The sequence below is a fragment of the Rhinolophus ferrumequinum genome, chromosome 21 (assembly GCF_004115265.2).
Source record: "Rhinolophus ferrumequinum isolate MPI-CBG mRhiFer1 chromosome 21, mRhiFer1_v1.p, whole genome shotgun sequence".
In the NCBI taxonomy this organism is placed as follows: domain Eukaryota; kingdom Metazoa; phylum Chordata; class Mammalia; order Chiroptera; family Rhinolophidae; genus Rhinolophus; species Rhinolophus ferrumequinum.
Window position 1 is genome coordinate 50,325,545 of NC_046304.1, and position 71,590 is coordinate 50,397,134.

The 71,590-nt window shown below is 42.3% G+C and overlaps 1 protein-coding gene across 1 annotated transcript; it reads right to left on the reverse strand.

Annotated features, from left to right (window-relative positions):
* Positions 1-220: 220 nt before the first annotated feature.
* Positions 221-60,000, reverse strand: GRB2 (growth factor receptor bound protein 2). Its single transcript, XM_033090291.1, has 6 exons — positions 59,795-60,000; positions 52,261-52,474; positions 10,427-10,524; positions 4,681-4,803; positions 1,533-1,701; positions 221-756 (listed from the first exon to the last, which is right to left on the reverse strand). The coding sequence occupies exons 2-6, from the start codon at positions 52,336-52,338 to the stop codon at positions 571-573; spliced, it is 654 nt and encodes a 217-aa protein (XP_032946182.1). The 5' UTR covers positions 52,339-52,474; positions 59,795-60,000; the 3' UTR covers positions 221-570.
* Positions 60,001-71,590: the final 11,590 nt, after the last annotated feature.

Below are 71,590 nucleotides of genomic sequence, written 5' to 3' on the forward strand. Positions count from 1 at the left end.
AACGCTCCACCCTTTCACCCCCACTGTTTCCAACTCTGACCAAGTATACCGGGGCTTGGGGGCTGGAAGGCAAATTCTGACTCGCCCTCCCCTCCTCTGGCAGAAGCCAGAGCAAGGGCTTCCTGTCCCCCTTGTGTGTGTGTATATGAAGAACCCAGCAATAGCTGTTCAGTCATTCTGACTAAAACAGACGTTTTGCATAGAGAAAATACCAGCCCACTTGGTTTCTTTTATTTTATTATTGGCATCAGCTAGGACTATATCTGGCATTAAACGTCATGCACTGATGGACAGAAGAGAGATGGAAAAAAAGGACAAAGGAAGAGAAATAGGAGCAGTGGTGAAAATTTGTAATAAAAACTCTTTTTCTTAATTTATAGGTGTTTGGCATTGTTATATCCAACTCCCCCTCCCACCCACCCCCGAAGTTCCAAAGTGAAAGGATCACGAGGTGACCCAGCCAGGTGTTCTGAGCTCCCTCACAGGCTGCTGTGAGACGCAGCTCGTGGTTGAATTCTTTTGTACGTGTGTTAAAATTTTCATTTCCTTTAAATAATCTCCTCTTGGTTCCTAGACGTTCCGGTTCACAGGGGTGACATAATTGCGGGGGAACATGCCGGTCTGCCCGTGGCAAGCCCCTTTCCACCAGTTGGGGTCTGAGTTATCCATGACGTGGATAAAGTCTCCCCGACGGAACCCCAGCTCTCCGTCTTCCTGGGGATCAAAGTCAAAGAGGGCTTGGACGTACGTCGGTTGCTGCAGAGAAGGGGCAGGAAAAACACACATTGCATTCTGACTGTGGCCGGCGCTCAGAGCGACTGGTCACAGCGGGTAACAGATGTGGCCGACTTTGTCACACTGCCTGAAGTAATCCCCCCCACTTTGCCCCTCTCCCCCTTTATTCTTACACGTTCTAGGCTTACTCTACGTGGGGGTGGTGCAATCCTTCACAGTGCGCAAAAGTTATGAGGGTGGATCTCGCGGAGGGGGCCCGCTGGGCCGGGTTATTATGCAGAGAGCAGAAAGTGCTGCTTTAAGGAGAAAGGACTTCGGAAACAGACACCAGGTTTTGTTTACACTCCCAGGACTTCACAGTGCTTCAGTTCCTACCACTTCATCACTTCAAAAATCCTTAAGGTTTTCTAGAGTCAAAGGCTAAGAGCGTGGACAACATAAGCTGGTGCTCACCAGGGCCTGCGCAGGATTTCAGGGGCAGGAATACAGGAGCGAGTGGAGACCTCACTCCCTCACAAGTACGATTTTCCTCGCAATTTGCTTCACGGGAAAGATTATTTGAGTGTTAGAGACCTTCTTTCCTAGAGACACAGGCGGTACACAACCTCCTTGGAAAGGCAGTCTGTGGAAAAGGCAAGACTATTCCATTTCAGACTTCAAATCTGCACCATGAATGAGGGGTGACACTGAATAATGAGCGTCCAGGCCCCGGGAGAAGCCCTCTGACGAGGCACCTGCTTGCCTGAGGAGCTCTTCTTTATCGCGAAAACGACGCCCGTCCCTCTTAGGAGGCTTACCTGTGGCACCTGCTCTATGTCCCGGAGGAATATCTGCTGGTTTCTGGAGACCGACGTCGATCTGTGATAATCCACCAGCTCATTCAAAGAGTTGAACTTCACCACCCAGAGGAAATACTTCCCAGCTCCGTCTCGGAGCACCTTGAAGTGCTGCACATCATTTCCAAACCTAGGGGTACAGTGGGGGGACAGAACGTGAAGGGGTCAGAGGGTGCCGTCCTGGCTACCGCGGCCACCTGCCCATCAAGGAGGCGTCTTGAGAACACGTGTGTTCTGGCAACACGCCTCACAGCCAGAGGGGCCCAGGAGCAGCACAGCACGAGCCCCTGGCTGCAGACTTAGGACGGTCGCTGAGCACCCCGAGATCGCTCCACCAGGACTGCTGACTACCAGTGACACCATGACGAGTCCTCGCCAGACAGTAAACCCTGTCCATCAATCCAATTCTGAAGACATTTGTAAAATAAAGAGAGAGAAGTCCAAACCTATGACGTGCCCCGCATGGTACCAATGAAACAGGGCCTGAATTAACTTTTCAAGCAAAAGTAAAAAAGAGAATTAAAATCTTGTGTGACATTTAGATTACAAAAAGTGGGATAAGAAATAAGGTGATGAGGGGAGGGATTGGATATACTTTCAAAATTCTCCTGTACCTGGGAACAGTTTAAAGTCATGTTTTCCATTCAGGGATTTTACTTCTACTCGTGGGAAAGGTCTCAGAACAAAAGAACATGCTGAGATAATAAATAAAAGAGGCCCAGGCACCCACCCCCACAGAAAAAGCTTCTCATCACCTGGTCAAAGGTAAATGCTCCAGGTGACATTGGCCCACACAAACAGCACGAGCCTGACTGGTGGGGTGGCCCACTCTCACAGCGCTGTCTGGCCAGGACATCAGCTCAGGGAAGGCTCTGCCTGTCCTGCGCAGTGCTGGGTCCTCAAGTCCACACCAGTGCCCAGCCGCTGCAGACACTAGGATTTGTTAAATGAAAGAACATCTCTCCTCCTGTCAGTCTTAAAACTAAAGAAACGAAACACTTCTTGAAAAACAACCCAGCAGGTGGCAGCACTCAGCTTCTAGGAAGCCTGTAAGTCGCCCATAGGTTCTGCGAATCAAAGTGACAGGGCTTAACAAAGAAACGAGTTTCCTATAAGCTAACTGATACAAGCAAGAGTTAAATTCCTCTGGCATCTCATCAATGTTATATAATGAAAAGATGTCATTCCAGAACCTGCTGTACTGTTACTTCATTACAGAAAAAAGGTGGATAGGGAGAAAGCTTTGAGGAAGGAGGACATATTCAAATGACACTGGCCCCACAGAAGCCCACTCCCACCGCGCAGTGAAAGGGTTTCTGAAAGGACCGTAGTGTTTTCCATCACAGACTCACAACATCTTGAAACTAGAGACACATCTTACAGACTGGATTCTTGAACCTCCTTGGTGAAGGTGTCTGTGTTGATATGGTTAATGACATCTCTTTGGAATTTTATTTCTAAAACAATAAATACAAGAACTCTTTACACTTTTTACCGGATAAAAGGGAGTGGTGTGGGAGCACCCCAGCGGCCACCTCGTGAGCATGTGCCATGACCAGTGGTGCTCAGACAAGGCCCCCAACAGAATGCTAAGTGGCCAAGGTGAACTCTTGGCCATCACCCAATGATTCACTGCTTGCATTCCTCGTCCTGCACAGTCTGACTTCCACTGGGGTCAGTATAAAATATAAGGAAAACATGATGAACTACAAGTTAGTAAGAAGCATATTGCTACTTCCACACCTCGGGTGCTCTCCACTAGTTCCTCATTTGCATGTGTTTAATCAAGCAGGTCAAGAAACCACCATCTCTTCGAATGTGGGAGTACGGGGGTGTTTGGGAAATCTCTGTACCTTCCACTCCATTTTACTGTGAACCTAAAACTGCTCTTAACAATTACAGTCCAGTCAAAAGAAGCCACTGTTAGAAGAGAAAAACTAATATTTAGATCCAGTTTGACTTTTTCATGTTGGGACTAAAAACTATGCTGGAAACATATCTGTAAGGTATTGCAAATAGCTGAAACCACCTCCCATGTCTTCACTGAGAAAAAAAAAATACAAAAATTCTGAATCTAAATCTACATTTCAAAAAACCTACATTTTAACTCCACATTGATCCTAAAATGAAACAAGATATTCAGTTGACTACTGAAACTAAAAAAATCTTTCCATCATTTGTAAATGGCAAATGAACTGTCTTATAGCCTTCGTTTATTTATCACCCCCCGCCCCATTTTTTTTAAGGAGGGTGCAGTGGCCCATGCGGGATCGAACCGGAAACCTTGGTGTTATCAGCACCAAGAGATAACCAACTGAGCTAACTGACCACACCATAGCCTTCATTTAAAAAGTAATTTTAACCTAACCACTTCTTTGTCATAGAAATGATGAACTGAGTTGTAAGATTCCTAGGGGAGGGGTTCCTGTGATAACGTATTAACTAGAAAAGAACTGAGTCAAAACACATATGACAATTTGATTCAACATCCTTATGTCACAGATGGGGGAGTGATTTGCTTAGAATCCTCCAAGTTCCAGTTTATATTCTCTGTGACTCTCAGGGCGGTAAAACTCCACCCCCCCCCCCAGTTTCTGCTCAAGGGCTCCCCTCTACATTTAAACTTACCGCGGGGGGAGGGGTGAGGAGGGTGGGGAGCAAAAACCCCCAAACCCCTGTGGTAACCTTTTCAAGTTAATTAGAGAGGCCCAGGAGGGTGTTGGCAGATTTGAGCTGCCTATGTGGTGAAGGCACACAAAGACCGCTGAGATGCTACCAGTCAGCGGTCAGAGAGAGCTGGAGGAATCCCGCAGAGGGCAGGCGCCCTGTGGCACGCTGTGGCGTGGTGGGGATTCGGGGAACGGGCTCAGCAACCAGAGGGCCTGCCTCCCCGTGGGCATCTAAACCCTGTGCTGCTGGAACAGACCTTTAAGAGCAGCCAGAAACAAGGACTCCAATGTAAACTTCACTGACCTGTAAAAAGCTGTTTAGGCTAAACCTCCACCAGCTTGCCACCTTTGGTGTGTGTGGCCAGATACCTGGCCTATGGCTTCACCATTCACATCAGCTGGAGACAGGATTCCAGGCAACCAGAGCAGGAAATACTTACTTGACAGAGAGGGAGAAATCCCCAGGAGCACTCTCACTCTCTCGGATAAGAAAAGCCCCATCATGCCGCTGTTTGCTAAGCATTTCTTCTGCCTTGGCTCTGGGGATTTTGCCAAAAAACCACCTAAGGAAGGAAGGCAAGCCAGTCAACATCTGCTTCCCCACAAAGAAACGGGATATGCAGCCTCCGAAATGTGAGTAACAGAACACTCCTTGCCAGGGTTAGGGCCCCCCTCTTTACCCTCCAGTCCCAACACGCCCAATCGCACCGTTCAGTCAGGTCCTCCCTTGAGAGATGGACCGTGTCCCTTCCAACTCCTTCACCCCACCCCTATTCTCCAGAAAGTGACACATATAGGAGGCACCACTGTAGCCGCGTTTGCTACAGAGGAAGACACTTGAAAAGGGGCCTCCTGGGCCAAAGCCCACTGGGCTCCCCACGGACTCGCAGCACGGTACCAGGAAAAGCCCAGGCCTGTTGATGTGAAGCACAGAAGAGGAGGCAGGCTCCTTCTTGCAGGCATCTGATAAGGTCACAGTGGGATTAGGGAATGGGGGCAGAAATGCTGGAAGGCCCAGAAGCTTGAGTCAGGCCTACTTCTTGTAACAGCCCAAAGGGAAAAGGTTCAGGCTGCGAGGGGACAGCCTCTGCCAGTAACTTAGGTTGGCATCCCTCTCTGGACCAGTCTCTCCCAGCACTGCTCAGAGGAGAGCTTTCAGGAATCATCAGGAGTATCAGCCTTCACCCTGGACATAGGCAGCGAGTTGCAAAATTCGATTTTTCATTTGGAGCAAGTTATAGATTCTTCTATTCCCAATGCTAATTCACCTTCGCCCCAAGAAAGAGAGGGTGAATTCATAGAAAACTATGGCCTGTGGCTTACCAGGAGGAAGAGGAGAACAGTCTAAAAAAGCCTTAAAGTCACAGCTGCCTAATGATTTCACATGAAAACCATTACTAATTAGGATGGATGAATGATGAAAACAATGTTCTCTTTTCGAAATTGTCTTTCGTGTGTTATTATTTTTTTAAAAAAGCAATGACTTTACATAGACCTAATAAAGACCTGTCTGCTTCATTAGACAACTTACATGGTAACTGACATTCATTAAATATGCAAACTATAAAAACAAAGGTACCAACTAGCCCATTATCAACTTAGGTATCGATCTATCTTATTGATCAGCAACTTCACTGGCATGAGGTCTCTACAAGAATACACAACACTGAACTTCAAACAGGGATGTGAGCTGCTGGGAAGGGATGCACTCAGAAGCTGCCGTCGGCAACCTTTCAACACTCTTTACCACCTGTGTCTTTCTCATTTTGCTTCTATGATGCCACGCTACCAAGTAGCTGGTACAATCTGCCTTCCTGCTTCTACAAATAACTCAAGGATAAAGCCTCCAATGCCTGGAAGCCAGGCCACACAGGGGAAAAAAAAAGAAAAGAAAAATCACATCTTAGTACAATACAACGATCTCCAGTTATGACAGGACAGCTAACAGTATTGAGACCCTTTAACTACTTGCTATTTTAATCCCTGGTGCTTTCGGGTTTATAATGCACTCTCACACACAGGCATTTAGCTGGCGTGGGGTGAAGTTACTCAACAGCCACACTCTTTCCTCCTAAACCCCCAAGATCTTCCCAGCAGGCAGGCATTTTCCGTTCCTTCCCTCCCTTATAAGTAATGAATGTAAATTGAAATACCATAGATGTGCATGAAGTAAAAATAAAAATCAAGATTCTTCCCTCAAACTCCCCAGAGGCAGCCCCTGTTGGCAGTTACACGCATGTGTTTTCAGACCTTCCCTCACAGTGCACAAAGAGCCAGCTATGGCCGCAGGGTTTTCTTGCCCCCAGCTTAATTAAAATTAACTCAATTTTGTTTTCAATTAAAAAACAAAAACTGTAGCAAAGTAAAGCACGCTAACTGGAATTTTTACAAAGTAAACATCCCTGTTACAAGCACCCAGGTTGAAAAACAGAAAATTAATTGGAGACCACTTTATTAAGTAAAGATTTCTTCTGTGTCTGCTCCCATTTTTACTAAACACTCTCTCTCTCAGGATGACCCACAACATAAGGGCTATCACCCTATAGGAGGAATAGTAGTCACTCTCAGTTATAACATTTAAATATCATCATCCTACATTTCCATAGCATTTTACACTGTTTATACATTTGATTAGCTTCTTTTAATGGCGGTATTTGTGTAACTACATGGTTATGGTCAAAATTTTTAAAATCTTGAAAAAGATGGGTTTATACTACAATACAAATAGCAAGGGAGAAAGCTAATGGGAGGGAGCGGCTTATTTTGCAATTTAATTCTTTACCACATCCCATAGGCTCCCACCCATATGCACTTAATGTGAAAGCACGTATTTGGATCCACCTCCAATATCTACAACTCATCTTGCAACACTAATGCCAACAATTTCGTAGTCTGTATTTAATTTGTTAACTCAAATGCTACATTAGGTCATACTCCATTTTAAACTTCCTTCTTCCTAACAAAAGCTAAAGGTTTGGGGGGAAGGAGGGTGAGTGGAGGAAAATCCTGGTGCTCTGTGCTCTCTCTCCCACAGCCATGAAATGACACTGATTCTATGCCTGTGGACATCTAGCTACAGAGCAGTCCCATTACATGAGACCTGCTTGCAAGACCAACCATCCCACAGGTACATGGTCAGGGTCTTTTTTCGCAATGTAGTTTCGCTGTTCAGAGCTTGGAGTAGATGAGCACCGCCTGCCTTTCAGCTGGTCTGCGAAGACACCACCACAAAGCCTGTACTGGATGCTTCCCAATCAATTATTCCAAGTTCTTCATAGTGAGGAAAGAGAACCAGGCATGAGAGTGATTCTTCCTAAAAGGCTAACCAGTCAGTGAGGTCAGTAACGACAACTTTCCAAGGAAGGTGGCCTTTCCGGTACTTCCTAACAGTTGGATTCGAAATGCCTATGTCACCTGAAACAATCCGATGGAAAGCAAGTATGTGGAGCCACAGGCATTTTATTTAATATAAAAATTACAGTATGATGTTCTGCTGACTTCCCTTTCAGCCTAGAAATATGAAATGAATAGGAACTTAAGTTGATTGTGCTATCATTGGACCTAGTGCTGGAGTCAGCAAACCACGCACGGCTCTCGGTTTCAATCTGCCCAGTTCTTGTACGGTCCACAATCTAAGGCTGTTTTTTTTTTTTTTTTTTTTTTTTTTTTAACCTGAAAGGGTTGCTTTAAAAAATTCAAAAGAAGAAGAGTATGTGTCACGACAGATTGCACATGGCCCACAATGCCTAAAATATTTATTATCTGGCCCTTTGCAGAAAACATTTAGCCAACTCTTGATCTTTTTTGAGGATGGATTGAAGGAACAAATGTGCACACATTACCTGGCTTACACAGACCGAGGGAAGAGGCAATGTGGTCCAGCGTGCCCCTCCCAGTCCCAGTAACCACTGTCCCACTGCTTCTCCCCGTGAAGCCCATCTGCATCCCGTGATGCTGTCTAGGAAAGCCCACACAGCCCCCAAAGCAAACACTGGCGCTAGTAACAGTGCAGTGCTGTGCTTATTACACACCCCAGGAAATCTGCAATCATCTCGTGGGCACCGTTTGGAGGTTCTTGGTTATCACCACTTATGCTTACATGTTAGTAACTGGGGCACGGCTGTGTGGTAACCCCCAATTTAATGTTACAGGGTCCTCAAAAGAGAGGCATTATCAATCCATTGACGGGTCCAGGGATCTCTTCCACATCTTTGAAGATGTAAGGCTTTTGGCTTTTATTATCATGAACAACTTAATCCAGGCCTTGATATAAAAATTTGGGCCTATCAATTCAAAAATATTTACTGAAATATGTGCACAAGCAAGGCACAATTATAGTGGATTATAAAAGCAGAAGATACAATTCTCCAAGGAATCTAAAAAAAGAAAATTGGGAGGGATGGGGGGTGGCGGACCAAACTCATATAGTTATAAAGATGCAAGATAGTACAAGTTCCAAACAAAAACTAGAAAAAAATAGTTTAGAAATTAGACTGGTTTTCACCTTGTAAATCATTCAATGAAACTTTTATTGAGCCATTATAAGGTGCCTGGTTCTTCCTGAAGTAAAAAGTTTATTTGAGGCCCTCGCAGTTTCTTCATTATAGAAACGTCAGTATAGATATCTTCCCATTACCAAACTGCAGGGTAAACCAACCTTTTCTCTCCAGGCTAAAACTTCCAGGGTGAGATCTCTGAAAGAGCTTCATGTTAACTACACGGAAGTTTCATTACACCCTAATTTAACTAGAGAACTTAACTTCCCAGTATCTCGCAGTCTCTGCCACATAACAACTGTGTAAGAGTTTATTGACCAAGGCATAAACCAACAGATAGCTTTATGGTGAAGCTCCTGAATCATCTGTTTCATTTTATAGAAAGCAAATCTTTTTAGAACATTCAGTTCATAAGGTAACATTTAGCCCACGTTTAATTGCTAGTGGTGGTCACCTCTGAAAGGGTATGTACGTGGAGAGAAATTCACATGTTGGTCTATAGTTTTCTACACTGTGAGTCTTTTATAATGAAAACTATATTAATAAATTCCTGCCATTGAAATAAAGACAGTAGAAGTGTTTCAAACTTGTAGAAAGAAGAGGAATAAACCAGACGATCTTGAAGGCCCCTTCAAGCTATGATGTTAAGCTCTGTGTGAAATGATGCAAGCTCTATGTAAGATAAGGTGTGGTTGAGATCTTGGCTCTAGTACTTGGAGAAGAGAAATGACAGGTACACTTCAGAGCAGTGACTGCGGAGGCGAGGGACCAATGGGCTGGTACTCAAGGTGGGTCAAGTCACCTGGAAGTTGTAGCTATCACGTTGTGTCAATAGTAGATAGAATCTACTATTTCTTCGTGTCTCAATGGCACTCTAGGCTGAGCGCTGCAAGCCTCTCAGTTACCCCGACATACAAGATACGAAAATAAACTGTGTTAGAGGTAGGAGCAGGGCCAATGAAAGAGGTGGTGGGTGACGGTGAGGGGACAGTGGTCTGTAAGGGCTCCCAGGGTCTCACCATGTCATGTATCAATATAAATAGAAGGGGTTCTAGAAGAAAAAAGAAAGAAGTTCACTGCTCTCAGCAGCTTGGAGTAGAAGAGCATTTTGTCTTCTCTGAAGTGGGATACGAAGTGGAGAGCAAGGGCAATGATTACAACAAACATTTACTGAAAACTTATTACATGCCAAGCGTTGTGCTCTAGGAATACAAAGATTAAGATGTGGTCCCACAGGACAATCAAACATACCAATATAAAACCAGGTGAGAAGTACCCTTTCTAAAACTCAAAAAATGCAGAATTCTGAAACATCTGACCCCACGGGTTGCATAGAAAAAGAATTATGGACCTGCATAACTCTTTGTTTTATTACTTGAAGATCACTGACAGTTATTATTAATCTAAAACTATTATTATGTAATAGTACATAAACTATTGTTTTCAATGAAACAATTGTTTCATTATTCAAAGATCACTAGCAACTGCTATCAATCTAAAACATATACCATTACTGACTATAATACTAGTCATTATATGCTATTATTAACATGCAAAATCAACATGCTGTGTTAATTCCCTGAAAAGACAGAATAAAAAGTATGGCATCCACCCCAGTGATCTCAATTTTTAAAACATTATTTGAAACAGGCGGGTCTGACCCTTGGGAGACCAGGAGAGCCCAACTTACGGATGTGGTTTCATTTCTATGTAATTCTTGGGAATGAAGCCATCTTTCCCATTGAGTTCTGCCTTGTACCAGTTCTGATCACATTCTTCATTCAAAACCTGAAAAGAAATAAGAAAAAAAAAGTCAATCATTTCCTTTTCACTCTTAAAAGGGTAGCTACTAAGACAATTATGTTGCTGTTTAGGTTTGTTTGTAAAAGGTGTTATTTTAAGTATTATTAAGTGCATGGAAGCAAGACTTCTTTAAACTTCAAACAACCACAGTGTTATGTCAACCTTGAGAGTTACAATTAAAAAGAAAAGGCAATTGTCTTTGGAAATGAGAGTTTGGGCTCCTAAACATCTAGCATTAACCCTTGGTAGGAAAGCAGAAGGGACAATGACAGTTACTTAACATTAGTTTGGGAGAGGACATTCTGGAAAACGGCAAACATGTGAAAACAGCCCTGGAAACATGACCTGACTACCCAAGGTTACGAGCTAGTGAAGCACACGGAGGTTTTCAGATCCCAAATGAGTGTTCGCTCCAAAGCTGCTCCCTGTGAGTTACCTGCATAGGCCAGGCCATGACTCTGTAACCTGCAGAGTATTATAAGCTGCACAACAGATTGGGTACAGTACAGAAGTCACCCTGTGAGGTCTAGATTTCTAATGAAAGGCAAAGGGCAGACGGCATTAAAAAAAAGTCGGTAACTTAAAAGAGAAAATAGAAATGTGAGCCTCACTCCAAAATGGTACACACCAAGAAAATGCGGATGGACTACGAAGTGGTAGTCAGTCCACACTACACAACAAAGTTAAAAGCAAGTTGGTAAAATTCTTTACACAACGGTTTATGCAAGATGCTGAACAATGCGCACTGCCAAATTAGAATCTAGACTGCTTCAGAGCGCATGATGTGTATGTACTGCCATTTCAAAGTGAGACAGCACTTCAGCAAGGGTAGATGAGACTGACAGCTAACCGACAAACCGACAAGCTGCATTAACTGCATTAAGTGACGCCTCTCACTTCTGCAGAGGCTGTGCCCTGAGGGCTTTCACAGCGCTGCTGCCTGTGTATGACACTGGCCAACACCCTACCCATAGGTCACTGAGGGTAAGTGTGCAAGGCACAGTGTCAAATCCTGCAAGAGCTAATAAATGTGAACAGAGAGCTCTGAAAACACCAGCTACTGGTAAATCCCATCAGCAACTGGTAAATCCCATCGGCTTCAGTGATAAAAATTTTTTCTTTCCATCACTGTTTTTCCCTCTAAAACGTCATTATATTTTATCAAATACTGCAATGATACAAACCAATATACGTAAAATACATTCATACTTTTAAAATCTTCATTTCAAAAACACTGAACAGTGCTGCAGCCCGCACAGTTCTGTTGCCAGACAAGTATAAAGTGCACACAGGACAAAGGTTTGGAAGACAGGCTTCCCTGCCATGACCACCCTGGCATCCGGGAGCAGAAGGGCTGATCCACCAGCATCGCCGAAGGTGTGACCTCAGGAGGAAGCCTGTCACCCTGCAGACTCAACAGCATGGGAGCAAAGGAGTTATTTTAAAAGTTGCTTAAGGCCAGGATTCTGTTATTTACCAAAAAGAAGGGCTTTAAGAAAAATGTGGCCTAGTAATTATTTTATAAAACATTATCTTCTAATCAACATTTTAGACTTATGGACGAGTTTTTCAAAATCTCTTTAAAATTCCTGAAATGGTGAGTTGTATACCCACTCTAAAGATTTCTGGGGGGCCCGGCCCAGTGGCTCAGGTGGTTGGAGCGCCGTGCTCCTAACACCAAGATCGCGGGTTCGACTCCCACATGGGCCAGTGAGCTGCGCCCTCTACAGCTAAGACTGTGAACAACGGCTCTCCCTGGAGCTGAGAGCCCGTGAGCAAGCAGCCGGAGCAACTGTGTGCTGCCATGAGTGGCCGGTGGCCTGTGTGAGTGGCCGGCAGCCATTGTGAGTGGCCGGCAGCCAATGAGAGCTGCGTGAGCTGCTGTGCGTGGCCGACGGACAACCAGCGACTGACAGCTGGGGGGAGCGCAAGGCTCATAACACCAGCAAGGGCCAGGGAGCTGTGTCCTGCACAACTACTCTGAGAAACAACGGCTTGAACCGGAGTGTTTGGGGGAGGTGGAAGGAGAAAAACAAAAGACTTTTTGGAAGACAGAGGAGAGTCAGGTGATTATGGCCCATTTTGGGCATCAAAACAATAAAGTAATCGCTTGAAAAAGGCCATTTTAAATTTGTGACCAATAACCTTGCAGAAAAGGATAACTGTTTCCTGCCAGGAGACATATGAATGAGTTCATAACCAACACATTCTTCTTGTCACTTTTACTAAGATAAAGACAAACCTTCCCTTAAAAAATGCTCCTCCAATAAAAAGAAACTCCAGGGCAACTTCCAGATCTGACACCAATTTAGAACTACGGTTTTCTGGAGAACAAAATTATTACTTGGTGTTTAGCATGCTTCCCCCTCCAAGAAGGCAGGGAACTATCGAATTAATGGACTTAGTTTATTTTTAATGTGTATGTGAATAGTGAAAATTTTGGTTCTCTGGAACATTCTAGCATCCCGAATGTCACCTTACCAGAAAGTCAAAGTGTTGCGATGCTTGCCTCTAACCCTCTTTTCTGTGGAACTTAAGATTGGTTCTGCTGGAGGCAAAGCCCCTGCTAACCCCAGGCCACCGTGGGATCAGAGACCAGGTCTTACCACCCACCTTTCCACTGGTCCATCAGTGTTCCCATGCAAGCCTTGGAACTAGGCTGGCATAATAGGAAACATATTTTAAAATTAAGCTTTATTCAAATGTTGAACTGTTTAAAACAGCAAAGGACACAAATTAACATAAATGAGTCAAATGTGGAGCAGAGAAAGGGACCAGAACCATATGTGGATGAGTTTGCACCTACGAAGACTGCATTTAATTTGCTATGGTTTTAGATGAAAGAGCACGTCCTTCACAGTAATTTTTAAAAGCCTCATCAGAGTTCTGAGAATGAGGAAGCTGTCCCCATCACCATCTCCCCGCAACAGACAGCAGCTTATCACTCCCTCGTTCATTACCTCTTCATAGGTGGTTGAGTTCCACAACCAAATTTTCACTCAGCTTTGAAAATTCCAAGGAATGTTCTTAGCTATCACCCCACAGCTATATGTTCTCTTCCAACCCCCATATTCCTTCGAGTTATGACTTTGTAGCAACACAAAACACTTTGGTTTAACGGAAGCAGATTGATCAAGAGATGAGATTATGAAAGGAGGAAGAGACAAGTTTCGGTGAAGTTTTTTTTTTTTGTATGTGTGTGCAAAAAAAGACTGAAAATAATATTAAGAGCCCAAATCAGGAAGAAACCTAAAAGAGGAGGAATGATGTGAAGTTTATACAAGAGAATTAAAACTATTTCAGTCAGTGGAAGGGGACACGATGGGGGCTTTTGAGGTGTCGCTGTTGTATTTCTTGACCTGCATGCTGGTTACCTGGATGTGTTTAGTCTGTGAAAATTCACCAAACTGTGTACTTATGATATATGAACTTTTCTATATGTATATCATACGTCGACTAAAAGTTAGAAATATTTCAATCAAGAGAACACAGATAAGAAAAATACACCAGGGCCTCATACACCATACAAACTTTTCACAGCCCAAAAAAATACATAGGAAAGCGGAAAATAACAGGGAGACTTCAGAAACCCCGTCGATGACAGCTGACCATCACTACTCCACGAGAAAAAAGACATTCCCAGAAACAACTGCCTTTCCTGTGAACAACTCTGAGCATTCCATGTGTACTACTGGTCTACAGCCTGTGGTCTCCATAACATTATTCCCTGCTGCCCCCATCCCTCACCCTCAAGCTGAGACCGGTCTAACGGCAATGTATATTCCCATTTATATCAATACCAGTTTGAAGCTTTCCAAATAGAAGGAAGGCAGCAGGGAAGGAAGGAAAGAAAAGGAAGAGGGAGGGAGGGAGGAAGGAAGCCAGAGGTCAAAGCTTTAGGTCTCAGACCCCTTAGCATGCACTTGATCTGGTGGCAAGAGGCTGAACACATGGTTCAAACTCCATTTTTACCAACAATGAACTATGTGACCTCGGGGCAAATGACATTTCTCTAAATTTTGGTTTCCCCCTAGAGCAGTGATAAAATGTGCGTCCTAGGGTCACTGTGGGCATTACATACGAAGATGTCCTAAGCAGCAGAGAAATCAGTAGAGAGCCACATTGCAGCTGCCGCAGCGGACACACTGACTTCCCCACTTACTCGGCCACACACACTAGCACTATTAGATGTAACAAAACCTGGTAATCCTGGGGTCTGAGTTTTACCTTGAGTAAATATCTTTGATGTAATGCTGTCTGTCCAGAAGCACCCAGAGTGCACAGTGACCCAGGACTAGGACTCCGTTTTATTCTGAAAACACACAAGTACGAGACTTCTGTGCTGATTTCAAAAAAGATTTCCAATGCAGAGTTCAAGGATTACAATGGGTAACTCCCTTTGTCCTTCCTATACCAACACTGGGGGGTAAGAACTGCACTTCATTTTCTACACATATTATAGAAAAAGGTGTCTTTTAGGAAAATGGTAAGTATTTTGTTTGTAGATTGCTATATTTTGAAATATTAGGATGTTTGCTGGCTTGGACATATTCAGTCATCTGTAAATAAACAAATAAGAAAAAGAATCATGATTTTAAAAAAAAAAAAGAAAGAAGCTATACAGTTATGGAACAGTACGAACACCAACACTTTCAACATGCACTCTAATTCTAACAGCTTGCAGGGGCTTCAACATTTCTTCATGGAAAAATCATTCAGAGTTTTATCAATTTGTGAAGTAATTTGTATAAAAGCATTTGTGCATGAAAAATAGGAACAAATGCATCTTTAAGTTCTTACACACAAAAAAACCCCCAAAATATCACTTACAGCTGGTCCCGGCACTATAGAAATTCAACATAAGCCCGTGAGTTTTCCCCAGCTCTTCAAAGATCCTATAGCAGCAATACTGAAATACTGCCATGACTTAAAGATAAATTTCAAGAATTCTGGTGACCCTACCACATAATTTCAAGTTCTTAGAAAAAGGAGAAAATATACATGCACACGCTTTTTAAAGACTTTAACCCCTAGCAGAAATTCTACAAGGCCCTGGCTAGGATAACAGTACTGGGTCTTTTAAAATCACTTCTCTTCAGTTGCCCGTTATATATTTTACTAGAAACTGCTAGAATGCTCTTCAATTTCTTGGACTCCGTTAGCATGGATTACTGACTCGGCCTCAAACTACACTGATTCATTATTAACACTTTAAATAAGTGCTTTATAATCACCACCTCCATCTGTTACAGTTTTTGCTCAACATGAAAAACATCTTGGCTACGCTGCCTGCTGTACTGTGTGCCAAATCATGAAAAACACCCACACTGTAGATAAGTTACTCTGAATTTTAACGATGAGATGACCAACTTAGAGGTCGTTTAATAATAATTAAGGCTCCTGGTCCTACCAGAAACCTTGAATTGTTTACCCAAGCACAGAGACCAATAGTTCTCAAGTTCCCGTTGCCAGGCCAGTCTCCATGCTGAATGAACACAATCCAAGGACAGACACACCAAGCACTGTTTGGCTCAGTCAAGACACTTGACAGGTAGCTGGCCCTTAAAGACCAGAAAGTTGAGAAGAAATGAAATGCATTTATGAAGTGTTAAGTTTCCTAATTCTGGCAGATTTATAAAATTGTGTGTAAACATCAAATTATGCTGTTTTATGAAATGGTTTAAGGAAAACCTATTCATTTAAAAAAGTATTTATGTGATGATATCAAATCAAGGGAGTATTTTACTTTATGGTGATGACCTCTCTCTCAGAAAAAGTATAATATCTATGTCATGAAATGCTATATTTAGTTCCCTTTGAAATGGGTATCTCCACAAGATTCCTTTCTTTTGGGATCCAGGACTTCTAAATTCTTGATTTTTTTTTTAACATTATTTTCTTTAAAGAAAGGATTCTATTTACCAAACTAAAGAAACAGAATGGGCATTTGTTGGTCAAGTCTGCCTTCCGACCACTAGTGAGGGACACAGTGGTGAGAGGGGCTAAGTTTCCCCCTTTATACAACTCAATTTCAAGAGGAAAAGAATGAAAAAAAAGAGGGGGATGGAAAAGAGAGAAAAAATCCCCGAACTCCCGATTTTCCACTAGTAAATTAATTCCTCACGTTTATACTGCCATGTGAGTACGAACCCGTTGTACCCCAGGAATAGAGCCTTCTTTCCTGCTGCCCAAGCTTGATTTCTCTACCCTCTCTAAGCAGCCTCTATCAACGGGGATTGCTTTGAAAGGGGGCCACTGGTCGATCAAGACATCAAGACCCACCAAATGTTCAGGCGTCAGAGCTTTAACACTGAACTGGTTTGACCTCAATCTGTTCAGTGCCCCAAATCAGTTCAAACACCACTGTTTTTCTGTTAAGAAGTCTTAAGTAGCCTTCTATAGCTCAAACTAGCCTCAGTCTGACATTCTGGTTTTCATAATTTGCCCATCACCTGCTTATGTGCCTTTCTCACCCACTCCTTCTCTAGATGAACCCTTCAGTCCGGTCAAGCCAGTCAACCACCAGCCTCTCGGCACACTGTGCTTCCCTCATGTTTTCCTTCTGTTTGCATTGCCCTCTTCCTTATCTATTCGGATGTTTCAAGATTCAGTTCAGAGCTTACAACCAGTACGGGCATTTTTCTGTTTCACTTCTATAGTGTTTGATGGAGGATCATGGTTAATAAGGACATGTAATTTCTCATGCCATCTCGTCTACCACTACTTTGCACTGTGTACCGGTCCGCTCCTAACCTAAAGGGCAAGCACCTTAAAGCTGGCTCCATGCCCAATTCCCGTGTGTACTCTCCATAGCTCTCAGAATGGTGTCTAGCATATTTTGAGGAACTGACTTGTATACGGGGGCTTTGGTCTAAGTACCGAATGCAGTATCACAGAGCTAGTTGGGCAGAGAGACAATGGAACGAGCACCACACATTATACATCCCCACCAAATTCCTTGGTGAAAAACAATAACCTTTCAAACAGACCCTAGAAAGAAGACTGATTACCATGAGTTTGTTCCCCCAAAGAAGAAGGCAAAATAAATGAAGTAACAGAATTAGGCAATCAGTCTTTCTCTAACAAGCACCAGTGCCAGACTTCCATGTGGGGGTGTATCTCCCTTTCAAAAGGGGGTACACCAAATCTTTCCCACAAAATTATCTGCTTCTACTTTCTCTAAGAAAAAAAAAGGTATTCGAGTGGGGACATGGGGTGGGTGGATAGGGAAGGAAAATTTCAGTATGAAATGGATTAGGGAGAGAGGAGGTGTAGCTGTTTCCATACACGTGTCTATACTAATACCTCTCAGCACGGGGGCACTTCCTGGAATACTCAGATGCCTGGTTCAGTCTGCTTGTTTGACTTGTGACGGATTTTTGCAGGGTGTTGATTTTATAGCTACAACTCCTCCATCAAAATTTTTACAAAAGATAGTATGGAAGACCTTCAACGTTTTAATTCTTCCATTGACTAGCAGCTAGACAGAGACAGTTACACCCACCTACACAGACGTGCAAAAAAGACTATATTAAGAGTTCAGGACCACTCATGCATTTTTTAAAATGGTAGACTTCCTTTATAATGTTCATTAATGTAGAAAGACGAACAATTAAAAAAACTAACCAAATTACAAGATATTTCTCTTTTCTGATAAATACTTTAGTTCTCAAAAACCCAAACTGGACACTCTTAGCAACCTCTCCCGGTTCAGCTGTCAGTAAGAAAGCTGCTCAAGACATTTTAACAAAACAGGAAGGTAGTTCACACTTATGTGCTGTTACTCCACCCAGATAAACCTTGAGGCAATGAAACCTAAACTGCATAGGCAATCCCCCAATAAACTCCTTCTACCAAAGGCTACCAAGAGTTTCCATTCAAAATAACTGTCCTTTGCATTTTGTGACTAGTGGAAGACATGATGTTTTGGTGTAGCTGATTGCTCAACAGAAGAGAGAAATGCTTTCAGAATACCAGAATTTCAACGGCAAGGGCTTAAGGGAGCGGCAGGGGGAGAGACAGAGAGATAGACATCAGGGAGTTTCAAGAGAGAAAATTCTATCCATTTGAAAAATTCTGCAATCCTATGATAGCCCGTACGAGGCAAGTACTATGCAACCAGAGGGCAGTGCCAAGCCCTGAGCTCGGTGAGCTGAGGACGGATACAATGGACGCACCTCCCAAGGAGCTCAGGATCTAGTAAAGTGCTAGTTGCGACAGTGTGATGAATGCCAGGAGGGGTAACGAGGGGTATTTATGGGTACTATGGCAAGCACCTACTGAACAGCAAATACCTGAGGAGTTCCAAACACCAAAGAGAAAGACCTAACTCCCATTTTGGGGGTTAGGAAAACTTCTTGGATGAAGTGTGAAGTAGGTTATATTCTCTATCTGCATCTTTAGTTCTGCTTGGCCTGTGTAGAACTGTTGAGTGCAGACTTTCCAACTTGCTATCAAGCAAATGGAGGGATGGGTTGTTCTCTGGGCCACACTGGTGGCCATTAACTAAAAAACTGGTTAAGCATCCTTAAGTTGAAAAGTAAAACTAACAGTATCAACCTCCTAACTGGAAATAACCAAAATAATCTCAAACATAGCTAATTCTTTAATAATATATATTTAGCTACTGTCCTTGTTATCTTGTTTACTAACTGAAGGCTTTCAATCTTAGGTCAAATTCTACAACCCTCTCCTCAAAAAAACGAAACAAAATGAAAACACAAAGCCTCCGGAGCCAGAAGAGCCACAGTTACCTGCTTTCTGACAATGGGTAAACCTGCCCACATTCATCAGTTCCACCCTTTAGGATCTACTCACTTCCGGTCGGTTAGGCATAATAAAAAACCAAAAAGAAAACAAACCCAAGAGTTCCCAATAAATACCCCCCCCAGATTAATGACAACAGAGTTTATTAAATTTCACTTAAGGCTTCATTGATTCAAGATGTAAACTAAAGGGTCTATTGATTTACAGTCATTCTATGACCCAAGAGCTATCTCAGAGAAGTAACTGAAGAAAAAAGAAAGCAACACCAGCCACTGAGCTAATCACTGGCGGCTGCGTAAGGATCTATGACTGAAAGACTCCAGGCCAGGGACCCTCACACCTAAGACGCTACCACTTCAAACTAAAAAAGCTAGCTCCGAAGAGCACTTTCCACTTCTGAAACAGTCAGTCTAGCTTCAAATCAGACCGTTTTGTAATCATGTGATAGACAAAGAGGAACCAGGGATAGAATGGTAAGTCCCCACCCTATTACAAGGGTGGAGGTGAATGCAGGCAATTAAACAGACAGTTACAATACTAAAGTCAAAATACGGATTAGTGTTAGGGTAAGTACAGGGTTAGGGAGCAGAAAAGAGAGGGCCCTAACCGGGCTGGGAGGCGGGGGATACAGTCAGAGAGTGAATTTGAGGGGAGACTCAAAGGATCTCCTGCGGGTGGTCTCGGCAGAAGGCAAATTATTGAGTGCAAGCTGGTATGTTACGGGAGACAGATAATCAGAAGTCACTGAAGGGTGGCCTGCAGGCCTGCAGGTTTCAAACATTCCACTGTCTGTGCTGTGAGAACGAAGCGCAGGAAGACCAGGTGGGACGACTGCAGCCTGCCCAGGTGAAAGACGGCAGTGCTGGGACGGGGGCGGGGCACTATGGTCCAGAGGAGGAGATGGAGTCAAGATGCTTTGGGGAGCTGCAATCAAAAGGGACTGATGATCAGATGTGGCTCAGTAGTCTCCTCTCTTGACCACCAAGTTTTTCTGAAAAGCTTTAGAAAAATGGCTATATAGAGCTGCTCTCTCTTAAAGCCGCCATGAGTAGAAAGCATAATTTTAAAAGGTAGATGGTACCGCTGGTACCATCTGGTATGTTCCGTTTGCCTCTCTAGATCAGCTGACACCCTTCTCTATCTTTTTCTGCCCTGGATCTGTATGGACCACAAAGATAGGCTCTCTTGCTCCCAGTGGTCTCCACCAATGGCGAGGCCTGCAGAAGGTTCCCTCTCTGGGGATTTCTGTGGCTAGCTTGGACCCTCCACTGAAGTCCTGACCCGGTCCTCTCCTCTTCCACGTTCTGGTAGTTCCACCCCCTTCCTGCCCCCCCGTCTTCTTCAGGCCTCAAGATGGTAACCCAGTTACTGGCTCCAGGCACTGCAGCGTCCCCTGTGATTTCTACAGAAACCTTGCCCACACTTTGTAAATAGTCTCATTATTAAAGTCTCCTCAAATTAGCCAATTTAAGTGTGTCATGTGTTTCTTACCAGGACCCTGACTGAAATTACCCTCAAATCAGTTCTATCTTTTAGAACTCATTAAGGAGATATTTCGCTACATAAAGTGACATTTGTCACAGGGCAGAGGCACTGCAGACGTATCCAAAGTCTACCAACTACTTGGGAGAAGAAAACTATAAAAGAGCCTTGCTTTATGCGCTCTGCCATGCTTAAGCAGCCAAATAATTCTGTTTATTATTAAGGTAGTTATGTGGAGTTGAGAAAAGAAGGTGTAGGTATGAAAATCTGGGATCTGGAATCTAATCATTAGTAGGCTGTCATAGTGATTTACTGGAGCGCTCCTTTTTGAATTGCACAGTGTAGGTGTTTACTACACTGAAAGTATTGTGCTTGGGAGCTGCAAAGGGAATTAAAAAAAAAAGAGGAGACAGTCTCTGCCCTCAGAAGTGTTTATGAGCTAAAGGAGCTGTGTATGTAAATAGTAAAAGAATACGTAAAAAGTGGGATAAGGGAAACCGCTGATGGTGAGGTGAATATAGAATTCACAGCTACGTGTATCCAAATTACCTGTATGGTGATGTAGAAAATTCGAATCATGTCTGGAGGAACCAGAAAAAGGGCAACTTCAAATAGTGCAGGAATAGAGCAAGACCCTAAAGGCAGACAGGGTATCTTTGAGGGCAAGGTAAGTACAGTGATTTTCCCTTTTATATTTTAATCCACGTTCAATAAAAGAGGGAACCATTGTTGTTTAATCAAACTTTGCTTGCTATCCTCTGCCAGGCTACACACTGCTCCCCTGTAATGGAGCTGTCTTATGTTTAAATGACGAATGGTAATTACAGACACTGGGCAGAGTCATCTCCTGTAGGTAACCACTCTGGCAATTTTATTCCACTCCAGGAAAACAACTGCCTAACAGATAAAATCAGCTACTTTCCCTGCGGCCTCCTCCGCTCTGCTCCAGGGCCACCAGGAAAGCTGAAGATCTTGCAGCCTAGAAATCTCCAAGGACAGGATTTCATGTAGGCATGCCTGGAATAACTAGATCAAGTGGCCCATTCCAGTCTTGTGGCTGTCACTCAGACATTTGATAGATCTCTCCTTTTTGAATGATTCTACTGGCGAAGATGAAAACCAGTAAAAAGACTCAGTGATAGTGGGGGGATGGTACTGGTGGGAGTATAAAGATACACAGTTTTACGAAAAACAATTTGATCGTCTGTATTCAAGATCTGGGTCTTCATACCTCTCGGCCCAGTAAGGACGTTCTTAGGACTCTATCCTAATACAATAATCGAGGATGGATACTGAGACTCAGGGAGCAGACAAGTACACAGCGAGTGCCTATTTTGAGTCAGGGACTGTGCTAGGTCCTGGGGACACAGTAAAGGAATGATCCTCCTTGCAAGGAGCTGACAGCAAGGGAGGCAAGGTAATTACAACTTCAGGTGTAAGTTCTATGATGAAACGTTCAGGGTGCTTTGTAGGAGAGCACACACTGGGGAGACCTAATCTAATCATGCACAGAGATGGGTGTCAAGGAAAGCTCATCTGGGCAGTAACATGTCAGCTGAAACCCCAGGTGTGACTAAGTCTTAGCCAGGCTTGGGGGTGGGGACGGAGTGAGGAGAAATTCCAAGCAAAGGGGAGAACCTGGGTAGAGCCTCCTTACGTGGGAAGGGGGTTTAGCACAGTCTAGAACTGAAATGCTGAGTCACAGAAGTTTTGTGGAAAGTGGAGCCACTAGAGGCTAGAGAGACAGAGAGCTGGGCCAGACTGTGCAGAGCTTTGAATGGTAGAAAAGGATTCTGGGAAATTATGGACTGAGTTTGCTCTTTAAGATTCTGGCTTTTGTGTGGCAGGGTATCTGAGGGGGACAAAAGAGGCGACAGGGCTACTGCAGTAAACCAGGTAAGAAGAGAGGAAACTTACTAAGGTAAGGGGATTTTGACTGTTTTGAAAATACTCTAAAACAAACATTAAAAAACCCATACACGTCATTTTACCCTTCCCCCGTACCCCTAAACTTACCCTTCTCCGTTCTCCTCACCCCCATTTGCAGGAATAGGGAATATAGTACAGGAGAGGGTGAGCTACGAAATTTCATGCCATCTCATAGACTTCTCAAGGTGACAATTAAAAAGTTGGATAAAGTTTAATTATTCTCCACCATAAACAAGGGAGAAAGAAAATGTAGAAGAGGGATAGTCCCTCAGTTATGAAGAATGATCCCATTCTTTGAGAATATTTTAATTGCTATACATGTTTTATATTGCTATATAAATGTTTTAATTGCTGTACAATTAAAAATAGCTACATAAAACTGACATTACTTTTTCATACAACCAGTTCAAATAGATATAATGTGCAGAAAAACTTTAGAATCTGTGAAACTATTCCATTTTAATAAACCCTGACACATGCTTACTTTTTTACTTACACTTTTCTCTACTTTCAAAAGTGACATTAGGAGTCTTACAAGACCCCAAATGCGGACACATTCAAGAAAAATCGACATCAGCGCTCATGACAACTTGGATACGACAACTTTTTCTAAGTATTCTCTAATGGAATTGGAAACAAAAATAGCTGTTGTTAACAGACAGGCTAAATTAACTACCCCTCCTTTTACTGTTGGAATGGAGGCCTCTCTAGCATTAGCTAGCTTTCGGAGCCCCTTCAGGCAGCTGCACAGCTCAGTAAGAGTAGGTTCGCTAGGAGGCTGGGGGCGGGAGCAGCAGAGAACAACCCTGCTGCTCTCCGCATGTACCATCAAAAGAAGACAAGCCCAGCCTTGCTCCGCCTATTAGTTTTATCTTTCCAAGCACCTACCTACACACTGTTCTCTGGAAAATCAGCACTTTCATCCCACAGAAACGTCACAACCTGCAGAGAACAGAGGGCCTAAGAGGACTAAATAATAGGATGTGTGAATACAAACAATGGGTTTGTCAGGCCCTCAATTCCAGACTACAAGAACAACTTCCTGATTTCACGTAGCATTTAAGGCTTGTGTAGCACTTCAGGATTCTGGGTCAGCCCCAGAACCAACGGAGCAACATTTGTGCTGCCTGGAAATGCGAGCGGGGACCAGGCACACAGGGTTCACTCTCGTGCCCACAATAACAAGTAGTTGCCCAAATCTCAAAAACGATCAACTAAGGAATGACTACTGTTTGCAGCCAAAGAATGGTATCATTAGAACTTTACAATTCTCCTTCCAGGTGGTAAAAGGGCTCTAAGGTCAGGAAAAGCTATGCACAATAGACCTATAATGAGTAAGCGGTCAAATCTGAATTGACTAGAACCAAAACCCTGTTTCTACAGTTGAATATTCATAGTCAAAGTCAGTTTGCAGCTCTGGGAGAAAAAGTTAAGCTGGTTATAAGGAAAATCATAATAGTTCCTTCACTGGTTGGCCGTCTGCTTTTCCTAGAGTTCTAATGACCTTAAAACAATTTCTTTCTGGCTTTATTACGTTTTAAGTTTTTGTAACTTTTCAAGGATGGTATTAAATGTCTGGGATACCCATGTCCCTCTTCCATAGGTCTACTTCCTTCCTCATCCTTGGTTTTTACTGTAGTGCACTGTTCAGTACTTTCCCAAGAAAGGGTGCTTCGGAAGCAAACATTTTGAGTCCTGGCATGTGTGAAAATGCCTTGATTGTATGCTTCTACCCTACGCTAGTCTAACTGGATACAGAATTCAACAGAATTCTGGGCTGCACAACATTTTTCTACAGAATTTAAAGACATTGTTTTCTGGTATTTGGAGTTGTTCATGCAAAGTTTATTGCCAGTCTCATTGTTATTCATTTCTTTACAGGGACTTGTTTTTTCCCTAAATGCTTTTAGAACCTTTTCTTTTTGTCATTTTGAAATTAAACAATAATGTACTGAGTGTGGATCTGTTTTTGTTCATTATGCTGTGTACTTGGTGGACCTTTCTATCCAAAAATTCACATCCATCAGCTCTGAGAAGTTATCTTCTTTTTAAAAAATTTGATAGGGTCTTTCCTTCTGTTCGCACCATTCTCCTTCTGAAACTTTAAGTATTAGTCAGTTATTAGACCTCGTGAAAGACCTCAAGTGGGCTCTCACGGTATTTCCCTCATCCATTGGCTCTCTCTCCTCATGACTACCACACACCTCTTCCTGTCTCCTTCAGCCTCAACAGCTCCTCTGCCATCCTGCCAAGCAGATGACCTTGCTTCCTATTTCCCTGAAAAAACAGAAGCACCCAGATCTTAAAAAGCTCCTACCACGTCCACACAACTATCTGTACCTCTGTCTTTATCCTTGGCCTCCCATTTCTCTTGTCCATGCTCCTAACACAATAAAAGTCTACTTCCACGCTAGAGCCCACCTCTAGAGCCTGTTCAAGGACATTCATCCAGGAAGTTTCCATTCTTCCATTTTTTTCTGTCTCACTCGGGTCTTTCCTGTCAGTAAATAAAAACGCTGTTACCGTATTTTCCCGTGTTTAATGTGAACTCTTTTGCCCAAATTTGTGAGGGGAAAATAAGGATGTGCGTTACACATGGTAGTGCTAATTCAGTATCTACATAAATGTTTTTAATTCTTTTATTTATGCCTATGAGTTAAAAGTGTGACTCTAGAAATCAACAACAATATCTGCATGCAAAATAATACCCTGGAATACAATAATTGGTTTTGTTGAGTTTACAACAAACTTGCAACAACGAAGAGTTCTTCACCTTCTATGATGTGTAAACATCGTAAATTTGTTACCAGTACATAAAACTTCTTGCACAATATGTTAAAAAATAAATGCTAGAATTCCTTTATAATACAAAAACCAAGTACCTAAATGTAAACAAATAAAAATTTGAATTAAAAAATTAAAACAAAAAAGATTTTCCCTAAAAGTTTGGGCCAAAAACGTGGGTGCACCTTATACACAGGAGCACATTACACATGGCAAAATATGGTATTCCTCCCACCTTTGGGACTAGGATGAAGAGAGACTTCTTTTGATTCTACCACCTCATACCTTTCCTTCCCTATACATCAAAACTCCTCAGAATAGCTGTCTATATTCCCTTTCTCCAATTTCTTTCCTCCGGTTCTCCCCCCGCCCCCAATATTTCATTACAAAAGCTTTCAAATGTAAAAGCAAGGTTAAAAAAATTTTACAACGAACACACATTTACCAACCACCTAAATTATACCATTAACAATACGTGCTTTATCACATATTTGTCTATACATCCTTCCACTATCTATCTTCCATTCATCCATATTTTTGATGCATTTCGAAATTGCAGACATCAGTCCACTTTCTCTGAAATACTTCCGCATACATATATTACCTAGACTATCATTCTGCTTAAAAGCTTCAATTGTTTCCCACTTTAGTGTCTAGTACTCCTTGGTTGTGCGTTTATATTTAAAACTGAGGCAACACAAAAGCAGACTAGGAACTCTATTGGTAGCGGGTGAGGCTTGACAACAGGCTTTTCTTTCGAGTCAGTGAACAGGGGTCTCACTGCAGGTACCCTTAGGAAAAGTACCTGAACACCATTTCCAATGCCACAAACTTTCTGAGACAATTTAGCAGCAAGGGTATTGTCTATTATCCTCAATGACAGTTCTACCTTTGTTTACAACAAATCCTCTCATCATATTGTTACCTCCCTTTAACGTTACAGACCCTGTTCACCGTTCTTTGTATTTCATACTAAACACTCAACAGTCCATAGATATACAATGGAGAGAGGCCATACTGCAACTTAAATTGAGATTAAGAAACAACAACAAAAACCACCCATAATGTAGGAGATAATTGGTAAAATGCATTAGATTTTAAAACTCTAATCAAAATATTGAGTGTAAGGATCTTTTCCCCAGCAATTTAGGTAAAACACAATTTGGAATCAATTCATCTTAACAGGCCTACCGGCCCCATTTCTGGTTTAAATATTTACTTACTTACAAAAGCTATTTTTTCTCCTCTACACTTACCTGTGAATAGTGAATCTAGTAACTCACTTACAGGACAGAGAAGATCGGTTTCGGAGAGCTCACCTGTGACCACCACGGCAAACATCATCTATCACGTGGTACAAGTGCATCGATTTTCAGACTGGGGTCAAGTGCACAGACTGAAGCCAAAGCTCTCCCTTACCTGGCCCTCGCCTAACTCTGCAGTCTTACCTTCCTCTTGCTTCCTGCCTTGAACAACTTAAGTTCCAACAACACGAAAGCTACTGCAAGTAGCTTCCCAACTGCCACGAGGTTTTATGATTTTCAGATGTGGGATATGCTGTTTCCTCGCCTAAGATGAGAGACTCAAGACCTACTTAAGGGCCACTGTCTCTCTGCTACCACTGACCTCTGTACTTTTACCACAGTTCTATCATCTGACTTGTCTCAATATATTGTAATTCGTGGTCTTCTCTACTAGAATAAGCTACCTGAGGGCAGGAGCCTTGTCTATTAATCTCGGTATCCCCAAGGGCATTTAGTGACCGTTTCATTTGCCTTGCAAAGAAAAACCTGTGTTGGAGAAACAGTATGCTATAAAAATATTCTAGTTCTTTTGCACTTAAAAGAAACGACAAACTATCTCCCAAATGTAAATGAGGAAATGTGATTATTAAATAATGAATTTTTATGCCTGGTTTTCTTTTTACTCATAATAAGCAAATGCTTCAACAGCTTACATCTCAGAAATATATGATTTCAACAGATTGCAACCGCTTAAGTGTGTGTCTGTCCCCTCCCCCAAACACACACACCTTAAAAAGACAATTAATTCTAGGCTGTAGGGACCAGTTTTATGCGTTTGGGACAATTTCTGGTAATTCTAAATCCTTTACCCATCAAAGGACCAGAAGGGATTTTAGGAGACTTTCCAATCCATACCCTATTATAAAGCCTAGTAAATAAAGTCACAAATAGGGGCAAGGTAATTATCCTATTTTAGAAGGCTTCCACAGAACTACCCTTAAGAATCTACACAAATGTAATCACTACCCATGCAATGGAGGTCAAACTCAGCATTAGTTCACACAGGACAGCACAACATCACCATTGCCATGTGTGCCTGCACAGTACGGGGTGGTGTGACACCAAAGGAAGGTGCAGTGGAGCGAAAAGAACACTGAGATCCAGTGGCATCCACACTGCCTCTCCCTCTAACCTACCTGGGCCTCATACAAATCCCTCATAAAGTAGGAGTACCAGAGCCCTATAATGCTAGCTTCTTTTTTAAAATTAGAACTTTAAAAAGGCACAATGTATTGTGTACCTGTTATGTGACCTTTATTTTATATGTTTGTTAAGGACAACCCTTCCCAGAAAGGGTATTTTTATTTTACAGTTGAACAAACTAGGGCTCAAAGAGTTAAGCGCCTTGACCACAAACAGTTAATAAAAAGTGAAACTGCAATTTAATTCATATTCAGGTCTGTCTTGTTCTAAAAACATTTTGCTAATCAGCCTCCTGGAAAACGGGGTGGGGAGGAGAGACAAAGAAAACTACAGACTGGCAAAGATACAAATATACATTTTTCCTTTAGGCAACATAAGGACAGAAAGAGAAGTCAAGATATTCTATGCATGGGAAAGGATAGAGAAATCCTAAGAAAAATGGGCCCAAACACTTGACTGTTTCAAAATGTCATCATAAATTCTATCACTTCTTTACCTACTGTTTAATTTCTCAGGAAATACCATCATACTACTTCTCTCATATACGTACAGTCAAGAGCCACTTAACGACAGGCACACGTTCTGAGAGACGCATTGTTGGGCGATTCTGCCGTCGTGCAAACCTCCCAGAGTGCACGTCCACAGACCTAGATGGTACAGCGTACCTAGGCTACATGGTATATCATGTCGGATGTGTGGTCCGTCCTCGACCAAAGTGTCATTACACAGCCTAAGATTGTATGGGCGAAATAGCAAAAATCTCAAACGGAAGTATGAGGGAAATACTCCAAATAGTTTGATGCATCCTAAAATCATGGAGGGGAGGTGCTGGGGCAGACATGCAGGAGAGTAAATTGCCCCCCAATCAGGGAAAAAAGAAAAAAAAAACCTTCCCAATTTAGGTTTTAACATCACTGAAAACATTATGACTTCATAAACAAAATCTATTGTGCTCATTAAATGTTATTAACTGAGCAACTCCACTCATACAGATTATTAAATTAATATCGTAAATTATAATGTAAACATTTTAGAATTCATGTCTTCCCACCCCTGGTATTTTTTCTCATTTAACCAACCTTCACATTTAAACCAACCTCAAAATTCCCTAACGTAGGGGAACTGTATAAATATGTATTTTTGAAGTATTACATATAAACCTGGTGTTAGAATGATCACATTTTGCCATAATCCCGGAAGTACCCACAAGCATTCCTGAAGCACTTCAGATTAGTGACAGTTTATCACCCTTAGACCAGTTTCAGAGATGAGAAAAATAAAGAAGGTTCACTAACATCCTCAGACAGGTATACGGACTCAGGGCACAAAAGTACTCGAATGAGGTAACCTCGCATTTCTCAGCCTTTTAAAACAATCATCACTCCCCCCAGAAAATGTTGATACCATACAGTATATCTATTTATGTATTCTATGCATAAAAAGAGTAAGATTTGGGGAACCAGCAGATATTTTTAAATGTGTTGATTATTACTGTTGATTATTACCAATGAGCAATAGACAGAGGTATTGAATAATTTTCACTTTATCCCTGGTCTTAGCATTTTATTTTTTTAAGATTTTATTGCGGAAGGGGAACAGGACTTTATCGGGGAACAGTGTGTACTTCCAGGACTTTTTCCAAGTCAAATTGTTGTCCTTTCAGTCTTAGTTGTGGAGGGCGCAGCTCAGCTCCACGTCCAGTGGCTGTTTCTAGTTGCAGGGGGCACAGCCCACCATCCCTTGCGGGAGTCAAACTGGCAACCTTGTGGTTGAAAGGATGCACTCCAAGCAACTGAGCCATCCGGGAGCTCAGCAGCAGCTCAGCTCAAGATGCCGTGTTCAATCTTAGTTGCAGGGGGCGGAGCCCATCATCCGTTCCAGGAGTCGAGGAATTGAACCGGCAACCTTGTGGTTGAGAGCCCACTGGCCCATGTGGGAATCAAACTAAAATTGGCGTTAGGGGCATGGAGCTCCAACCGTCTGAGCCACCGGGCCAGCCCTGTTCTTAGCATTTTAAATTGCTGGACATGGAACAAGAGAAACAGAAACAAAAGTTCTATATGTTATAAAGTTGATCCCTCGGGCCCCGTTAGGTTCATGGGCTTTATCTTGCCTTTAAAAATCCTAAAACTGTACACGCTCCCACCCACAGTATCATGCTTTCGTGTTCAAAATCCAGGCAGTTTGGCCCTGCTCCGGTGTGGCACCTACACACAGTGATATGGGTCAATCTTTAAAAGGGCAGAATGGTCCCCCACATCCAGCCAAGATCACCCAATTACTAAGGTGACAAACACTGACAGCCAAATAAGTACAACAGTTAAAAACTAAAGGCTAAAAAATAAATACAAATAAAATAAAATAAAAGCTAAAGGCATTCTCATTTGGGGAGTTGAGGAGGGAAGAAAAGGAAGTCTAGTGGAGAGAAAGAGAGGAAAAATTTAGAACTATTTGAGCTGGGTAACTGAAGAAAATAGAAATGAAAATAAAGGTGCTCAGCAGAGTTTGTTCTGGACACCATACTTTATAATCTATTCCTGTCACAAAGTATATTTTGGGGAATGGGGAGATTATTTTCCATTACATTGATCTCCTGGTTTCTAACGTTAAGAATCAAAAGCCCTTTTCTCAAAGGTTTTGAACACCTAATTATCTCCTTTGGTCAATGTATGCCCCAATACCCACCTACTAGTAAGTAACTGCCAGCTCTTCTTCCATTTCTTGACCTCTGCAATCAGCTGCAGAGGGCAGGTTACTATCATTTCCATTCACAGTGGCACCTTCTGCTTCTAACGTTTCTCTCTGGAATACCTTTTCCACTTTGGAAAATTATGTGGATTGTGTAGAGGATGATGACGGATACACTGTTTGATCATTATTTCAGGAATCCAAAAGTTCAATGACTGCAAAGTATGTTATAACTGCAAAATGCTTTACTAAGTCTCGTTCTTGAATTTTTTTTTTTAATTTATTGGGGTGACAATTGTTAGTGAAATTACATAGATTGCAGGTGTACAATTCTGTATCACATCATCTATAAATTACATTGTGTGTTCACCACCCAGAGTCAGTTCTCCTTCCATCACCATATAATTGATCCCCCTTACCCTCATCTCCCACCCCCCACCCCCTCATTCTTGAATTTTTGTTAAGCTTGTTCTACGAGCAAATCAGCTGAACAACACAGAGAAGGCACAGCTAACCTGGTGTGTATACCAGAAAGCCAACATAATGATCGCGTACCAAAAAGTCCACCTGAGATGTTCCTGGTAAAGCTTTACAATGGCCTCTTCCGGTTTCAGGGGCAGAAGGAACACTTCCACGGCACTGGCTCACTGCTGGCTCCTCTTCAAATGTTTGACATTCCTTGAGGTTCTCTTTTAGGGATCGTTCTAACCCTACAGTTTCACTTCAGAAAAAGCTTGCCGCTACAAACTTCCATTACTGCCTGTATTCTACTCGGATAAACAAACTCTCTGGCCCAAATCAACTTTGTCAACTGCCCGGTACATCTCTTTTCCTGTATGTCTCACAAGCACCTCAAATTTAACCGTAACCAAACGGAGCTCATGACGTCCCTTATTTCCTTGCGCAGTTAATTGTGCCCACAGCCACCATGTTGCCTTCATCCCAAGTCTAGTTCCCTCCATCACCTAGATACACGACTTCTTTAATTAGAATGCCTCTGTACAGTGCAATGTCCTGATTTCCCTTTCTTTACCACTTGCTGCAAAAATGTCTTTCTTAAAATGCAACGCCGATGTTATCTCCATGGTTAACATCCCCCAATGACTTCCTCCCTTTGAAGAATCAAGCCCAATACTTAACCCAGCAAAAGATGCAGCTCTGCCTCCCTCTCCAGCTATCTCTGCCATCTCCCCACCAAGACCCTCATTCCATCTAGGGCAAAACTACCTGTAGTTCCCCCTCACCTTCCATGTTTCTTTCATGTGTCTACTCCCTGCCTAGAATACCCTTCCCTCCATATTTGTTCACCCAGTCTTACCTCACTCTTCCAAACTTAGCTCAATGACCCAGCACGTGTGAAATCTATCACCACCACTCTCCTCTTTGGGCTTGTACCTTGTATGAACACACCCCTCTACTAGTGAACTAAATCTAACTGGATTATGTAGGGTGCACACTCCTGTGCCCTCCGCAGAGTAGTGTCTTTGATTTTTATCACATACCTATATAGACATTCAACACCTGTATGAGGAATGAGCTAATCTCTCTTTTAATAAAAAACTGAAATAACACAACTTACATTTATTAAGCATTTCTCCTGTGCCAGAATCCAAGGCATATCAGGCCATTCATCCTCCCAAGTCCATAAGATAGTCCATTTTACAGATGAGGAATCTAAGGTCCATTCAAAGAGGCCAGATAACTTGTCCAAGGAGAAACCGCTTGTCAATGGAGGAGGTGGGATTGGAACTCGGGTCTGGCCAATTCCAGAGACCACGCTTAGAATCACTGCGCATGCTGCCCGCCACATGTTACTTCACACCGACTTGAACAGAACTCCCAACGAGCGCTGCCAGCTGTTCTTGACCAATACGTCACAGAATCAATTCTCTCGCTCGGCTTCTATTCAGGTTTTGCACTTTCTGAAGCTGAGGGAATAATTCTATCAGATTAAGAACACTATGGACAATGAACTCAGAAGAACGGGCTTACTCTAAACTGCCCCACCGACAAGTATCTGGTACCCAACCTAATCTTTCCATTCTACCCAGACAGAAAAATCCAGCCAACCAGAAAAGGTAGTTTTTTTTGAGGTCCATGTCAGGGGAAAAAAAAAAAAAATCTACCAACTACTTATTTACTCAGGTCAGTCTTCAAAGGGAGTAACTCCTCTCATTTTCTGGAAGGCAGGGCAGTCTGAAAATATAAAAATTCTTTTCATTTGGCGGTTTTCTGCCTAATATCTAAACTTCTGATGGCAGACCATGAAGAAAAAGAAAGATCAAACTAATCTTGTAAGCTTCTCCTCTGCTCCTGGCCATCGTTATTTTTAGGACATTCTCTGGCAGTTCTAGTATCAAATGATTGCTATGCCCAGGACACGCGAGCTTCACAAGCTGGCAGGTGTTCCTACTGCAGCTCCATCTGCTGCCCACCCAGATGCTAAGATTCAAACTGGGAAAAAGTCCACAAAGGTGACAGAAGCTAATGGCTCAGCTTACAGCAGATCTCCTACTTTCAGCTGTCTCAAAACAAAACAAATCTCTAAATTACAATAATGTGAATCTTCCTGGACAGAACCTTAAGCAAAGAAATTTTAAATCCCACTTTAATGAATTTTGTTCTGTTGTAAGGGATGGCACAAAAGATGAAGCTGTCCTTTTACGCAGAATAAGTCAGTTACGCATTTTTAATAGACACCAAATGCAGTGAAACTAAAAGGGGACAACAGGACAGGCTATTCTGGTCAGATGTTGCCTTTACAACTGTGGCAGTAATGACTGGCTAGTTTGATTTGAAAAGGAGCACCTGGTACCATCTCTATCTACGGGAAAGGTTCAAATCAAAGTACAATGGGGCTGTGGGGGATAGAAATAAAATGATGAGTAAAAAAGCACCTTCAGTACAATTAGTCTTTAAAAGATAAAATAGAAGAAATTAACTGGAAATAATTAATAACTAGTGGGTACCCTGGGGTTGTTCAGAAACATGAAAAAGATGAATAAAACCACTAGAGGGATGGATCTCACTCAGCGTGCTGCAGCCAAAACCAATGATCCCCCCAAAGTCTCCCTACTACACAACCTGCCGCGTCTGTCTGTGGAAAAACCACTTTGTTATTTCTCCTTTTCTCTTTCTTTCATATTCATATTTAATCAGGTGTCAAGTCTTATTCTTCCTTTAAAACATCTCTAAGTATACTAAGGATGTTCACCTGCGCATTATTTCAAATAGTGGGGGGAAAAGGAAACATTTTAAACTGCCCAACAGTAGAGGAATGGTTAAATAAATTACAGTACATTCATATAATGAGATACTCTGCAGCTGTTACAAATGTGATTTACTAAGAGTTTACAATAGCCTGGGTGGAGTAGACAATGGGTGCTCTCCACCTCTATTCCGCCTCTATGTAGAGCCATGAGGCGTGGGTGGGACTGACCCCCAACCACCCAGGGCCAGTCCCTCCCTGCTAGCCCACGTGACTGGCTTAGCCCTTGGTTATCTGAGCCAATCAGCCCAAATCTCAGGACTTTTGCTGAAGGTGGGAAGGAAACACTTGCCTCAGAACAAAGCTAACATGTGGGACAGGGCACAGTTGCAAAAAAAAAAAAAAAAAAAGAAAGAAAAATCATGGAGACACATTTCTATCCTATCTTTGAACTTCTTGATTATGTAAGACAATACATATCTTTCACTATTTAGACCAGTGTGAGTAGCATGTTGTGTACCTTGCAAACAACATTTATTTTTTTAAAAGGCAATTTCATATACAATATGATCTCGACTTTAAAAATGTTCAGATAAAATGGTTATTAGGAAAGACATTAAGTTCTAAACAGTGATTATTTCTGGGCAGTGGACTGGGCTAGGTCTGGGTAGTGATCAGGAACCATAATATACATATTTTTAATTATAAAAAAGAGACTGCCAGATTGATCACTGTTTTTGAAACTCATATTCCATCTACACTCCAACCCTCTGTGAATACTGCCACCTGAAATGCTGGTGTCTCCTCTTCCCATCTCCGCATTTCGGATCAGTACTGCTCTTACTGACCTCCTACCCAGCACAATCCTCAATAGCTTCCTTCTCTGAATGTCTGATGCCTTCAACAATTAACCGCAGCGACCACTGCAATAATACCTCATCTACGGGACACCTACTGTAATGCCAGCTACAATCCTGGGCACTTTGTCACTGTGTTTGAACATAACTTTCTGTATTAGTCACTTCTACTCTACTAAATACTACATTTTTGGAGAGCGGGAATTGTTTTACATTTACGTTGAATTTCCTCAATACGTACCTAGCATATTGTATTATAAAGCACAGGCTCTTGATATGGATTCTTTACATACATTTGGAAAGGGGAAATAACTTTTAATGGATTCTCAAAGGGGGTGACACACGAAATGGGTTAAGAACTACTGCAATAGAGATTCAACTACTAGTTATTAAATCAATAACTAAACAGACCACCAATAAGCCAAGGATTCCCAGTTAAAATAGCTGGTGACATATGCCAGTCAGCACAAGGGGAAGAATTTAGTCACATTTTTTAGTGTATTACCAGCTTTTAGGAATCTCACTGAGAAAGCACTCTGATGAAATGGAGGCAAACACGGACTTCCCCTCTATAAGGTACTTCTCTCCACTGGACTTGGGGAAGAGTACCTGTGTTTACTCTTCTGTTTTTATGAATTAGCTGTGTAACCTGAAATCATTTTAACCTGGTCAAAAAGCTTTTTCTAGGCGTACCGTAACAAGCACAGTAGCATAACAGAGCTAATGCTGAATATAAAATTAACACAAGATTTCAGTACTTGAGGGTCTTATAATTGAGATGTGAAGATTCTCACTTGCACCTTTCATTTATAGGGCCACACTATTCTTCCTATTCTCCCAAGTAAAATTAAAAATTAAAATGTATTGTAACCAATTTAGTAAATCTACAGCAATGGAATCTAGCATTTGCCACAAAGGATCACAATCCCATCCATTACTCTGTTTTGAGGGAGATAATGAATTAGGAATTGCCTGGAGCAATAAATCTCAGGGTGACTCATGTTCCTCAGTATTAGGCTGCTTCTTTCTGTGGAAGAGGCAGAAAGAAATTACCCTGTGAGGGGGAGCTGAGCCCTGCTATTGTTTCCTTTATTCAGCAATGTGCAGATTCTAAACTGTCCACAGTATTTTTAGACAAACCTCGTCCTGTGGTCTAGCACCCGAGCTCTTATCTTCCCCGATTTACTAATTCCTAATTCTCCCATCTCTGCTAAGATACCAGTATCTCCCCAGCCTCAAGGCCTGGGGCTCAGCTGCATCTCTTGCCTGATGCTGTCATTTCTTCCCTTGTGACACCTTCCAGATTTTGACTTCTCCATTCCCAGTAACTTATTTCATCAGCTTGCCTGCAACAGAACGGCTTCCTATTTGGTAATAACTACATATTTGCAGTTTTAAGTGCTTACATATTTCAATTAATTTAATCTCCAAAACCACCTGATGAGGTAAGTACTATTATTATCCCCATTTTCCCAATGAGGAAATTTTGGCACAAAGAAGTTTAAAAGCTTGCCCAACATCACACCCATGGCAAACGGCACGGCTGCTGTCTGACCCCAGACGGTCTGGCTCCAGCCTGGGCTCTCACCCGTATGCCGCATCTGGCCTCTAGCCTTGCCTTACTTCAACCCGTACTCCACCATCTTTCTGCTCAAAGTAAACACAGTTTTGGTAAGCTCACCATTCCAAGACCTAGTAACATTCATCACCTGCCTTCTGATCACAGTTCAGAATCTGACCCAGATCAAAGCACGCTCAAACGCTGGCTCTCCTGTTGACGAGGCGTGCAATTTTATCCGAGTTACTCAAACTCTCTAAGTGTGTGTTAACGCATCTGAAAATGCTCTCTCATTGAGTTGCTGAGAGGATTAAAGGGCAGACAAAGTACCTGGTACAGAGCCCGCCTGGCTCCCAAGACTGTGGGTGAGCTCCGTACGAGACGTGTCGTGTAAATAACCTTCCATTGTGCTTGCCCCACATGAAAGCTTTACTCCAGTAAGAGATCCCCACATTCAAGTCCGGCTCTGCACTCATGTTTCCTCCCACCCAAAAGGCTCTGATTACTCAGGTGGTAGCCACCACCGCATGTACTATTTCCCTGCATCTGGAGTCCAAAATTATTTAGTTATGGTACAATCACTACATCTGATTCTTTCTTGTATAAATCCCCTAAATCAATATTTAATCAGATGATGTACTGCATATAACTGTCTGCTTTACAAACTGTTTCACAGGGACATCGAGCTTCACCAGCTCAGCTCTAGGTTCCCAGCAGACGGAAGCGGTCTCCTTGGCAGACACTCTGAGAGTGGCACACACTCAGACTGACCTATAGACAGCACATGAAAAGAGAATCTTAGAAATGGACAGCAGACCCTCAGACGCGGCTTTGAACTGCGCGGGTCCACTTACATGCGGATTTTTTTCAATAAATACCTGTACTGTTTTTGATCCGAGGCTGAGAGTCCACAGATGCAGAGGGCTCACATGCACTGATCTATACCATTTTGTAGAGGGGACTTGGGCATCGCAGATTTTGGTGGCCACAAACCAATCGCCCACAGATATCAAGGGACAGCTTGAGCTTTGGGGGAGTCAAGTTATACAAAGGTTTTTGACTACGCGGGGGTGGGGGTGAAATGGGGGGGTGGTGATCAGCACTCCTAACACTTGCATTGTTCAAGGATCAACTGTATTGTTATGATTTTCTTCATTTTATATCAACTTACCACTAGATATTTATAACCTAAGAGTTCAAATTGGGATATATCAAAACTGTTCAACTTAAATGATTTTAAGCAGGAGCAAGGAGTAGCAGCTTAAAGTCCTAGCAAAATTGAAGGCTTATTTACACGACAAGGCACAAGCCAAAGTTGTGAAATTTGAAGAAGGTATAGACACCATAGGTTGGCTTTACTCTGTCGAAAGATTCTGATCAACCTTATGTTGAGAAAAACTCCAATTTATTCCTTTGCTTCTTCCAAGCTCAACTGTTTAGTCACGATATCAGACTCTTGAGACAAGGTCTGTGGGCTGGTATGAGCTGGGCTGGTCAAAGACTGACTTTCTGACGCTAGCCAACCAGCCTATTTGAGAATGGCACCAGTCACGACAGAGATGGTGTTTCAGAACTGGCTGACTCTAGGGTTCCCATCACTACTAGAACAACAACTCAGAAAACATGTACGTACCCTTTGGCTTTAAGAGAGCATTACTTACTCAAAACATGAACCACTGTATTACTACTGAAGAGGCATGGACACTCAAAATTAAAGAATGCTTAACGCTGAGGCTTAGGTCAACTCATGGAGTCAATGGCTAAAGCCAGGTCCCACTAGAGATGCAAATTCGTTCTATTTGATTTTCATAGGGATAGAACGTTAACACAGGTCACTGACGCAATGATGTTCAAGCTCCAAGTTCATCACCAGCATATACATCCCAAGAGCTGGCGTCCATGGGCCTTCGTGCCTTCTGGACTGAAACCCACTACTCAAGACCCAGGACTGAAACGTCGGTTTGTGAACAGATTTTCAGAAGCTTGTCAGATCTGCCCGCGTTACTTTCCTATGAAGACTTTCCAGACTCTGACTAAGAATATTTGCACCACTTGCTCGTTCTGACTTCAGTATCTTGTTCGGTTTGGACCAGTTCCAGGTTGGCTGCAGCTATGTTTGGCACAAAGCATGCCGCCAGTCCTAGCTGTGTTGCTAATAAGAGGTCAGAAAGCATCCCTGAAAATACAGGGACACAAGTAAGAGTTCAAACAGTTGTTTTTAAGCAAAGTGTTCTGGCAAAGCTTGAAAAACAAGAAGAAATTCCCCCCCCCCCCAACCTCACTTTTAGCAGCAACATAAACTCAAGAGAACATCTGATAAGAGTCCTCTTCCCGCAATCCAGGCCTCTGGAGCTGTTCTCTGAGGCTATGAGTTGTGTAAACTACCTAAGTTAGAACAAATCATCAGGGTTACTGAAAACCATTCCTGTGATATTTTTTCCTCGTTTTTTTATACACTTAAAGGATAAAGAACAAACTCAGGAGAGAAAGCCAAAGTGTTTAGAACCCCCTCCCAGGGCACTATTTCTTATATACATATGTGTGGGCTATTTGCTGAAATAAAATGCCACCATGACTATGAATGGAATAAATGTCCAAAAACAAAAACTGAATGTTGTTTGCACAGTAACTTAAAAATAAAACTGATGAAGTATTCTTTAGATCACACGTAAAGTGTAATTATACTTTACAAAGACTCAAAGGAAATGTAGCTAAGAAACCTAACCAAGATGATGGCACAAAATAAGAGAATACAGAAAACTACAAAGGAAAGTCAAGCCTTCTAATTTCTGGTCTATGTCACCTAAATAAATGCAAAAACAGCTGAGGCAACATAAGAAGCACGCCTGACCCCTGACAGGACGGTGCTGGGTCACAAAGACGATATAAAACAATGAACTTGATTTATGCTGAGCAGGATGAGCTTGATGTGGGTTTCAGCGCTTGCTCTGCTCTCACACACTCAACTCCCCTGTTGGTAGGCACAGTGCAGATGCTGAGATGCAGGAACCTACCGAGAGCTACAGACAGGGGTACACAATGGAGCTAAGGAGCACCTAAAGGAGAGAGAGAGGCTTCCGGAGCTCGGGCTTGCTCGAAGTAATGAGAGAAGTAACGAGGCAAAGGTTATACCGCACAAAAGCAGCAACGCGACTGACTGAGGACCAAAGGATGTGACACAGCTCAGTGTTCGGGAAACTCTACAACTAACTGAAAATTGACCGAGTTCTGTTTAAATAAAACCACGAAGACTAACTCACCCATTATTTCACATTACTCGGGCAAAAATGTTCATCAACGAACTACTGTAGAGTCTTTCGGGTAAGGAGAGTAAACTGCAAAATTTTTGTGCAAGTTAACACAAAGAATCCAAATGACTTCATAATAAGAGCGAGACTTTGCCTAAGATTATTTACGTAAAACAGAACTCTGAAAACACAATAATTATGGTTTTGCTGAATTCAAAGAAATGCTGCCTCTGCTCTCTGGATGTGCCTCAGATGCTGCTGTCTGCACTTTAGCTCACAACCACATTACACATGCAATGACACAAGGAACCCAAATTAGAAGAGTCAGCGCTGGACTCAACATCTTATAGGTCACCCCAGAGGAGCCACTCTATGAGCACTCCTCTGGGCTTTCAATTTCCACTAGTAAAGACACATTACTAGGTGGCAACAGGTTCCGTCTCTGCACAGGTTGGAGGTGGAAAGGGTGCCGCGCCGTGGAGAAAGAGGTGTGGGAAATCAAAGACTTACAAGAAAAGGGAGTAAGTAGTGCAGACGGGGAAGAGCCACGAGAGAGACTCTCCCCCGCCCCCAGTTCTAGTTCGAGTCTGCAGCAGCGTCTACTTGTCCACTTCCATCCTGGTTCCGCCCAAGGGCCTCACCTCCAAATGCCAGAGAAACCACCAATGGCTTGTGATGAAAGGGGAAGACATGATTCCTGACATTTCAAGGTAAAACCCAAAATACTTGGAACACAGAAAGTGTTATTTGGGTGGTGACGTTCCACGGCAGGGCTGTCCAAAACACTTTCTAACCTTTCTGCAATGATGTCAATATCCTAGATCTCCACTGTCCAGTATAGAAGCCACTAGCACATGTAGCTAATGAGACCTTGACATACGGCCAATGCTAGTGAAGAACTGACTTGTTTATTTAATTTAAATTAATACAAACTTAAATAGCCATATATGGCTAGTGGACATTGTACCAACAGTGTGATAAAATATCAGGCAGATGGGGAACAACTACTTTGTGGTTTAAACTTAAAACGTCATTAATTCATATTACATAAGAAATAATGCCTTCCACAAAAACACCAACTTATTCGCTTTTAGAAAACAATGTGTCATTAAGTAGGGACTATCAAAAGAACAAATACATGACTAAACAATGTGGCATCCTGGATGGGCCCTTAGAACAGAAAAAAAGGAATTAGGAAAAACTAAGGAAATCTGAAGCAACTGTGGACTTTAGATAATAATAATAATGTATCAATATGGTTCATTAACTATAACATATATACTATATTAATAAAAGATGTTAATCGGGAAAATTGGGTGTGAGCTCTATGGGAACTCTGTGCTATCTTTGCAATTTTTGGGTAAATCTAAAAATGTTCTAAAATAAAGTTACTTTTTAAAAATGTGTTTAAAACTACATTCAGTAAAGATGCTGCAACAGTTTTACCTTTATCTGAACGAGAGGGTCCTGTTGAGGGGACCCTGACTGACAGCACACGTAGCACTGTTACCTTATTCTACCCTCCATGTGAACCTAGCAGACATCTACAGAACACTCCACCCAACAACAGCAGAATAAACATTCATCTCAAGCACACAGTGAAACTTTCTCCAGGATAGACCATATGTTAGGCAATAAAACAAGCCTCAATAAATTTAAAAGGATTTAAATCAATCAAAGTATGTTCTACAAGCATAATGAAACTAAAGTAAAATAAAAAACAGAAGAAATTCTGGGAAATTCACAAATACGTAGAAATTAAGTAACACACTTCTAAATAACCAATGGGTCAAAGAAAAACTATTATAACAAGGGATGTTAGAAAACACTCTGAGATGAATGAAAACAAAAACAATTGCACACCCAAATTTATGGGATGCAGCTAACGCAGTTTAGAAGGAAATGTATAGCTCTAAATACCCGTGTGAAAGGGAAAGATGCACTAAAGTTCATTCCAAATGGAGGTTGCTCTTCCTTTATACAGTATAAAGCCCAAACCACAGGCAGGTGATGCGAGAATAATTTTTCACCAGATTGAGATTATGCAGCTGAGAAGCCAGCCCTTTTTTAGAGGTCATTAATACCTAATCAGGAAGAGGTGGAGTGAGGGAAAGAACATGCAGAGAAATATATTTTAATACCCAACACCAACACACTAATAGCTAAATTTGAAAATTACTTCTACACTTAAGGGAAACAGCTGTTCAGAGGGGTGTAGTTACAACAGGTGCTCAAAGAAGGCAGATAAAGAGCATGACTTTCCAAGTTAATGAAGAAAGAGTTGGTTCTTTCTACACCAGTAACCTAAATTGAGGTTAATGTTAATCTTAAGGAAAGACCTGTAGGGCTACTACTGGTTTCCACTTCTAGCACTATGTGAGGCCACTTGTCACAACTTCATCTGGAGATCTGATGTGGACAGGATTAGCATAATTTTAAAACACCAATTTCAGGTTCAAGATCTACTACTCTGACTCAGCTTTAACACGTGACTAAGGAAGTCTTGATCATTATGACCTTCTCTGATGGCCTAGCATAGAAATTCACTGAACTGCTGTTTTCTAAAGGGGTACAGTACACTTAAACAGAAACCCCATCCTTCCTTCCTAAGGTGAAGTACCTGCTTATTTTCATTATTAAAATTCTGACTATGGTTTCACTATGTTTCTCACCATACTCTGAAAGTACAGTGAAAGTAACTATGGCTATATTCACTAAATACTTTTTTCTGAAAGGTTACAGAAAAATTAAGTGATTTTTCTCTGGGGAGAGAATTTCCCTTTTACATTTTCTAACAGTGAATGAGACATTTATTTATTCACTTAATTTCAAAAAGTTATCTGGGTGATAGGAGGGAGTACAGCCCAACTTTAACACTTTTCTATTAAATAATTCTAGTAAACGTTTAAAAAGGGTAAACTGAAGACACCTGATTTTTTAAATGCACAACAGACAACTAAAACCCACAAAGAACTTCAAATCTTTATTTTTTCTCTTAACCTCACTTTTCAAAGCCAAACATTTTATAGAAGTTGATAAATAATAAAACGTAAGCCTGACTAGAGCTAAATACCGACAAATGGAGAAGTGGATAATTAAACCTCTGGAAAAAAATCGCAATTTGGCTACATTAATAATTTCAATTCAGTTTGGAGACTGACCTGTCAAAATTAAATATGTAAGAAAACTTATAAGATTATTTTCATATCAGACGCAAGCAAAAGAGAAGCCAGATGTAACTAGATACCTGGGGAGCAAGACTAGTTTTAGGGCCACTGAGTGTTCATCAGGTGGAGAGGGTGGCATGTATGGCATCAGGTTTACCGCCATACATGCCCCACAAAGCCTAGGTTAGACCGTGGAGGATGCTGGTGCTTCCTGCACGGAGGAGAGTCTTACCATGAAACAAAGTTGTTCCATGAAGCTGTACACAGTGACTATTTTTTTCCTTGTAAGAAAGCAAACTAGGCCTTAAACTGTTTATTAACTTGTAAACTGACATCTGGAAAACAACTGTAGTGTTTTGGGTTTTTTATTGCTTTTCTGATTATGAAATTAATATATGCTTGTAAAAACATCCACTATAGGAATGCATGCTGAAGAAAGTGAAAGTTCACCATAATCCTCACATCCAGAAAAAAACCAGCTGTTACCAACATGAGTTTTCTTTACTTTTGCAGTACATGTAAAGTGACGATGTTTCAGTATGTCACTCTACCTTTTCCTCAGCTCTCAGCAAAGCCTCCTGGCTCTAAAGCTAAAACATTTGCAGCATCAACTAAACAAAGCCTGGTTTTTCTGTCTTCTTCCAAACATGAGTTAGCACGCATAACCTCCCTCTAGAAGGGATTCATTTAGCCAAAGAAGTAAAACAATTAAAATTATATCTATGAATACACACATTTCTCAGCTATCGAAATAACTTATTAACTTAACCTGACACAGCTATATAAGCAAATTAATCACTTGAAGGAATAACAAAATAAAATGTGTGTCAGAAAAACTATGTGCTGTTGTCAGTTTATCTTAGAAGCTGAATAAAGAGGTTTAACTGTTTCACAATTCTGGTTCCTATGAAACACTGTCAAACTGAAATAATGTTCGATGTTAAGGAGATTAGAGAATGAAGCAAACATTAGCTGTGCTAATTATTATGTATTCTGGCTACGATTTGGGGCCATTCTCATTAACTTGATCTCAAGTGAGTAATCCGTTCAGTACTTTTGGACAGTTGAGCAACATATGTTATCAAATGCCTCTTTTGAGATTATGAACTAAATTATTAATAGAAACAAGCTGATGTCCGGCAGTAGGGAAATAGTTAAGTCAATTATACATCATTAACTTTAAAAATATTTTAAAATATTAAACCGTTAAAAATAATTAGTAAAACTAATATGGGAAAACGGGAACATATGTTGTATTTTCAGTCCACTACAATTACAGCATTATAAAAATGTGTATATAATGATAAAGCCTAGACAAGATCTGAAACAGTAGAAATACGGGAGAGGGAGGTTTATGCAGGATTTTGAGTTTCCTATCTTTTTCTCCCTATTAATGTATGTTAAAATAAAATGGAAATATTGCTAATAAAATGCTATAAGTATATTCTTTTCCCCCTAGCAATCCATTTCAAACCATATATACTTATCTACGAAAATAAAGATCTATGAAATGACACAAAGAAGTGCAATAATCAATATTCTCACTGAAAAGATATACTCCTTTCTTGTTCTCTGTGAAGCCTAGTTTCAAGGTCCAAAATGCATTTCCTCTCACTTTATACAAAATTGGTGCTTTCTGTATTTCTCAAAAGCAAAATATTGCAAAAGGTTTTTGTCGTTTTGCTAAACCTAGATTTTGAAATTCCACCAGTAAACCAACGAATAAATAAATTAGTTAAAAATTAAAGCCATTGTTAAGGTGAGGAAAAACTTCCAGTATTTTACTGCTAATATTAGTATCTGTCTTGATAAAAAACAACAACAACAACAAAACAGGACAGAAAATACAAGAACTACCACTAGAAATGAAACAAAAGTGGGCTCTGAGCTTTCCCACAAGGTAAAGAAGGGAATATATGAAAGCTTTCCTTATAGCATCCTGAAGATTCTAAAAAGCTGTTTGCGGGGAAAATACCCATTCTTGGCATTGAGACCAGAGAGAGTGTTCTCCCACAGATCCTCCTGGGGACACTTACCAATAATAAAACGCTCCTGAATATCTTTACAGTAAATACAGTAATGAGTTTTTCCCAAGACTGTTTCTTCTAACATCTCTCAATATTAGCCAACAGCATAATCCTAAAATTCCATTCAGCCCCAGAAGTCTGAGAGGCCCCCAACAAGGCACTGGGTTTAATCCTGACAGACCAGAGACTTTTCAGAATGGAGAAAGTACTTGTCTTTCACACCATTCTCCACCAATACCGTGCTTTCAGCAGAGCTCTGGCACAAGGTCGAACAGTTCTGAGTTTGAGGTAGTATCAGGACAAGCACCTAGCCAGATTTATGGGCCGAGTCGTGTGACTTAAGTTACCCGAGCCAGCGGCTAGACTGATGTCCTCTTACCAAAGTTGTGCACTTGAATGACGTTAATAAAACTACTGGCAGCTGGCATTACTGTCTGCTTTATGCTGTCACTGTTTTGAGCACAGGAATATCGATTGTTCTTTTGATCCACACTGTGACTCTAGGAAGGCAGGTGCTATTGCTCCATTTTACAGATGGGAGAAGCAAAGCACAAAGCAAACTGCCCAAGATCACAATGCCAAACTGGAGGGTGGCAGAGCGGGGATTTAGAGAAGGTCTAGCCTGGGGCTCCAGGGGCCCGGGGTCTTCTCCACAATACTATAGATGTCCCAGTCCCGTGTCCACAAGGAGGTCTATCTGCCAAAGGGCCAAGGTTTCCCTCAAACAGTCATTCTGAGTCACTTCTAAAAAGGTCTGTAAGTTTTATGACCCTGAGCAAAGCCACGTGAACTTTAGTCTGAAGATTTAAAAGTAGGTTAAACCTCAGCCATTATAAAACCAAACAAACAACCCCTGACCAGAGCACTGCAAGTTCCTAGAATGTCTATCACAGTAAAGTAGATGCAGAATGTTAACAACTTTCTACTTGAATATAACTTTATTGTTTTAACAAAACTGATACATTAAAGTAATACAAGAGTACAAAGAGTACAAAAAAGGAGTCAAAATTACCTGAAATCCAGCCCCTTGGTGATAACCATTCAGAAAGAAGTCTGTATTTCATAAGCAAACAGAAATAATGACAATTTTCCTTAAATGGACTCTCTCGCTCTAGTTGACCTCGTCTGGGCATGAAAAGACCCTACAGGGTAGTAAGTAAGAATGTGGAATCTAGATTCTGAATTGTAACTCATGAACCTAAGCAAGTTACTTAACCTAAGCCTTAGGTTCCTGATCAATAAAATGGGGATAATAGCATCTGTCTTCAAAGGATTATTGTGAGAATTAAAAGGGAATGTAAGTTAAATACTTAGCTTAGTGCAAGGACCTACTAAGCACTCAATATATTCATTATATTGTTACTTTTTAAAAGAGGATTCATTTAAACACTTCTCTCTGCAAGTGTAGACATTATTCTGTGTTGATACAGTTTTACATTGATATTAACACCTGCACAGTATTCCATTTTACAGGTACCATAACCTGTTTATACAGCCTCCTACTGATTGCTACTTAGGCTTTTTAACCCCTCAGATGATAATTCCATAGATTTGAAGGTGCCCTTTTTAGACATTTTAACGTCTCTGAAATGCATCTTACAAATAATCGTATCTTATATTTTAATGGAAGAAATTCCTTTCCCAAGTGGCACACAGATTCATTGAAATAAACATCCTTATGTCTACATTTTTTAACACTTGTTTGTGAATTTTCTTAGACTAAATTCTTAAAAGTGGAACTGCTGGTCATTTTATGTTGATACATATCAACAAGCCACCGTTAAGAAAGACTATTGGTACAAACCTCCACTGGGAGGAGATGACAGTACCCATTTGTCCACACCCTGGCCACAGAGCGTAGGGGTCAATCTTTGTCACAAATGAGACAAAATGACCTCATTGGTTTGTTTCATTTCCTTCATTACTGAAGTCAACGTACTTCAGACAGGCTGTTCAGTAAGTCACTCAGCAGAAGCAGTGCCACAAGACGGCTGCCCACGCTGGCAGGGGAGCAAAGCAGGACGCAGGTACCTTACACTTCCGGTTTACTCATCCTGACAGTTAAGAGGGGTGTGACTGTACTGCAGAGGGAGCATCGCAGCCACACCTGCCATTTACTAGATGCGGGAACCTGAGCAAGTGACTGAACTTCTAAGCCTGTTTGTGCAGCCATAAGACGGGGCTGATAACACCAACTTTTTAGTGCCTCAAATCTATAATGGCTTACAGAGATGACACTTGAAAGACCCCAAGGAACACTTCATTTCCTTATTCATTTCTTTCGCCAACCAAGGATGACTGGTCTTCAGCCAGTCTCCCAAAAGGAGTCTTGCATAGAAACTGAAAGTGCATCCTTAGCACCTATCTGGAAACGTCCATTCAGATAAGGTGGGGGGCAGGGAATGAATATTATGAAAGGCAAACAAATTACCTGCTATAAGAGAACTCAAAGAGTCCTCATTCTTAAAAGATTAAATGCAATATACCTGGTTTAGTCAACAAGATTGATACGAATTCTTACCGACAGGCAGAGAAATGCCTCTATAATGTATATTGATACTAAGACTTTAAAATAGTGAAGAAAAAAGAAACCATCCCAACCTCTTATGTTTTAGGTTTGATAATTCAAACACCTGAAATGAAGACTTGTGTGCCAAAATCCAGCTGTTGTGAAAACTGTAACCAATCAAACCCTAGTTCAGATTCCTGCTCTCAGAAGCATCTCCAGTGAGCAGTGTTTTCTCAGTCACACAGGAAACTTGTTCAAATGCCCCCAGGTGACAGGCAGAAATCCCATTCCTTTTCTTTTCAAAGACTCTCAAAGCATCCCCGGCCTTCACTCCTAGTCTCCGACACCTATGCTGCCGCTGACCTCACACCCTGGTTACTGCAACCTTCCGGCTGGGACTCCAGGCTAACGTCCTTGCAATCCATTATACGCACAGAACATTTATGTCACCAGCTAAAAAACCTTCAGAGGCGCCTTAAGGACAAGCTCCAACTCCAAACTCTTGAGTTTTTCTTACCTGGCTCCAATTCTGCTTCATTTTCCACTATGTCAATAAGGTTATAACCTTTTTCTAGCATTCCTATGGCAAACCCAAGCACAACTCCCCCGCCTTCCTTCTCTTCACCCAGCTCTGTCCTATCCCCCTCACAAGGTCCAGTTCAAATCACACTTCTTCCTCACAGCTTTCTCTGACTTCAGCTCTTACCAATCTCTTCCCTTCCGAAATGACTCTGGCAGTTACAACGTGTAACACAACTTCGGAATTCCATTAAATAACAGTTCACTACTAAGTACTAATAGTTTGTGGCCTTGACCAGATCACTGAACTTCTATGGGCCACCATTTCCTCATCTGTAAAATAATAAAAGTCTAATTTAAGAGATTTTAAAAGGTCGTTCCCTGTTCTAAAAATCCTCTAATTTTACACACTGCCATGTACTGTTTCAGATATTAATCTTTTTTCTTATTTGATTTTAGAGTTCCTGAAGGCAGAAAGTACATCTTCTATTTCTTCCCCAACTCTCAGAGCAACTTCTCCCAGGATGTGGCTCAAGCAGATACTCAGGAACGTGACAGTGAAATAGGGTCATCAGCAGTGAGACAGAAGACGACTTCAAAGATCTGAGTGTGACCTCAAGACCCAGTTCTAAAGCAGCTTGTGAAAGCGGTAAAGGTAGTTAGCACCGGACAGAGCAGAAGACACCCGGACGACCCACACTGCTGGCTTTCTTCCCAAGCCGAAAGTCCGCCTTGATAGAAAACAAGAAGCCGGCTCTAGACTGGAACGAGCACAGGTTTGAGAGCTCCAAACGGTTCTTAGTTCCTGGGCAGCACTGTCTGAAGTACATGTACATGAGCCCCTAAATGGCAGACGCAACTTTTAGGTGGGCGCAGATGTTTTATGTGCTCCGGGGTACTCAGGGGCCATGTTCAGGGGAGAATCCCTGGGGCTATCTCAAGCCTGCCCTATAACGGTGGTAAAATGCAGGTTCAGTTCAGCCACACAAGGCCTAAAACCTGCAATAAAAGAGCAATTCCTTCCATTTCTATGCCCCAGTGCCCTCCCTCCACTCCCCAAAAAAAACACTAGCTTTTACAAGAGGAAAAGTGACAAAGGCAGATATATTGAAGCATTCAGTTCTATTTTAGGCTTCCAGTAAAATGTTTTCATTTTTCTTTTCTCAGGGCAGTACAAGTCAATATGTAGATAGAAAGTTAAGGAAGTCCCACAATGAGATAGCACCTCACACCAGTTAGAATGACTGTCATGAACAAGACAAATAATAACAAGTGTTGCAGAGGCTGTGGAAGAAAAGGAACCCTCATACACTGTTGGTGGGAATGCAGACTGGTGCAGCTGCTATGGAAGGCAGTGTGGAGGTTCCTCAAAAAATTAAGAATAGAATTACCATATGACCCAACAGTCCCGCTCCTGGGTATCTACCCAAAATATCTGAAAACATTTATCTGTAAAGATATATGTGCTCCAATGTTCATTGCAGCTCTATTTACGGAGCCCAAGACATGGAAAGAAGCAAAGTGTCCTTCAAAAGATGACTGGATAAAGACGTTGTGGTATATATACTGCCAGTATATATACTTCTTATTCCACCATAAGAAAAGATGAAATAGTGCCATTTGCGACAACATGAATGGATCTTGAGATTATAATGCTAAGCGAAATAAGTCAGACAGAAAAAGTCAAGAACCATATGACTTCACTGATATGTGGTATATAAAACTGAAAACAACAAAGGAACAAGACAACAAATGAAACAAAAACTCATAGACACAGGCAATAGTTTAGTGGTTACCAGAGGGTAGGGGGGAGGGAGGTGGGAGATGAGGATAAGGGGGATCAAATATATGGTGATGGAAGGAGAACTGACTCTGGGTGGTGAACACACAATGTGATATATAGATGATGTATTACAGAATTGTACACCTGAAACCTATGTAATTTTACTAACAATTGTCACTCCAATAAACAAAAAAAAAAAAAGAAAGTAAATTAAGGAAGCAGTCTGCTGGAGGACAGAAGTCACCATTAACCAAAAGTTAACCAGAAACTCCAAGACAGTGAGAGGATGTAATTCTTTTGAACTCCAGTCAGAGGGCAAAGCCCTTTCCTATTACATTATCTTCAAATAAAATGTATTCAACACCAACATGCACTGCCCCCTTTATCAAGGGAGGGCAATCACCTCCCCATTTCAATCAAGTCACTTCTAAACATGTTTTGGCTCATAATTAAGCTAAAGAGTTATCAAATCAAATCAAAGCCACTCAAATGAAGCCTGTTACTCCTTAAATAATCAGATGAAGAAAACACTGCCCCCCCCTTTTTTTTTACTAACAGCTCTTAAGACAAAGCAATGTCCCTTATGTCTCTCCTCTTCACTCAGCTTTTTCAGAATTATGAGACAAAGGGCAACTACTGTATCTTTTTTTTTTTTTTGGAGTAAAGCCACAAGATTACTAACAAACAGCTAATGGCCCCCATTCAAAAGCAATAATGGCATTATGACTTCATATGCCAGTTATCTACCAAATTGGAAAGAACCAAATAAATGTATTTTTTCTCTCCCCCAAAGAAAATCTGAAAGTAAATAGGAGCACTCTGATTCACTTTCTCTCCCATTATAAAAATTTCTGGGGGAATGTTAAACAGTATCATCTTCTCTAATTATAGGATGGGAGCGAAGGGTTTTATACTTGTTCAAGAGGTTACCAATTTAAGTTGGAGAACTTATAAAATGTCCAGATCTAGATCTAGGAAAAGTTTCAGTGATAGTAAACAGGGAAAAGTTCTTGTCTAAAAATTCTTGAAAAGAGACCTCAAATCCCTCGTTTCATTGCTTCAGTCCTAAATATACAATAGGATTAACACAGAAAACTATGAACCGCCAGCTTCCAGGTTCAAGTTTCTAGGGTAAGTTTAATGGAAAAATCAAAGTTTGTATTTAAAAAGAAAGGGAAAAAAAAAACAAAAAAACCCTTGGCTCCAAAGGGTTTTTGTATTGGCTACAAATGTGAGTACTTTAGTAGCTAATCTTATGATATCACTAGCAGGTTATCTGCAGAAAACAGCGATCACCTATGAATATATCAAATTATCTCCTCTGTAAACCAATGATGCAAAGTAATTTAGTAGTCTAAGTGAAGTTTGCTCTGATTTCTAGCTGTCTAAGAAACAGAAGACACATGTCACTCTAAAACCTATAGCTGGTTCTGCCTGCTTTCTGGCAATTTAGTGCTGACTTTGAGAATACCCTCAAAAAGCTTGGCATCACAAAAACAGCTCTGAAGAGAATACAGAGCTTCTTCCTCCTTAAAGGGCTCTCCAATATCACCTTCTATGAAGTACAGTCTGCATGTCTAACATTAAACTACTGTGCAGTAACTTCAGAGCAGAACTCTATGCCTCTGGCAATGAGAGCAAAATAGTAACTCTCCATAGATCTGCATAACTTTCTAAAAACCTAGTCCTTTTATCAAGGACTATTTATAAAGGACCATTCTACATTTCCACTTTCTTCCTCTTTGTATAATTCTAATAATTTCACTCAGGGGTAGTAAGGAAACACTGGCAAATTCCAGCAATCAGACTAAAGCTCAGAGAAAAAAAAATGCCAAAACTTGGAGAGAGTGAATACAAAAATACTAAACTTCAGGTTTTCATCCTTTAGAGCTGCCATGCTATTGGATAACACCCACCCTTGTAAAAATAAATTACATATCCAAAAGGCCAAGCTGCTCAGGCAATTGGGTAAACAACATAATTAACACATGCCAGGTGGAAAGCGAATCCTCATATAAATAGTGGGGCTCAAAATGAGCTGCAAACTGTAAAGAAGCTTATTTTTAAACTGTCAGCAGGTTTCTTTCGTGCAGTTAGACTTTAATAGGGGGTAATTGCTCATCAAGTTTCTTCTAAAATCGAAATCTGACTTGTACAACAGCAAGCTGAACCTCATTATTTAGAACTCCATTCGTTTTTTTCACAAAGAATAAAAATGCATTGAGTTCTTTAATGAGTTTTAGCGTATACCTCTAACCTCCGTTAAACTAGGGGAAATAAATTTCTAACCAACACGGATCACATTCCAGAACGCAAAAATCTTTTGACTATGTAAAATAAGACTAATTGAGTGCGTTCAAATAAATACTTCAAGTTTAGATCTTTCGAAAAATCCTCTAATTTTTTTATAAAACTCTACAAGCTAATCAAGCTACTCAGTATTTCGTTACTACAATCATATTGCTTTGACTTTACTCGAAATAGTACCGATACCAACAAGCAAGCAGAAATACTCGAGGCATTCACACAAAGGCAGTTAAAGACCATACACCGTACCAACCGTCTTAAGTCATACTGAATATTCTGCACAGTGTCTACCTCAGCTATCCAGATCACATACGGTGGTAAATGTTAAAAGTGGGCAATGAAAAAAGCAGCAGCCCAGGCTTCTTTGTGTGTTATCAAGGCACAGAAGGTAGGTGAGTACAAGGAGAGGCCATGTCAGCATTTGCTTGGCATCAACACTTACCTTGAGGATGTCCCCCCTCTTGAAGCTCAGCTCATCGTCTGCAGTGGCTTTGAAGTCATATTTGGCGATGGCTTCCATTCTGAGCGCTGCTCAGTGCTCAGCAGCCTGAAGCAGGGGGAAGGGAGTCTTCCCTGCTGAAGCAACCCAGCGCTCTGGGCTCAGCCTCACCTCTCTTCTGGGACTTGCTCCGCACTCCGGGCCACACAATGCCACCCTGAATCAGAAGACGGATGATTGAGTGAAGCGGCCAGGATCGAAGGCAGCCCCGCCCTGCCAATCGGCCTGCAGTCCCAGCCCCCACGCCCCCTGGCTCGGCTGGCTCAACCCTCCTCCCTCCCTTCTAGGCAAGAGCCCCGATCTTCTTCCTCTTTCAGCCCCAGGCCCACGCGACTGACAGGCCCGCCGGCCAATGGCGGCAGCTGCTCGAGCTATTCCAGAACACACTTCCTCTTCCTTCCCGCTGGGTGTGCACGGTGTGCAGGAACCGGCTGGAGTCCCGATGGGTCTCCGCCTTTCCTCCCTCACCCCTTACACTCTCTTCTCTGGGCACAAAAGACAGTCCACTGAAGAAGGACCTCCCCCTGGGGATGGCACCCTACTTTTCTCAGTTAAATAGGCCAATCTCCCTCTTTCCCCCCTGCCTCCCTTTCTACTTTTCCGAAAATGTTGGGTCCCCTACCCACACAGTCAAAAGCAAGCAATGCACGTTTTGGTCCTGAACTGCTTCTAACTCTTCTCAGAAACTACACCTTGGTATGCTCCTAGGAAAGCGGGAGAAAATGAACACAGAAGTCCTTTTTCATTGAACTTAACTACTCCGAGCACAGGCAACCAGAGAAAGGAAGTCCAGCTCAGCCTTTTGCGGGTGGAGACCTGCTCTTGCATTAGGCTCCCTCTTCCCCTGAAGACCCCCAAGAGTCTGGGGTCATTGATAGTCCCTGAAATAGATGCCCAAGGCTCAGCATTCCAGAAGCAGGCTCCACGTTCGAGAGAACGAGCCAAAGGAGCAAAGCTGAAGTCCTAACCTACACTTGAAATGAATCTCTTTTTCAGAATCTGAGCTGACAAATATAGAAAGTTCTGGGAGATGCTGCCAGAAAGTCAGAGACACGTCTCTGACAGTTACCCTGAGAACAGCTGCTTTGCTCAGAGCTGTAGAGTACTACCCTGATCCAAACTGTATTCTACAGGTAGAGTGTGGAGTCTAATAACCCTCCGCTGGTGTACCAGGGGATGGGATGGGCAATGCAGGCGATCACTGCTGTAGTGGAGTCTCCACACACCCCAGACCTTTGCATAACTAAAGGAAAATAAAGCCCCATTCTTGTTTCATCATTCACTGTTTTCATACAGGCTAAATAAAAGCAGAAAACACCACAGACACTAGCAGAATGGGGACAGGTTATTTATAGTGACACCCTTCTTGGATAATTACCACCTAGCAGAGAACTCATTTGAGGGGTGCGAGTGATTATTCTTGTTCTCAAGTTAATAATTGGGGCGTTAAATCAAGCATAGCTGCAAGTAGACGAAGTGGTAAACCAGCTGGGAATATTAAGATTAGAGGGAAATGAGTTACCCAGAAGGAAAGAAATCACCTGGTAAAAAAAAGTCCCTCAGCAAATTCTAAAAGCCAAACACGCTACTGCAGGTAAACAAATAAACCAAACCAGTGTTTATTCTATAAGGCAAACTCAGAATCCCAAACTTAGGCTCTGGCCCTAAGAGAGGGAAGTAAAGAAAGCGTTCTAGCAAATATAAAAAAAAAATACAAAGATTAGGCTCAGAGTATTTATTTTTGTGTGTCCTTGAACCCCTTTTACTTAGTCTCTGTAGTTTTTTTTATCAAACTAATCCATACATATATATAACTTTAAAAGTCAGAGTATTAAAAGTTTATGAAAAAGCAGTTCCAGTTCCCTTCCCCAACACCCATAAGCAATCACCCTTAATTTTGTTTTTAGCTTGCTCTTTGTATTCACCTACCATATTTCTAAACAATGTGTTCTATTGCTGTTTCTTCACTTACTCCAGCCGTCATCTATTAACTGGAAGACGAGGACCTCGCTGTCCCAGCCCTGCCAATTTCCCCTTGCCCCATCCCAGTAAAATCACAGATTCCGGTTTAAGCAGTAGTATTACAACACAAAATATTGTTCACTGGTGATTTAAATAATGTATTACAGCCAATCTTCCTTTCTAGTACGCTCCCTCAATTTTTCCCGGCATTAATAACTGCTTTTCCTCTTCTGCTTATTTTCCAATGTGGGTACCTATTTTTAATTTTTTACAAGTGTTCCAAAATCTCTGCTATATGCCTATCAATATTTTCCACAGACCTGACCATTTATTTTCATTGGTATCCAAGTCTGATTGTTGGGACTGTATCAATAATGGGAAACTAAAGAACTGAGCAGATCTAAAAAAAGAACAAGGAGTTTCCCTTTCGAAAAGTGGCAATCAGACAGAAACCCAGAGCACTGTGAAGGTACTATGTAGTAACAGGACATAAACATCTATGTCATTCAAGATTACAGACAACTGCAGTGTAACTGAACAGCGAGAGCACGAAAACCAAGGCAGTTTTCAACACCTGTTGGCCTGCTGTTACTTATCTACCACAGGTTTCTTCAAGAAAGCTTCCTCAGACTACCACTCTTGAAAATTATATTCCAAGTGACTGCTGCTTTGTGAGGTATAGCTTGATAGAAATAAAAACGAAGCACAATCAATACCTCATGGAGAAAACTTGAAGAGGTCAGCTTATTAGGCTGTCCACAGAAAAGAGCACACAGACCAAAAAAATTCCAAAGGGTGTGTTTCATTCAAGACAGAAAAAAATTCTATCACAGCTGCAACACTAATTACTAAAAGGAAGAAATGTGAGCGTGGACATAATGCATAATGATTTTAATAGAGGAGATGGTGCTGTTCATCTCCCAAGAAAATGGGTTGGGAGTACACTCAACACCCAAGCCTAATGAGAGTGTGTCTCACCTGTTCCCGGCACGCACCTCTGCAGCGCGTCCCGAGCAGCAAGTACAGCCTGAATTGTTCGTTTCAAGCAACACGCACTGTATCCTAAAAGGCAGTCTCCTAAAAGTATTTGTACAACTTTAGTTTCGTTCTTCTATTTAACTCTTTTCTTCCCCAAAGTCACAGAAAATAAAATCCACAACACTTACTGGGCCAGTATGGCTCAGTGCTAACGTCTGTAAGGTCTCTAAAGGCAGGCTGATCCAGGTTCAAGAAACGACCCTGGATGCTGACCAGTTATAATTTGGGGCAAGCCTTTTCAACAAGCCCCAATTTTCTCATCTGTAAAATGGGAACAATATGACCTACTTTATAAGATTCACTGAGCATTAAATTAGGTAAGACAGATAATATGCATGAAGTGCTTTGGACAGAGCCCAACAGTAAGTCACTCAAAGTAAGTTAAAATGTGACTCTACTTAAAACACATTAAGATACTCAACTTCACAATTAAAGCTGCAAATTAAAACAATGAGATTTCTTTCACCCACTAATTGGCAAATTTTTTTAAAGATGTATAAAATCCAGTCTCTGCAATATTCTGGGTAAACAGACTCTCACTCAGACTCTTTATCCAATGTTCATTCATTTAACATTTTGAGCAGCTACTAAGACAATGTCCTTGGTACTGGATTATAATAATAAAACCATCAGAACCCACACTCTAGCAGGGAATTAATTCAATCTTTTTGGAGAGAAATTTTCTAGCATCTATTGACAATTTTAAAATACACACCCTTGAATAAACAATTCTACTTTACAGATTTAACTCACTAAAATAGTGACACAAATACCATATGCAAAATATATACATACCTGACCAATATCCATGAGCATATCTATGGAATAGCTTTCTATATAAGTACCAAGATATATTATCAAGTGAAAAAAAACTTCAGAAAAATTACAGTCTATCCATTTCTGCAGAGCGAAATAATATATACCAACGTGTAACTAGAGAAAAAATCCAAACGTTAACAATGGTTATCTCGGGAAGTGAGGTCACAGAGTATTTTCACTTTCTGCACTACACACCTCAATTGTATTTTCTATGTTTTTACTATAGGCAAGTAGTTAGGGAAAAAAAAAAATCTTATTGATGCTCTGGATTCAACTGTCACTTTCTCATTTACTGTGTGGGTGACACTGGAGAAAAAAAGTTTATTCTCCAAGCCCTAGTATCCCTCCGCTGGTAAATGGGGAAAATAACAGCATCTACCTTATGAGGCCATTTTGATTATTAAGAGAGTATCTGGAAAGGCCTACGCAGACTGTCTGGCAAAAGTGGTAGGTAACTAGCATCACCAGACCCTTTTCAAATAATCAGTCTACATACTTTCACAGGATACTTAGAACTTCCACCTACAAACATCCTCTGGTAGACAGTGTTGTCACACAGCAGCCTAGCAGATTGTCCCCCCATGTCTTTCCTTAAGGAAAGAAAAGTCTGTGAGACTGTGCATCTCTGGGACTGTATATTTCTCTTTATTTAGTCTCCAAAAGAGGGTTTGTAGCCAATGATGAGTAAGATTCCCCATGGGGGGGTAGGGGGGGGAGAACAACTCAAGCCAGGCAGAACCGTGGAGACCCCCAGGAGCTGCCTTAGCTCCGATTTGGGAAGGGGCCTTGTCTCCCCTTCCCCCTGCCTGGGAAAAGCGGCTGCTGGCTCTGACTTTTCCCTCTCACCTAATTGGGAGAAGAGTCTTGAGAGTGATAAGATAAAGCTCTCTCTGCTCAGCTCTGTGAAACCATTTCGACATGTGATGTATGTCCCTTAAAGCAGTTGTAGACCTCACCTCAAGGACTTGCTGCTTCGGCTATTTGAAGACAACATAATTGGTTTGGGTTGTTTCTATAACGTGATAAGTGAGTCCCACAGACCGTGCCAAAAACACTGCTACTCCCTTGTATACTTATCAATAAAAACCTCCAGTCGGCTTTGTTCTGGGCTCCAGTCTTTCAGAACTGTGAGACCCCTGGCCTTCTGAGATTTAACTGCATTAAGTCTCTGTATGTTTCTTTCTTAAAACTTAACCCAAAGCTGCCCCTTCTCGTACCCTCACTGCCCGTGTTGTGCTGGACGCGACAAGACAGATTACCAGTCCTATTAAGTATAAACTTTAAATTGGTCCACCTCACAATTCTAACAATGCTCAAATATTTACACATATAAAAACTAATCGCGTCTATAGTCACTTATTTCTATTAGGTTTTTAAATATTTCCTTTGTATATACAGAAAGTATAATTTTAAGTTGAGGAATTTAAAGCCACACTCCAGTCTCATGATTTTATGGTTGTGTTCTGTAACAATACTTTTGGTCCTTGGACCAACTGCATCAAAATCCCCCCTTTTAGAGACTGATTCACTGTGGGGTGCCTTCTGGAATTCTGCAGTGTAGTGGTCTTAGGCCCAGAAGCTAATTTTAAATAAGATTCACAGGTAACTCTTGAGCATGCTACATTTTAAGAATCACTGGTGTACTATAAGGTGCCTTCACCAGATTTTAAGCTTTGCATTCCAGATAATGCACAATGTCTTTGCATAAAACGAAAAAAATGCATATTCACATACTCACTTGGCACAACTGGGAAAAAGCCAATTTTCACAAAGAAAGCCAAAGACTCTCAATGGTCATGCAGTAGTGCCAGAAAGTTCTGAATTAAGCAAGTAACTATTAATTTCTCTCGAGAGCATGTCAGTCTCTATTCTGTATTACTTCATTTCTACAAAGTCTATTACTCTTCTGCTCTACGTAACAATTAGAACTGCTGCACACATGCAACATAATAGGAATTACTAAGAAAAATCTCTAAGTACCATCAACTAGCAGTATTTAAAAACCCAATAATCCCTCAAATCTGAATACACCTGCTGAGGAAATGAACCGCCTCAAGCATTTAAATGATTGCTTTTCATATCAAAGAAAGCCGATTACAAGAATTAACTTTGTTTTTTATTTGGGGATTCAGAAAATTTTGAACAAGGGAAGGGGCAGCAGAACAAATAAATCTATGGTTGGTTTTCGTTTTTTAACCTAACCACCCCCCCACTAAAAGCCAAGTCATACAAACCCCAAATTGACCCACTCTTACTAATATAAAAGAGACAGAGAAAGAAAAGTGTGAGCAGGCACAAAAGCAGGATCTTAAAATGAAGAAAACAACTAAAACACAAATGAGACAGGCAAGCTACACTTGTGACCTAGTGGCAGTATTGATTACTCACGGATGAATTCAATCCTTTGAGCCTCCCAGTTCCCAGGGGGAGAATTTAAGTCTCGCATGGCTCTCTAGCAATCCTTCTGGCAGACTGAAAGAACACAGTGGACGCGTAAAAGGAAAGGTTAACGCAAGAAAGAGGGTGTCTTCCAAGAGACAGAAAACAGAATCTTTAAATGAAGGAGAAAACGAACTGCTCCAAAGAGCAGAAACCTCGAAAAATTATGCCAGCGAGGGGAAAATAATGAGGAAGGGAAAGTAGATTAGAAAAAAGGTGGGGGAGGGGGCAAGTGACTTGCATTACACAAGGCAAGCACTTAGCGTCCGCAGTGGAATGAAGAGAAGTACATAGAAAAGGAAGGCAACAACTGGAGAAGTACAAAGTCAAAGAGGCACGAGAAAGCCTGAGACGAATGCTACGTAATTTCTCTCGTGGGTCTTCTCGATCCTTTTCTGAGACTCACCACTACCAACAGACCTCGAGTGCATTTCAGGTCCTCTGCAATTTGTACTTTTACAGCATCTGAAGCCAGCCTAGAATAGCTCCCTAAACAAGCTATAACTCACAGGGATCACAATCACATACGATAAGCGTTGCAAATGAAAAACAGTGCTTCTCTCGCCTCTCGCCCTGAAATCTTTCCTCGAAGCATTCCAACCAACTGCTGATTTTTCTTGACGAATATTTTTCAGAGAATCGTTCAAAAAGGGGGAGGGGAGCCGAAGTAACGGCATCCTGACTGGCTCCGGCAGCAAACGTTCTAAGTCATGGTCTTAATCGGGTTGGTGGGTTCCCTCCCAAAACTCGGCCCAAAGACACCAGGAGATGGTGACGTGGTGCCCGTGCAGGTCGAAGGAGCATCAATCACCACATTTGCAGCCCGCAGCGAATCCCCCGCCTCCGGGCCAAGTCAGACTGACTCACAGAATGAGCACTCGCTGCTGTCGGACTTCTCCCAGATCCCTTCTGCGCAAACCCTCAAGAAGATGGCATGAAATTTAATGAGGAGCCCCTGGCCTCTTGCTCCGGGGTCAGTGGGTCGGTCCCGAGCCCAGGGCTGGGGGAGGATGGTCCCCAGGAAGGAAGCGCCCCAAAAGAGGAAACGTGGAGCTCGGAGCCCCGGGAATTCCGCTCCCGCCCCAGGCCTCGCCGCCCCGACCCCCAGGCCCGGCAGCTCTCGGGAGGCTGGGCCGGGTCCCTGCGGGCCGACTCCCGCTGCGGAGCGGGGAAGAAAAAGCACCGGAGCAGCAGCGCCGCCGCCGCCGGCCGTACTCACCGTGGCGTAGCTGCTCCGCTCCGCGCCCGGCCGGCCCCTCCGCAGCGGTGCGAGCGGCCGCCAATTCTGCTGCTGCTCCCCGAGGGCAGCGCCTGTTCCCGCTGCTGTCACCACCACAGTCTTCGTCGCCGCCGCCGCCCGGTCTCTGAAGCAGCACAGCCTCCTCGCTTCCGTTCCTCTTCGGGGTCCCGCGAGAACTTCCCCGCGCGGCCCCGCCCCGCCCCCGCGAGACTTCCCCCAGCGGAAAAGGCCCAGAGCGCAAGCGCTCCTCTGCTAGGCCCTCGCAGGTAGACCTAGACGCCAGGGCGCAGGCGCCAGGCCGCCCCGCAGCAGGTGGCACCCGCACGGCTCCGCCCCCGAGTCGCTGTAACCCGCTCGATGCCGGAGCCGGTAAATTACAGCTCAACCCTGAAGGAATCACTCGTATGCACACCCTAATCACTTCCCTTCCCCTTTCACCAAATCAAAGCAACTGGGGGAGCGGGGCAGAATCTCCTCCTTGCATGAAGCACCCCAAATAGGTCTTGAAATACTTGAGAATCTGGTCCAAACAAACTCAGCAACGTTAAATGAATTAATAGAGTCGTTCATTGATTGAATTAAGGACCTAATATGTGCTAAGCACTGTGTTAGGTATACAAGGTACAAGGAAGAACAGAAATCCTGGCCCTCAAGGAATTCACGGTCTAGAGGGGTGGAAGAAAAGTAAACAAATAATGCCACAAGTATTGTTAAAATTATTTGGGGAATGCTAGGGAAGCTAAAAGAATAGGGGGAGGGGTCGCCCCTGGGTCCATCTCAGAAAAGCCTTCCCAGAGAAGATGCTGTGATGTCTGAGCTGAGCCTTGGAGGATGAGTAGGAGTTCGCCAGACAGAGAAGAAGGGGTGAGGGCGTTCCAGGGGAAGGGAACGGCACACAAGTACAAAGGAACGGAGGCGTGAGAGAGTCGTGTTCTGAGCAACGCTAAGTAGTTTGATTCCCGAACCAGGCGGGGTGAGTACGGGGGAGTGGCAGATAAGGCTTGAAGAAGTAACTCATTTTTCAGTTCCAAAAGCTCTTTCCGATTAAAGGAGAGGACAGAACGCATCTAATGGTAATGTGCTCTCTGGAAGCCAAATAGCATTGAAGTGAGAATAAACAAACATTTGCTTCTATAGAAAAAAACAAGCCCATCGAAATAAGGAAAATGAATTTTCTTTCACCAAGTATTTATTGAGCATCAACGACACGCAAGGAGCGATGCAGGGTAACCTGGCAAAGCCACTGCTTCCAGCAGTTTGTAATCTAGAGGAGAGTTGCCTAGACTGCAAGGCAAAGCAGCTGGCCCTGAGTGCCACTGAAATACTTAAGGGCTGAAGAGGAGGGAGCCAGTTACTTGGTACTCAGGTAATCAGGGAGGACTTGGTGTTTGATCTGCAACATGGAAGCAAGGAGGAAAGAGTGGCTGAATCAGCCAACATTTCAGATTGACTCGAGTTTAGGATTTAGGGGGAGGAGTAATGAGAGACAAGGCCAAAATGTATCGCTTAGGTTTTGTTGGCAAGTGATATGCGACTTCAGAAGGTCTTTAAGCAGAAGATGTCTGATATGATGTGAAAATAACAAGAGGACCGTTTATTTACCACCTGATGTGTACTAAAGTAACTGTGTTTCTACAGGGTGGATAATATCCCCATTTTACAGAGTCAGAAACTGAGGTTTAGAGAGGTTAGTAACTTACTCAGGGAAACCCAAATATAATAGACCCAAGATTTGAACCTAGGCCTTTCTTGTTCTAAAAACCATATTTTTCCTACTATCGTACTTCGTTTTAGAATGATGGCCAGAAAAAAAATAGAAATGAAAGGGAAAGACTTAGCTGCTGAGCTGAGAGGAGGAGGAAGTGAGGGAAGAGTTGCAGTTCTTTCTTTTGAGTGGGGAGAATAACAGAGAAATTTGCCAGTCAAATGGGTAGCTGATAGGGTAAGGGTGTGAGAGGGGATTAAGAGGAGGTCTGCAGGGAAGGGGCAGGTGAGGAGACGCTGATGCTCCTGTTTTGGAAATGCAGAGTTAATCGTTCCAGGAGAACATGAAGGTAGAAATATCCAGCATGCTGTCGAAAAGCTCACTGCTTCCATTTGTTCCTGCCACAGCATTAAGTGAGCATCTACTCTGTAGAGAGCGGGATAACCCACCACAGAGCTCGCAGCCTAAAGAGTAAGACATATTTCTAAGAATATGGCACCTGTAGTACTGGCAGCTTTGGAAACATACAGCAGGGGACCTGACCTAGACCAGGATCAGAGAATGCTGAGGAGGGAGGTTTAGGCTGAGACCCTGGTTAGCCTAAGAGTTAAAAAACAGTGTTTCAGGAGAGATATTTATCATCGGCAAGGTAATGTTTCATGTCCTTTGCATGACCCTTTAGGATCTGGCCTCTGCCTGTCACCCCCACCTCTCAGGCTCCAGCCAACACATACTCCACCAATACTAAACTACTGTGGTTTCCGGAAGGGGCCATGGTCTTTTGAGTGTCCATATCTTAGCACATGCAGTTTCCTCTGCTTAGTTGGCCTTCTTCCCTTTCTTTAGGCCCCCAACTCAGTTTTAAGGTTCCTTGCCCCAAATTCCCACTGTACCTTCACTCCCCACTCCCATCCCACCCCAAGCTCTACAAGCTCCCAGACAAAACGGACCACACCTTTTCACATTTGCATTTCCAGCCCCCAGCACAGTGCAGTGCAGGGAGTGAATACATGGATGGGTGGATGAGCAAATAAATAACGGGTTGTGGAAAGATAAAGACGAGCTGCCTTTCTGTTCAATGTGATATTTGAAGCTAAGGAAGTGGGTGAGATCTCAGAAGAGACTAAATGCCTAAGAGAACAGAAAAAAAATTATGCACTTCCTTTTAAAATGCAACATTGATAAAAACAGACTCTGAGCATGTCTGTGTAGAGATATATGCATATGGACCAGATTTGGAAGGGAACATTTAAAAGTAAAAATACTACCAAGTTTCCCCGAAAATAAGACCTAACCGGAAAATAAGTCCTAGCATGATTTTTCAGGAGGACATCCCCTGAACATAAGCCCTAATGCGTCTTTTGGAGCAAACCTTAATATAAGACCCGGTCTTATTTCCAGGAAACACGGTAATTGTGTTGAAGCAATTGTGGGTGACTTAAAAAACCTCTTCAACATTTGTTATGTTGTCTTTTCGATTAAAAAATTATTTTCTGCAGGCACAGACTCAGAAACCTGAGAGAACCCTTCCCAAGATCATTTCCATGCAGAGAAAATAAACACAATAGAGGCAGTAATATTTTGAATGTGTGTATGGCTAATATCTAATACGAAAAGAAATTAGAGTTAAGAGGCAAGTTGTGAAGTAAAAGTCACCTTGGTAATGAAAACCTGTTGTAACTGTAGCAAAACTTGCTAGTGACAAACTGGCCACATCAATCACTTCGGAATGCACAAATTAATCATCAAAAAGTCTCTCTTTTCGATTGGGGTTTGCGTTGCAAAGGGTTTCTCCCTTTGATTTCTGTGAGTTGTGGTGCTGCCGCCTGCCGGTAGAACTGGACATTGCCCTGGAACTTACTGAACCTTGAAAGCTCATAGGAAACTGGCCTAACAGTTGCCCTGACCCTGCCTTGGGAGCGGCCTCAAGACCATCTCGGGCACATCCTTTTAGCCCACATTTCTGAACTTCTAGTTAGTGAGAAAAAAACCAGCCATCCAGTGATAACCTAAACTTGGTCATTTGAAATCCTACTCCCACCTGCTCCATTGATCCTGGAAGTTTTCCTCTTAGAATCTTCCTTGCTCAAGCTGTGAGCCAAGACTGCATACACCTCTCAGGCTTCGAGGGTGACTTCTGAGGCTGCGCCTATTAATGGGACACCAATTCCTGTGACTTCCCTTCCTCTACCTCCTGACTCCATTTTTATCACCTGACCAGGTGCACGCCACCATCCTTCCTGGAGGGCTGCTCTTGCTTGCCCACTGATCAGCCTGCCCACTTTCAGGTCATTATAAACACTGCAGCCAGATTGGGCTTTCTAAAATACAAATTGAATCAGAAGGTCACAGATAAAGTCCAAAGTCCTTAGTATGTCCCATATGGCCCTCCGTGGCTGGCCCCTACTGACAACTCAGTCTCACTGTTCACCCACGTCACTTTGAACTCTCTCGTCTCCACTTTTCTGAATGACTTGCAGTTTCCTGAATAACTCTACAATTCTCTTACCTCCAAGGTTTTGTACATACTGCTCCTTCGGGCTGGAACGCCTCCTCTCCCTGACTTCCCCATGGTCACCTGGCTCCTGTCTGTCCTCCAACTCTCAACTCCAGTGCCACCTCCACCAGGAAGCCTCCTCTGATGCTCTGATTCCTCCAATGTGTTCTCGTGGCACCCTCGGAACCTCCATCATCACCATTTTCATAAGATCATATGTTGACCGTCTACTTACTGGTGCTTTTCCTCTTTAGAATATGAGTTCTTCAAGGACAGGGACCATGTCTTGTTTTTCTTGGCTCTCTACACCTAGCCTAACGCCTGGCAAGAGTAAACCCTGATAAATGTTTGGCAACCAAGTGACAGGCTGGCTTAAGACATGGTAGGAGGCTGAAGGAGTGTGAAAGAAAAATAAATGGAAAAATGAGGGAGAGAAAGGGTGGATGAAAAAGGCTAAAGAGAAACGGGAAGGGAAAGAAGGAAACAGCAAAAAGGAATGAAGAGGTACGAGAATGTCTGATGGAGAAAACTAGAGCTTGCTTACCTTCCTCAGTTATCACTAAGAGATATTAATGCCCAGGTGTCCTATATTTTCCTAAAATATTGATCAGTCTCCATTTTTTCTTACGCACTGACAGTTATAGCAAAGTACCCAGCTATAATTTTGTAATTTCTTTCTTCTCCATCTCCTTTCCACACTCTAGTCCCTCACTCTTCTTTCTTTTTAGTCATTCCCAAAATCAATTTTATCAAACATTATTCATTTATTCAACTAATTAAAAAAAAATTGGGGGAGGCCAGCCTGGTGGCTCAGGCGGTTAGAGCTCCATGCTCCTAACTCCAAAGGCTGCCGGTTCGATTCCCACATGGACCAGTGGGCTCTCAACCACAAGTTTGCCAGTTTAACTCCTCAAGTCCCACAAGGGATGGTGGGCTGTGCCCCCTGCAACTAGCAACGACAACTGGACCTGGAGCTGTGCTGCACCCTCCACAACTAAGACTGAAAGGACAACAACTTGAAGCTGAACATCACCCTCCACAACTAAGATTGAAAGGACAACAACTTGACTTGGGGAAAAAAGTCCTGGAAGTACACACTGTTCCCCAATAAAGTCCTGTTAAGAAAAAAAAATTTTTTTTTTTCTAATTAGGGAACAGTGTGTTTCTCCAGGGCCCATCAGCTCCAAGTCGTTGTCCTTCAATCTAGTTGTGGAGGGCGCAGCTCAGCTCCAACTCCAGTCGCTGTTTTCAATCTTTAGTTGCAGGGGGCGCAGCCCACCATCCCATGTGGGAATTGAACAGGCAACCTTGTTGTTGAGAGCTCGCACTCTAACCAACTTAGCCATCCGGCCACCCCTCAACTAATTTTTATTGAACACTATGTGCAGGGTTTGAAACTAGGGATAATGGTGGATAGGTAGAAAATGAATTTTTAACAAGTTGGTGTCCCTAAGAACTTTATAAACTAACAGTGGTGATAAAGCCTGACTCCAAATACAGCATGACAATTACTCTAGGAGCACTGGCACTCAGGTTTAAGGGAGTCCAGGAGAAAGAGATAACTTGGGGATAGTAAGTCTAAGAAGCCTTCATGGAAGAGGTGGTACCTGAGGTGTCTTGAAGAAAAACTAGCATTCTAATAGGTAGAACCAAGTGGGGTTCCCTCTAGACCAAACAGCAAGTTTTTAAGTGGAGCAAAGGACCCATGATTCTTCTCTAATATAGTGGTTCTCACATTTAAAAACACAAGAGAGTCACCTGGGGACTTGTTTAAAATATAAGCTCCAGTATTGCAGAGATCCTCAACTCATTTGGTCTGGGAAGGGCCAAGAAATATGCATTTTAAATAAGCAGCTGCAGGTAATTCTTGGGCTGGTCATCTCTGGACCAGACTTTGAACAACAATGCTTATTGAATAATTGAGTCGTGGAATCTTCCCCGTGTGTCCTAAATCACAGGAATCAGAATGTGAATTGCTATGGGCAGGAGAGAAGTTGGGGACTCACACCCCACTCACTCCCCTGAGATCTTAAGCTTCCTGCAGCTGAGAAATGCCAGTAAAGCCCGTTGGTGTGGTCAGAGTCTGGGTGGGTGACTTCTCAGCATCACAGTGTAAATAAAAAATAAAAGTAAAAGCCCAGATAAGCAAATGGACTCTGGTCCCGAAAGCTCTCTGTACAATGCCAGAGTCAAGTTCAGAGGAGGCTGGCCCTTCTCTATTCCTTCTGTTTCGGTTTCCACATTTCTCTGTCATTAGAACACATTCTGTTCATTAGAGATGCAGTCAGTTCTATTTTGCCCGTGAGCAAAAATGCAAGTGATATATCCAAAAGGTGAAAATTTCCCCACTATTCCTACGCCCATGAGAAAGCAATTTTGATACTAGGGATTTTCTCCAATATTGGTTTTATTATATTTAAAAAAAATAAAATTTCTTTTTATTTTTGAGACTCTCAAAATATGAGACTCTCCCATTTCTTCTCTTTTAACATTTCCCATTTTGAAAAATTCATTTGAGGCTTCGATGTCCTTCTTGCTTTTTAATTTTTTTTTTTTACAAATTGTTTTACTTAGATAAGAATTACATAAACCCATTCTCCCATAAAAGATGAAAATATTATATTTAAGACTAGCTGGCAGGTATGTGGAGCCAAAAAAAAATCTAAGGTCACGTTATCTCATTCAGTCCCCACAATAACCATAAGTGGTAGATATTATGACTAAGCCCGTTTTATGGATGGGGAAATTGTTTCCAGAAGGAAAAGATAGTCAGCTATGTCCAATGTCACTAAAGAGAATGGACAAGATGAAGACAGAACCAGCCACTGAATTTAGAAAGATGGAGATTGTTGGTGATATTGACAAGAACAGATTCAATAGTGGGGTGGGGTGAGAGTCTGATCGGAGGAGTAAAAGAGAGACAATGGAAGTAAGGCAGCAAGTACAGCCACTAACTCTTCGCAAGAGTTTTGCTGTAAAGTGGAGCAAAGAATGGGATCTGGAGGATCAGGAATGGATTTTAAATATGGGCCCTATTAGGACATGTTGTGTATGCTGAAGGGAGAAAACTTTAGGATGCAGGCGAGAGGAGGGAACTGAGGAGCAAAGTCCTTGCCAGGCAAGCAGGTGCAAGAACAGATACGGGGAGGTGGGAGGCAGGGGTGGCAGGAAGATGCAGTCTTTCGATATTAATGGCTTCGATTCTCTCAGTTAAATGAATGGGGCCAGCACCTGAGGTGAGGGAGGGGGAAAGAGTGCAGGAGGTTTGTTTGGATTTGAGGTAAGACTTGTGGAGGATCACATCGTTTCACGACACACTGCAGACGGCACTAAGGTCCCACTCAGATTTGTGATTGTAGATTGGAAAGAGGCCACGCAGCCTGGTTACATGTTTTTCGCTAGTCGAATTCAGCTGCCTGGTTGCAGACATAGAGCTTAGTTTAGCAGGTTGGGGTTTTGGCAGGAGGATGCCACCAAAGGAGGGAGGAGCCAGGGTGTTGAGGGTACATGAAAGGCACTAGATGCAGTGATAGGCCGAGGAACCTAAGCCAGGCCAAAAAGAAAGGAGGGAGGAGTCTTCGATGGGGACAGAGTTTCTGTTTGGGATGATGAAAAAAGTCCTGGGGATGGATGGTGGTGATGGTCACACAACAATGTGAATGTACTTAATGCCACTGAATTGTGCACTTTAAGTGGCTAAAATGGTAAATATGTTACCATGATAAAATGTGTAAAAAGTATTCACTATTAAAAAAATAATTGATACCTGGCCCCGTATGAGATAAATTAGAATCTCTAGACATTAGTATTTTAAAAGACTGTAATTGCTGAATTAACATGTTTTCATTCATTCATTCATTCAACAAACACATTGAAAGTACATTAGAAGCTAGGCACGATGTGTGTGCTGGTTAATTTAAAAGGACAGGGTTCCTGCTCTCATGCAGCTTACAGTCCTGTGGGGAAAGATGGACAACAAACCAGTAAACAAATAAATATTTAACTACAATTTCAGAAGCCTGTTTCAACGGTCTCAGTGAGCTTGGAGTAAGATGGTGTATTGGAGATGGACGGGGGCTGTGGGGATGGACAGACTTGAGATCTTTCCTGCAGGGAGAAACCACAGGCTGCAGCGATGGTGTGGAGACGTGTGGTTGCATGTTGCTGATGGATTGGAAATGAGAGGTGAGTGAGAGCGAGAAACAGAGGATGAGTCCCAGGCTTCCAGCTTGAGGACAGGAGGATCACCCCAAGAGACAGAGCGAAATAAAAACAGGAGTTCAGGCAGAAGAGATGGTTCCAGTGCTAGGCTTTCTGCGACGTGACTGTGTAATCTCTGACACACGGTATCACCTGTTTGTGGCTTAATTTTCTCATGTGGAAAAATGGGACTAATGACACATCGAAAACAGAGCTTTAGCTAATGAAAATTAAAAGTACTGCAAAGTGTTTCTTAATCATAACCTTTTAGACATTCCCTTCTCAGTTTTCTTTCTTCATCTTAACAATCCCATGTGGATCCATTCCCATTGTTATTAAAACTACTCAGGCCATATCTTTTAGCTGTTGTCTCTTGAGCACACCTTTATTCCCAATCATCCAATGATCTGAAGACAATATGTAATTTATCACCATTATTTCTCTTACGATGTCTTAAGGCCCCCTCTAGAAAAGGGACATCTCACTGCCACCCTGTAGCCAGGCAGGATGTACCCCTGATAGACAAGTGTCTCATTCTAATTCAGGACAATCATTGCCAAGGCCAGCAGGTCAGGCACATCCAAACATATTCAGGGGTTTCATATTTTACATGAAAGCGTACTTCACGGTTTTAATTAGCAAGTGGAATAACTTCAAGTTGCTCATGTTGTCAACCCTACTTGTCCTCATCAACCACAGGGCAATTAGTGAGGGAAGAAATCAAGAGGCTTCTGTTGTGACAAGAAGTCCATTTCTAGGGTGATTCCTACGCAGGCTGGAAAATTGTGCACCTTCCTTTGGTTGCCAGTAGAGGTCACTCTAGACAGACAAGAGCTTCCTCGGAGATTGTAGAACTAACTAAAGGAATTGCTGGCTTTTGGCTCCAAAAATGGATTCGACCTTGCTGCTGGGACTCGCTGCTACCGAGTGCCAGGAAACGTTGGTTGCCAGTTCCCAGCGACGGAGCGTGGAGGAAATATCCAGTTGCACCCCATACAATGGAAACCCTATTTCCTTGGGTTTCCAAAACAGAAATCAGGAATGCACAACTCACTCTCCCTAACCCCTAAATCTTTAACCACAAGTTTCAATTTTTTGCGGTTATAAAAGAGCAGAAGTAATATTTTCCCATTTATTTAATAAACCCAAAAGCTGCATTTTATTTGCCTTCTTGCAGGAAACACGTCTTCAGTCTCTGCTAGACTATTGTTCTGGTTTTATGGCCCAAGGGCAGAGCATTGTGGAGTTTATTCCCTCTTCACTTCAACTTTTTCACATTCAGATAGTTCGGCAGCAAGGTTTCTGGTAACCTCCCTTTTGGCAAAGATACTCAGTGTCTGAACATTTTGTCTTAGGAGCCGAAATGAAATAAGGCATGTAGTGTGTTTAAGCCTGGCTCTCAGCTCTTAAAAATGTTCGCTGTTATTATTATTACTATTATTATGTCGTCTGGACCGTGACACTAACATAATTGTCAGTCAGGATGGAGAGGAACATGACTGGTTGCAGGGATGTGATGCTACCCCAAGGCCCCTCCCAAGGTGGCCGGACAACCTAAACCAGACTGTAACCGGGAATAACCCCTCCCTGAGTAATATGACCACAGGAGAAGGTGAGGTAGCGTGGCATAGCGAAAACCAATAATTTTGGTGTTAACAGACGCCATTTACTGGCTGTGTTTTATATGACAATATAGCTAAGGATTTTAATTGGCAACTAGAATAATGTCAACTCCATTACTCCTTTAACCCTTCTTATTCTCAGTCGGTTCTCTTAGGAACCAACTATATCTTTGGGCCTTGTGCTAGACAGTTGGCACAATTCGTCTCATCTAAGCTTCGGAGTCCTCAGCCCTACTAATGGTAGGGGGTTGTGAGAAATAGTCGATATTGTACATTTTCATGCTTTCTTTAGGCTCATTTAATTTAAGAATAGGATAAGATTGCTTATAAATCAAGTCTAATGGTTTTTGCTTTTCCAAGTCCTTTTTTTTTTTTTTTTGGCTTAGCTGAGTGTTTTATGAGACATCACCCAGTCACAAAACCTGGGGAAGTTTATTAACACCATATCCGTTCTTCTGCTCTGAGCGCCAAAGAAATAAAGCAAGTTGCTTCAGTCTTGCCAGCAGCCTCTCGGGGGCTAGGAATCAACTCTATTCCTGAGTCTTTGGCTCTGCGCAAGAAATCAAATCTCCATCCTCTCCCAACTGAAATTAACACAAGCGTTTGGGCTTTAGGAAAAATAAATCTCTACAAGCATCAGCAGGAGCTAAGATTGATATAAATACCAGAACTGCTTAGATACCTGAGGGAACCTCATTCCCCACGCGCACTGATACAGTATTTAGGAATGTCAGATGGGACAGGCTTTTGCTTTATCCAGCCATGCCTGTACACACGCAGGCTGAAGATGAATCAGCCTAGCAGCCCCAGAGGCTTGTAGGATGCAAGGCACGTAAGAAATAGAATGAAAAACTGCAACGTCAGGGATCCTTCCGATATTCTAGACCAGGCAAGTTCCTCACCAGCCTGGCCAGGTTTGGAGGTCATGACAGGAGAGCACGCAGACCTGCATCACAGGAGTAACTGAGGGGTTAGAAATTAAATGCAAACGGAAGATGAAAGAACTCGGCTGGGCTTTCATTAGTACTAAAGGGACAAAGGCCAACGAGTGTCTTCAATCACATGGAAGATGAAGGATCACCACTGTTTTCCTTCATTGTGGGATACCAGACAAATTGCAGCTGAGTGAATTCAGCTTAGATCCAAGTGGAAACTTCTCGACATGGAGTTAAGTACTGGACTGCGTTACCAAGGTCACAGAACCTCTTTCAGTTGGGGTGATTAAATACTCATCTGTCTGACAGAAGGTTGGAGGCCAGTGGCTCCATATAGACACACAGTTACCCTGTTAACAGTATGGCAACAAATACTCTGTCTATCCAATAAACAGGTGCATCTTAGGACTTGAGCAGGTTTAAATTTACCAAGTCGATCCTGGATAAATATAAGGTCTGTGCATTTCACGGACTAGAAACTGGACTCCAGCAGGCCAGGGGGAGAGGGTACAGAAAGGGGTCCTTGCCTCCTCTCACATGACCCCTGAACATTGTCTCTCTAACCTGTCCTTCGGACCCTCCAGCAGCTGAAGGAGAAGCTATGTGACCTAAGTCCTAGGGGAATGTCTGCAATGTGGGCTTGGCAAATGGGGAATTTTGGGAATGAGTTCACAGTCCAGAGTTCAGATCTCCCAGTTTGTCTTCGTCTGCCCTGACACTCTCCTTCAAAGATGGGGGGCTCTCTGCTTTGGGAGCTGTGAATCCTGCTTCTGAATCATATTGCTTTTCTGAGCCCGTGTGTCTTATTATAGCGAG

Coding starts and splice junctions, on each gene's coding strand:
- GRB2 (XM_033090291.1), bottom strand. CDS start 52,338: ATGGAAGCCATCGCCAAATATGACTTCAAAGCCACTGCAGACGATGAG. Junction 4,804..10,426: donor ATAGAAATGAAACCACATCC/GTAAGTTGGGCT, acceptor TTCCTTCCTTAG/GTGGTTTTTTGGCAAAATCC. Junction 757..1,532: donor ACATAGAGCAGGTGCCACAG/GTAAGCCTCCTA, acceptor CCTTCTCTGCAG/CAACCGACGTACGTCCAAGC.